Below are 69,559 nucleotides of genomic sequence, written 5' to 3' on the forward strand. Positions count from 1 at the left end.
AGGTAGATCATGTTTTGATACAACCGATGGTTTCCAGCAATTCTCTTGAGATAGCCAACTAATTCAAGAAGCAAATTGAAGCCATAAATTCCAGGTAGGAGCTTCATTTTATTTCGATGGTACTGCACCTACATATATTTTGTATAAGAGTACCTTTGGGTATGCGCACATTGATATTTAGGAAAGTCATTTAATTTTTCCATTTTTTTCATCACGTTTCAGATAAAACAGCAGGCTGCATACTTTTTTCTGGATTTTTCTATGGGGATGCATGCTTACCAGAGTGGGAGTACATTTGTTAACCTGCTGACGACAGTTCTTTTGCTTCTTATTCATATAAGTACAGTTTGCAAGCAATGAGGTTTCAATATGTTCGTAATTGAGGGATGCCATATACCTAAAATAAGTATCTGTCAGTTTTTTCAATAAAGCATGTGGATACGTTTGAAAAGTGGTGCAGGGCTAGCAAGTTATTGTCTCATTTTATCCAATAAGCTCTTTATTTAGTAGCTTTTAGTAGCTCTGCATTTTTTTTCTATCTTCCTTTCTTTTTTTTTCTTTCTTTACCTGAGTTTCATAAGAGGTATAATGTGAGAATTTTGGGTATAAACCTATGGCAATGCGATGTTGTTTATTCTAGATTATTATATCTTGAAGAGGGATTTATATATCATTACTCATGATAAAGTCTGAGGCCCCACATTTAGTCTGAGTTTCATGGGTTTGATTAAGGATTAATTGGGGCTTGGCAAGGGGGGATCGGTGATAAACTTTCACATTTAGTCTTACATTTTGATTCTCCTTTATGCAGGATTCCTGCAGATTGTTTTTAATGAATAGCTGCAGAAAAATTGGTTAACCACGATAAAATCCGTTGCCCTTCCACAACGACGAATTTCAGTCAAGTATGCTGCTCTTCTACAACCTCAACCAAATCCGTTGATAAACTCAATCAAAATGTGTACTAAGGATACCAGACAATAATAAAATGGAAAGGTGGCCCTTAGATGTGGGAACATTGACAATGAAATTGTGTTCTTGTGATTTCAATCTCAACATGATTCTTTTTTAAAAAATATGTATCGTATGACTATTTGCATCATTGGAAATATTGCAGTCAGATGAAGAGGGAATCATTAATACTTGTATTGAATGCTAAATTAATTGTCAGTTATCTTTTAGAATGAAAATTTTGTCTAATTTTATGGGTCATAACGTCCCGAACTGGTGGCCATCTGATTATGTACACATTTTTATATATTTCGGTACATCCAATTATGTATGCATTAATATAAAGTGTTTTTACGCATTCTTATATATTTTTGTGCCACCTACTATGTAAATGACCAAAAATATATATTTTTTTTCTTACATATATTATTTCTACTCATTTTTTCTCTTCTACAAGATTGACATATTGTTTTCCATAGGAAATATAACAGATCGTGCAGTTTTGGCTGTGTTTAGTTCACGCCAAAATTGAAAGTTTTGTTGAAATTGGAACGATGTAACGGAAAAGTTGAAAGTTTATGTCAGTAGAAAAGTTTAATGTGATGGAAAAAGTTGAAAGTTTGAAGAAAAATTTGGAATCTAAACATGTTGTTTGTGAGCTTGATGGAAAAAATATTTGATGTACTGTTTAGTTTTTTTTTTCCGTTGCAACGTACGGGCACCTAACTAGTAATTTTTATTCCAATTAGTTTTTCTTGAACGCAAAATCACGATTGTTACAGTTGTCAGCAACTAAAATGGAAAAGGAGGAAAAAGTGAAAGGAAGCTTCATGGGCCTTACGGGCCCAAAGTAAAAGTATACGTCGCGGGTGCATATGCTCGAAGATGTAGGCGGCCGGGGTGAAACGGTGGACACGGCTAGCTGCCCATGGATTCGTTTGCTGAATCGATTCCTCCTACTAATCGTCCGGATAACCACTTGACATTTATCTGACCGAATCTTACTGCTCAGAATTGATTAGCTGTAGTAGCAAAATACCAAGAATTTACCAATTTACTAAAGGCAAATTGCCAACGCTATATTATTACCACTTACTAAATGTTAAATATACTACCACAATTGGGTTTGATGTCAACGAGTTAATATTTGCAGTGTGTACTACTGGAGAGTAGAGTACTATTGCCGTCCTGGGTGTGTAAAAATAGCACATATGTTTACTGTGGTATATAGCAGGATCGATCTTTTTTAATCTGTTTCGCAGAGTTCACTAATGGGGGATTGTTTTTAGCAAGTCAATGCAGCTTACAGTAAGCACCATTATCAGCCTCAACCACCTCTTAATCCAGTTCTATAAATACAAGCGCATTCGCAGAGCACGATCAGAAGCAGTCAAGCACGAAATTAGCACAGTGTAGTGCATCAGCTTCGTTCTTACAGAAGAAGCACAGGATCGTCGTGCTCTTTCTTCTTAAGCTCCCATTAATTCCGCAAGAAGAGTCGTCACTCAATAGATCAGTCATCGCCGGTCTGCTTCCTCTAGCTACCTGCTGTTTCATTGATCGCATTTGCCGATGGCTTCATCAAGGGACTTTGATCACGCTGACTGCTTCGACAACTCCGGCCCAGTGCATATGATGGCGAAGAACGGCGCCGGTTCTCCTCGAACGGTGGTTGACTGGTATATATGCATATGGCCATGTCCTTGTATTTTTACGGTGGTTTTTACTGGTTATGGAAGCAATCTAGACTTCTTAGTTTTTCTTATCTGATGAACTATTTATATTACATAGATGTTTTGATTTTTTTCTGTCAAAGTTAAACCTATAAAAAGTTGACTTAGGAAAAAGTCAAAACTAAATATATAATATTAAACCAAGGGACTACCACATAGATCACTTTTATTTGTAACAATGCTGATAGCAAAACAATAATAGTGGATATCATCGTGAAACATAAAACATATATAGGTGTGTAAATTTTACTTTGCATGCACCAGATAAAGCGCACCTAGTTTCACTTTACATCAAATTTAGCATATACTTTCAGTTTACACCAGATTACCTTCAAATAAGTTTTACTTTGCACCAGGATATAAATCATCAAATACGATGAAACTTTGTGAAAAGTGGTATAAATTCAAAAAAAATATTGTAAGTTTCACTCGTGATTTTACAAGATTTTCCAGTTATATAACACAAACTAGTAAAACTAAAATTTATTTTACTATACTCTCTGATGCAAAGTAAAAGTATGCACTAAACCCATCAAAAGTGAAACAAGATACATTTTATCCGGTGCAAAGTACAATTGATTCTATATAAATTGATGTGTATATCGACCATGCATATGTACTCGCAGGGGCAAGGAGGAGCACCGCCGTTGTGTCGCTGCCTGCCTTGTCAAAGGTGTCTACATCATAGAGAATGACAGTACTAGGCGCAGGGTGCACACCAATGCGCTTGCGCCACCGTGGTGGGAGAACTTCGGGTTTAACCTCCTCGATGTCATTCGAGATGACTCCGATCATGATGACCAATTCATTATTGGCGCAATATACGAGCATGTGCCACCTCTTGGCGAGCCCGCTCATCCTCTGTCTCCTCACTATGTGGTCGCCTTTCGTGGCACCATGATATCACACCCCAAGGCGCTCATTGATCTGTACCTCGACGCCAAGATCATGGTGAACACCCTCAAAGAGTCCAAGCGATCCCGCCTAGCAAACACCGCGGTTAAAAAACTTGTTGCTACCATAGACAAGGGCATGGGAGGCGCCTGTGGCCATGGCACTGCAGGTAGCTGCATTGTTTGGCTCGCGGGACACTCGCTTGGTGCTTCCCTTGCGCTGGATGTGGGGCGTGCCATGATGGTGGAGCAAGGCTACAACCTCCCGACCTTCCTCTTCAATCCGCCACAAGTGTCACCGACTCCAGCGATCGATGTGCTGCTACCGATAAAGAAGGCACAAAAGGCAAAGAGGGACATATATGCCGTGAGCTATTTCGTGAAGGCAGGGTTGGGCAAGGTCTTGAATCCCCACAAGGAGCGCATGGAGAACCTCTTCAAGCGGCTATCACCATGGGCACCGGAACTATACATGCACGAGAGGGATGTCATTTGCAAGGGTTACATCGACTACTTCGAGCAACGGCAGCAGGTGCAGGAGCGCTTCCGTGCAGTCGCTACGTCAGCAATGACGTTGTCGTACCGCGACATGTTCTTTTCCATGTTCGGAATGGAGAAGGAGCAACCGCACCTTCTACCATCGGCGAGGCTGTGGAAGAGCACTAGCAAGGACGAGGACGCACACGCTCTACAGCAATGGTGGAAGCCGATGGGTGAGCAGAGTCTGAGTGTTAGGCGGTATAGCTATCCTTTGTGAAATTAGGTATTATGCGTAAAATTTAGCAAAATAAAACATACTAAGGGAGGCATCATTGACTTATTTATAATTTTTTTCAGAGATATAATAATTTAAATTTTTAAATTTATAAATATGGAGTTGTATCATATCATACTCAATTTAACATTCTGTTAATCTGACTTTGAAATTTGAAATTAATAATTAGTGAGTTACGTACATTAAGGAAATGGTTGAAACTCCTCTAATGTCATTTTTTCCGCATACAAGAAAAATTTAGGAAAAAGTTTGAATTACCTCCTGAACTATCGCGGTCGACCGAATTACCCCCTAAAGCACAAAACCGGACATTTAGTTTAAACCCTGAACTATTTAGATCTGATGGATAACCCCCCTAGCACAATCCGGAGCGGATTTAGTCCATGTGGCCGCACACGTGGCACCGGCCCCACATGTCAGCCTCCACCTCATCATCCCTCCCATATGAAGCTAGTGGGCCCCACATGTAAGCTGCTCTCTCCTCATCCTTTGTCTACAAGCTGCAGCTAGATATACTTGCACCGCCACCAGGCACCCGTTGCTTCTCCCGTGGTCCTGCCGCTGGCCACCATATTAGCTGCTGCCCTATAAATCCTCAGCCGTTGCCCAAAATGCCTCCGCCACCAGCCACCGCCACAACAGCACCATCGTCGAAGGGCGCTCGACCACTCCCTTCCTCCCCTCCCCCTCCTTATCGCCGAGCAAGCTGGATCCATCCCTCTTCCACTGCCGTCGCCGCCGCCTCTTTCCACTGTGATGTGGCCGATTTGTTGGGAAGAGCGCGGCAAGCTTGGCGTCCATAGCGACGGTGGCATAAGCGCAGCTAGAGAACGTCAGCAGGAGAAGATGGACATCACAGAGCCCATCCACTTCCGCGCTGCTTCATCCGCTATCAAGAGCCCATCCTCCACCAGGCACCTGCATTGTCGCCCGTGGTCCTGCCGCCGACCGTCGCACTAGCTGCCACCCCGGAAATCCTCCGCCACTGCCCAGAACGCCTCCGCCACCAACCAACTTCCCCATTCCTAGCCTTGTCCCTGGCTGGCCGCTGCCCTCATCTAGAACCCTGCCTCCTCCAGCCGGTCATCGCCGCCGTTGCCCCCAACAAACCGCTGGAGAGGGAGGGAGAGAGAGGGGAGAGGAAAGAGGGAGAGAGGAGAAAAGAGATGACAAGTGGACCCTACAAATTCATTATTGTTGTTTTTCCTGACTGGATTGCCAAGTTGACGTCACATATGTAAGTTTTTTTTATCAAAACTGCTCAAAGCAATGATGCGGGGTGGCGGGGGGGGGGGGGGGGGGGAGTTATGTAACATCCCAGCAAATAATTGAGAAAAGAAAAGGAGGGGAAAAAAGGGCAAAAGCAGCAGCAGGCCTTGGCCCTTGGCCCATGCGTGCAGCTCAGCAAGCTAGCTAGAAGCAGCGCTAGCAGCCGTGAACAGTATAGCGCGCTAAATATCCAATATCATTTTTAGGCCCTAGGTGTCACATGTTATAAAAGGTGTGGTCCAACTAATAAGATGGACCTAATACCGTTTTCGGGCCGGGGTGTCATAGGTTAGAGTGTAAAATGTCCGGTTTAAATAGTATAGGGTCATTTTTGGGCTTTGGGTGTCACAAGTTATTCGTCCGGTATAAATAGTATAGGTACCAAAATATCCAGTTTTATGGTTCGAAGGTAATTGTACTTTTTCCAAAAAATCATATTGTATGTACAAAATCTTTTGAAACCCCTCTAATACCACTCTTGTGCATATGTGCTTGATAGTTCTGACACCATTGGTTGCGAACGTATATTTTACACGGGTTGTAGTACACACAAGAAAGCGGTTAAAACTCGCTTGTCGAATATAACTTTTGCACGTATAGGAATATTTTAACACTATTGGTTGCAAAGTATGTTAACTTATATGAGCACTTTCTTTTAATATGATCCAATCCAATGCAAGATACCCGTGCGTTGCAATAGGCAAAGATAAAACAAGCTAGCTCATGTGGGACCCACCTTGTCGGCACCAGGGATGGAACTAAAGCATACAAAAATAATTAACAGAAAACCTTTTCTTGGATTTATTAATTTATTTACAAAAGAACTAAAGCGTACTGTCCAGAGAATGTTTTCCTACTGTGAAGGTGTATTCCTATATTGCGCACCTATTTTAAACAGTGGGGTTCACAAGTCCGTGTCTCAGTATTTTATAGTATGAACCCTAGAGTTTTCATATTTACGTCAGAGTCCTCATCTTCCTCCTCCCAAACGGCAGAGAGAAGGAGAGCGTGCGGCGGCACGGGACAGGCTCACCGGCAGGGCTCGGCCGGGGCGGCTAGAGGGGGAGGGGGTCCTCACGGACCTTCTAGTGGTGGCGGCACAACCGAGGGTGGCTGGAGGCGGGATGCACCATGGTTGACGGCGACAATGGGTTTAGGATAGCGGCAAAAAAGGACCTCGCATGGCGGCTCGATTACTCTCTCGGCATGTTTGGCAAGAGAAGGAAAGAGCAATTGGAGTTTGAAAGAGGGAGTTGATGGTGGGATTGGTCATGGGAGTTACTTTTTTACTCCCCATCCCTTGTTTGGTTTCACATCGAATTCCCTTCAAGCCTCACGAATTAACAGGTCTCCCCCAGGTAAGAGATTGGTGAGAATTGGACCCCTTAATTCCCCATCCCAAACCCCCTTGAATTCCTAAGTCCTGCAACCAAACTACAGACTTAAACTCCTAGATATCATAAACTCCCATTCCCCATCACCAACTCCCTCCAACCAAATAGACCGTCTAGGGAAGCATCTAGGAACTACCCGGAGGCATAACCCCCGAGGCTTCGTTCGGCTGACAGCGAAAAGGCTGGGATCCTAGTCCCGAAGGGGAAGCCTACCACAAGGGGGAGAAATCCCTGAATTGCTCAAAAGGAGTGAAAATTGTCTTGTTTGCAGTTGTAATCAAGATTTTTCAAGGCTTACAGTTCCAGTTCGAAATTTCGTCCCCTCCACTAAGCAAATATCTCACCTGAACTTTTTAGGTTTTCTATTTGTTGGATTTGATCAAACCTAGTCTATGAAGATGCTTATAGAGATAAAGTTTGAGTGAGTGCGTCATAGGGGTGAGTGTGTGCGTTGTGAGTGACTGCGTTGCACTGTGCATTCAGTTAAAATTAGTTAAAATTTTAAATTATTTCGTGAGAAAAATGTTCCGAAATTTTAAAATTTTGGTGACCACTGAAATTACTAAATGTCGTTGGGAAGGATGAACACGGGTAAAGATTAAGGATATATGATGGAAATCTCCTTCTTTAGTTAACAGCTAATCAGTCTTTTGTATTTTTTTGCTTTTGGAGTCAATAGCTAATCATTTTCAGAGCAGCAAGATCATGTCACTTTGATGAGGCGATTTGGCCGATGAATCTGTCGTGGCACGGCTTGCTGCGATTAGTACTCCGCTGTTCCGTCCTGCGTGACTACATCGATTCGGCCTGCTCTTTCCGTAAAAAAATAAAAAAAAAATCTAATCTCCATATGAATATGGACACGCAAAACCTAATTCTATATATATACGTGTCTAGATTTATATTTAGAATTGGATTTATTTTTAGATGGAGGGAGTATGTCCCTTATGGACCGACGAGTCTAGTTCGCAGGCATTCGCCCGTCCAGTGTTGTAGATAACGGTTGGTACGGCCATATATTCGGACGTCAAAACTGTGGCGCTTACCTCTCCGTCACGTTTTAGCAAAACGGTGCACATTAGTCGTTTCAGAACGTGTAATCACCGTCGTTAGCGACTAATCGGCTGTATCTGACTAATCGACCGAATAAACGGGCCTAATCACGTGGCCTAGCCCAGCCAGCCCACGATAACTATACTGGCCCATTAATTGTGTAACCTAGCACTATATAGCTAACAGAACATCATTTGCAATCCCAAAATACTCGCAGCTCATGATGTTACACTTGATGATGATTCTTCGGAGTAACTCATATCTTATTTGGGACCTTGTTTTAGTGTCACTTATATAGTGTTACCTGTTTTTGGTATTTCCTTTATGCATTACGAACCAAACCTATCACTATTTGATGCACAACTATGAGTGTTCAGACCTATATTTTACTATATGTCGAGTTAATGTCATGTTATCCTTATTTTTATTTAAGAATAATAGGTATATATATATATGTAGTTATATGCATTTATATGTCAAAAATAATAAGCTATTGTGAGTTATGTACATATATTTGTCAAAAACGTTAAATTTCCGTCAAATTCCGATTATTCGTCCATACTCCGATTAATCGTTTAGAGGTACCCTCCCCGTCCGACATCTGTATTCCGTCATCCACAACACTGCGCCCGTCACGAATGCCTCCAACGGATCTCAGCCGGTGACAACCCAACTGAATTAGCATGCATCCCGCCACCTCTCTCTCTTTCTCTCTCTCTCTCTCTCTCCCCGCGCCTAGCGTGCCCACCACGGCGATCTGCATCACCTTCTGCGGCAGGAGCTCGCCGGAGGCCACAAAGACGATGCCGGGCACGACGTCAACGAGGAAGTTGGACCTATGTGCCATGTCGAACTCCCAGATACGGTCGTCGGGGTAGCAGACATGGTCGGTGGCAGGGTTGCCGAAGTTGATGTGGATGGCAAGGGAGAGGAAGAAGTTGCCCTCGAACATGGTGTGTAGAGGGTCAGAGGGAGGCGTTGAGAGGGCGGAGATCGAGAGTCGAGATGAAGGGGTGGCCAGTGGTGGCGCGCGTTGGTGAGGCAACCGGACTGCCGGAGAGGGACGCCCGTGTCTGACCCAGCGCCACCATCTCCCGCGTCACCACCTTGTACTCGTACGTTGTAGATGATGATGCTGCACCACCACGACGCGCCCACGTGAACTCTAGGAGGAGCAGCTGGAGGAGTAGCTGCTCCCGCTCCCACACCGCCGCAGAAGGTGATGCAGACCACCATGGTGGGCACGCTCACCTACAAGCTCGACCTCAGCTACTTCTCGGGCACCGGGTGGGTCTGCTCGTTCGTACCTGTGTCAACAGCCCAGCTACTGCCAGCAGCCCAACTACTGCCGTGCCTGAAGAGCTACAGAACCCACAAGTCCAACGGGCCGCACGAGTGCGTAAACCAAACATTCGTGTAACTGGGCCAGAGTGGGCCATGTAACAGTTGTCAATTAGCTGTCACTGAGTAGTTGATTCCTCTGTCCAAGCGAGAGAGAGAGTTATAAGACAAACACTTTCTATAATAGAACTCATCTCGAAAAAGATCAAATATACTGGCGGTGAAGGCGGCGGAGGCGATGCGATCTCGTTGATCCATCGAAGATATCTTGTTCTTGTGATCTTGAGTGGAGAGTGCTCACAACTTGGTATCAGAGCTTCGTTGATCCTCGGATTCCCTTGATTCGACCGTGAAATTCTCGAGCAAGGATTGGATTACCTTCGGGTTGATCCGCGAAAAGGCAACTTGCCTTGCTTGAGTTGGTTGAATTCGGGGTGAGGTGAGACAGGATCTGTAACCCTAGAGAAACCATGATTCGTGACGAAACAGACCGTGAAGATCATGGAGAACGAGGCGAAACTTGACTTGCTCCTGAAGAAGATGGAGGAAACAGAGCGGAAAAGAGAGGAGGGGAGAAGAGGCAGTCCCTGGAGATGCGCTCGTTTAAGGAGGCGGTAGAATCCTGGATACCGGCAGTAGAGAAGAAGGTGGACGTACTCCAGTCCGCCATGGATCTGCTGCAAACGCAAGTGGAGAAGCTGGCGAGCGCTCCGGCAAATCTGGAGCCATCCATTCCAGTCGAGTACCTGGACTCACCAGGTGTTCGACCAAATGGCTCAACCGGTCCAAATGGCCACCGCATTCAAAATCTTACACGGGAGGAGGTTACGGGGTTTACCCCAAGGCCAACCCCGGCCAATGGTACGTACGCGTCCCACAATGTCTCCCCGATTCCTTTCAATTTTGATGCCTCTGCCATGAATTCTTTCCAAACTGCGGTGTCTGTTGGTCTGAGCGGTGGAGTAGTGCCCATGACATGCCCTAAGTTTGATGGAGATAACCCCATTATGTGGAAGGCTAACTGTGAGGCTTATTTTGATTTATATGGCACACATCCTTGTAATTGGGTTAAGGTAGCAACCTTAAATTTCACGGGAAATGCTGCTTTCTGACTGCAAGCTGTTAGGTCTCAGTTGGAAGGGATAACTTGGGGTGAACTTTGTGATAAGGTTTGCAGTAGGTTTAACAGAGATAGGCAACAAGCTCTTATTAGGCAATGGATTAAAATCAGTCAATCAGGATTAGTAGCAGATTATGTAGAGCAGTTTGATTGCATTATGCATCAAATGATGGCCTATGACCCTTCTCTTAAACCAGTTTACTTTGTCACTAAGTTCGTAGAAGGATTGAAACATGAAATTAAATCAGCTATGTTACTCCAAAGGCCTGGCGACTTGGATGCTGCTTGTACTCTTGCCTTTTTACAGGAAGAAGCTTTGGAAGGTGATAAACCAAAAGAATCCAAGAGGGTTGATACCACTAGCTATCAGAAGGGCTCTCATAAAGGGACTATGCCACTTCCTTTACCTCCAACTACAAGGGGTGGACCTCCAGTTTTATCACAAGACAGGAGAAGCGCTGATCAAGTCGCTCAGTCAAAGGAAGTTGAAAGGCTGGCAGCTCTCAAGTCTTATAGAAGATCGAAGGTACTTTGTTTTGTCTGCGGAGAAAAATGGAGCAAGGATCATAAATGTGCATCTTCAATTCAGCTGCATGTTGTACAGGAATTGATGGATGTCTTGCAAGTCACTTCATTGTCTGATCATGAAGCATCTGAATTCCAGGAAAACGATACACTTATGGCTATTTCACCTCAGGCTGTTAATGGCACTGAATCAAGTCACTCTATCAGATTGAGAGGGTGGGTTCAGGGTATTGAAGTGTTGATGCTGATCGACTATGGAAGCACTCATTCATTTGTTAATCATCAGCTTGGATTAAGGTTGTCTAGAGTTAAGGCAATGACAGAACCAGTCAGAGTTAAGATTGCATATGGGGGGCATCTCTCTTGTTCATTGCATATACTTGGCTGTGATTGGTTGACCCAAGGCATCAATTTCAAAAGTGATTTCAGACTGTTAGCATTGGGAGCCTATGATGTAATATTGGGAATGGACTGGCTAGAGCAGTTCAGCCCAATGAAAGTGGATTGGTTGCAAAAGTGGCTAGAATTTAAGTTGGGAAATTCTGTAATCAGATTACAAGGCATTCATTCTAACACAGAGAGTTGTTTGCCTATTGCTCCTGATCAATTGAATGGATTGGCTAAATCTGGTGGAATCATGTATCTAGTTCAACTGGATAAGAACACTGAGCAATCTTTTCAAGAAATTCCTACTGTGGTACAGTCTCTATTGGAGGAATTTAGGGAAGTCTTCCAGGAACCAAAAGGGTTACCACCGAAACGTTACTGTGATCATCACATTCCCTTGCTTCCAAATTCTGGACCAATGTTTGTTAGACCCTACAGACATACTCCTGGGCAGAAGGATGAAATTGAAAGGCAAGTTCAAGAAATGTTACACAACGGGGTGATTCAACATAGTACCAGTGCATTTTCTTCTCCTGCATTGTTGGTGAAAAAGAAGGATGGATCTTGGAGGGTTTACATTGATTATAGGCAGTTGAACTCTGTTACTCAAAAGGGCACTTATCCTATGCCAGTCATAGATGAGCTCTTGGATGAATTAGCTGGTGCTAAATTCTTTTCTAAACTGGATCTTAGAGCTGGTTATCATCAGATTAGAATGGCTGCAGGAGATGAACATAAAACAGCCTTCCAAACTCATAGTGGGCATTATGAGTATAAGCTGATGTCCTTTGGACTTATAGGAGCTCCTACAACCTTTCAAAGTGCAATGAATGATACCCTTCGGTCAGTCTTGAGAAAATGTGCTTTGGTATTCTTTGATGATATCCTTATTTACAGCCCTGTCATGCCATCACATCTTTGCCATCTCAAACAAGTGTTGCAGCTACTTGTTCACCACCAATGGAAAGTCAAACTTAGTAAATGTCCATTTGCTCAGGAACAAATTTCTTACTTGGGTCATATAATCAGTGGCTCCGGAGTAGCAACAGATCCATCAAAGATCCAGAGCATTGTTGATTGGGCAAGACCAACTACCATCAAGAAACTAAGAGGATTTTTGGGTCTGGCAGGATACTATTGGAAATTTGTTAAAAAATTTTGGTACCATTAGCAAGCCACTTACCCAACTCTTAAAGAAGGATGTTCCCTTTCAGTGGACTGCTGAGGTAGATAAGGCTTTTGTGGCTCTCAAACAAGCCTTAGTTTCTGCTCCAGTGTTGGCACTTCCTGATTTTAACCAAACTTCCACAGTAGAAACCGATGCTAGTGACTTTGGTATAGGGGTTGTACTTTCTCAGAATCAACATCCAGTTGCTTTTATTAGTAAGGCATTGGAGACAAGAACTCAGGGACTTTCCACTTATGAAAAAGAGTGTCTAGCAATTATGATGGCAGTAGACCACTGGCGCCCTTATTTATAGTTTCAGGAATTTCATATCTTGACAGACCACCATAGCTTGATGCATCTTACTGAACAGAGGCTTAATACTCCATGGCAGCACAAGGCTTTTACTAAGCTCATGGGATTGCAATTCAAGATTGTGTACAGGAAGGGGAAGTATAATGCTGCTGCTGATGCTCTATCCAGGAATGTGCCAATAGAATTGTCTGAATTTCTAGCCATTTCTGTATGTTCTCCTAGTTGGCTGCAGGAGGTGGTGAAGGGATATGAACAGGACCCTGTCTCAACTAAACGTTTGACAGAATTGGCTATTAATCCTGATGCTCATACTCATTATAAGATGTCTCAAGGACTTTTGAAACACAAAGGAAGAGTTTGGGTGGGTGATAATCCATCTCTTCAATACCAAATTATCTCTGCTTTACATGATAGCCCAATGGGTGGTCATTCAGGATTCCCTGTAACTTACAAAAGAATCAAGGCTCTGTTCTCTTGGCAACACATGAAAGCTGCCATTCAGCATCAGCTCTCTTCTTGCTCTGTTTGTCTGCTATCCAAGCCAGACAGGGCTAAGTATCCTGGCCTTTTGCAACCGTTACCAGTACCAGAAGGAGCTTGGCAAATCATATCTATGGACTTCATTGAAGGTTTGCCCAGATCTCATCAGCAAGATTGCATACTAGTGGTGGTTGATCGTTTCTCAAAATATGCTCATTTTATGACCCTTTCCCATCCATTTTCTGCCCTTGATGTTGCTAAGGTTTTTATGCTGAATGTTTACAAATTGCATGGACTTCCAAAGGCCATTGTTTCTGATAGAGATAGAATTTTCACCAGTACATTATGGGAACAACTCTTTATCAGGTCAGGCACTAAACTACACCTCAGTTCTGCTTACCACCCTCAAACTGATGGGCAAACTGAGAGAGTGAATCAATGTTTAGAAATTTTTTTAAGGTGCTTTGTCCATGCTACTCCTTCTAAATGGTCTGAATGGCTCCATTTGGCTGAATTCTGGTACAATTGTTCCTATCACTCTTCCATTGATAAGTCACCTTTTGAGGTTATCTATGGTTACCCCCCTGCACATTTTGGCATTAGAGAGGATGCTTGCAATATTCCAGATTTGGATATGTGGTTATCTAAAAGGAAACTGATGACCCAACTTCTCAAGCAACAGTTGAACCGAGCCCAGCAGGTTATGAAACACCAAGCAGATAAAAAGAGGAGTTTCAGGCAATTCCAAGAAGGTGAATGGGTTTTTCTCAAGCTACAGCCCTATATACAGTCTTTTGTTGCCAAAAGAGCAAACCATAAACTCTCCTTCAAGTATTTTGGTCCTTACAAGATCATTTCTCAAGTGGGTCAGGTGGCTTACTAGTTACAGCTTCCATCTGGCAGTGCCATACACCCTGTTTTTCATGTGTCCCAACTGAAGAGTTCTAAAGGGTTCAAGCAGTCAGTTCAGCAACAACTGCCTTCCCCAACTGCCACTATCCAGTTCCCAGCTGAAGTCCTGGATACCAGAGTTACCCGAAAAGGTAATCGTATTGTTTCTCAATTGCTTGTTCGTTGGTCTGATTCTGCTGCAGCTGATGCAACATGGGAACATGAAGCTGAACTCAAGCAAAGATCTCCAAATTCTCTGACTTGGGGACAAGTCAAATTCCAAGGGGAGGGGCTTGTCAACAGCCCAGCTACTGCCGTGCCTGAAGAGCTACAGAACCCACAAGTCCAACGGGCCGCACGAGTGCGTAAACCAAACATTCGTGTAACTGGGCCAGAGTGGGCCATGTAACAGTTGTCAATTAGCTGTCACTGAGTAGTTGATTCCTCTGTCCAAGCGAGAGAGCGAGAGAAAGAGTTATAAGACAAACACTTTCTGTAATACAACTCATCTCGAAAAAGATCAAATATACTGGCGGCGAAGGCGATGCGATCTCGTTGATCCATCGAAGATATCTTGTTCTTGTGATCTTGAGTGGAGAGTGCTCACAACCTGCCGCAGATCGAGGAGGTGGGCGAGAAGGGACTCGATCACTCGAAGGTCGCGAGAGTCTCGCCGGCGGCGGCGTGCACGCAGGCGGCCTCGATCTCCTCTCGCGCCTCCGCGAACTTGAGGTTTACCTCGTCGACATCCTTGCCGTAGCCCGCCGTCGAGAAGGCGCGCCTGTGGGGGCACCCCGGGGAGGGGCGGCCGCCGCTGAAGAGGAGGGAGCACCGGCGTCTCAGTCGCCGGAGACTCCCAACAACAACCACGGGCACCATACGCTTGAAAGGAGATGTTCGTCGCTGGGTGGGCGGATGCTGTTCGTCGCGCGAGGCTGCTCTAGATCGTACGAGGCGAACAAGTATCCAGGCTGCCGCCGCCGACGCCGAGGAGCGGCGGTGCCACTGCTGGCCCTGCAGAGACAGCGGCAAGTGGCTGGCAGCTGCCGAGGACGTGGACAAGTTCTTGCCGGAGCAAGGCCTGTTGAAATACTCACCGTTGGCTTGGTTGCTCTAGTAAGAGATTTCTGCTCATCCATTTGGATGAGATGTGCTTACCTCACATCGAGGTGTCCCCCATTAATTTTTATTTTTGAAGGATAAACAGATCTCACACATATTTTTTAAATTCTAATGCCACACAAACGCTATGTCAATGCCACGTGAAATAAAGACTACGTCAACATCGCCACGTAGATGCCACATCAGCGAAACCGCTCTCCAAAACCACCGAGGGAGTCAAATTGCACCGGTTTTAACAATGGAGGGGTTGAAATATTAATTAGTTATTATGGTTCAGTGATACGGATCTGATTCGACAACTAATTAAGGGAGTCAAAGTGAACACGCGATGGGCCGATTTCATCTCTTGATTTGCTTACTTTGATGAATTCCAGCTAGGGTTCACTTTATCGGTTTAGGACATTCGATCGGAGGTCATCGAAATCTCGAAATTTCGGTCCGAAATTTCTAAAATTTTGAACAAAATTTAGTTAAATTTGAACAAATATTACCAAAATTCATGAAAAAATTGAAAAATTTCGGCCGAAGTAATATCGTATCGTAGGGGACCGAAATTTCGGATTCCGGCTCAGAACTATTGCTGATTACCATAGATATATAGGGGATAAAAACCTAGGAGTCCTAATAGGAAAACAATTCATAAATCGTACTAAGGAAATATAATCGCGGTATATATTGCATATGTTTAACATCGGGTAATCATAAATTTGGAAATTTTTTTGCCGCAATGTTTCACGGAGGCGAGAGAGGAAATAGTTTACTTCGCGTTTAAGTTGGTTACTAAACTCGTCTGTCTGCTAGTTATTTGTTTCTAGCATTGGCGGCCGGCGTTCCTCGCCTGAACGATCTCTCCAAAGTCTCCTCACAGCAGACGAGTTCTTCGTATCTACTCTTCTTCAACTCTTCGTCTCTCTCCCTCTCTGCGGCCACAAGGACGAGATGAACAATCTTCTGACGGTAATGTTCTTACTTCATAGGATTATTACGATTATTGTTCTGCGAAAAGATGCTATCATTATGCTTCCTTCTTTCTTGTGATTTTGATGTTCTCTTGATGGAGAAACAGTTGATTAGAGAACAAATTTTCATAGGTCGTGCCAATCTGCTTTATGAATTATGATCCCTTCTCTGCCAGTTTCATCCTGGGCCAGTAATTTGGCTGGATGCAAAATCCTGAACCTTCTTTTCGAAGTTTAGGATAAACTGATCAAATTATAGGGCTTTGATGGCTGATGATTGTCCTTCTGTCATAGAAGTTGTAAACGATTCAAACTTATAATTATGTTAGGGTTGATACATATGCTAATTCCATAATATTTCCTTGCTTACATCACTATTGACCTTTCAACTTGATTGTAGAATTCTTTTGAATCGGAGAGGGACATCGAGATGGGGTATCAAAATTCAAAGAATAAATCGGATTATGGGCTTGAGGATTTCTTCCAGGAGGTATCATAACAATTTTATCCACACCAAGATTTTGATGCACTATTGTCTATGATTTTGTAGCCATGAGTGCTAATTTCACAAAATGATGATGAAATCTTCTGATTTTGTGTTCTGTTGAATTAGGTTCAGGAGATTGAGACGTTGTTGGACAAGATGTCCAATATAAACCACAAACTTCAGGTATACTTAATTCCTTTCCAACATTTTGTCAAAAGAGTTAATTGTCCATGACAATATTTTTCTTACGTTTCCCCCATTACCATACTATGGAGTTGGAGAATTGATACATTCTTATCAACTATAGGAAGCCAATGAGGAATCAAAATCCGTCACTAAGGCTTCCGAAATGAAAGGTTGCAAACGTCAATTAATCTGTTGATTGATCTGCATATATAGCTAAGTTTCAGAGTAGAATGATCATACTAATGCATTCATCTGAAATAAAAACACATTCCAGCAATCAACAAGCGCATGGAGAAAGATATCAATGAAGTTGGGAAAATTACACGCACCATAAAAGTGAAGTTGGAGGAGATGGATAGGAATGTAAGGATTTTAGCATGTCTACTAATCGGCACTACTATGTGAATTAGCCCAATTCTCACGATCTCACTTGTTTTCTGATTGCAGAATCTTGAAAACAGAAAAAAGCAAGGGTGTGAAAAGGGCACAGGCGTAGACCGATCAAGGATGTCAATGACCATGTAAGGTGTTCATACATTTCTTCAGTAAATTTAATAATTTGGAAGATATAATCAGATATGTTTGATATCAAGACAAGATAAATATAAATTCAGCATGATTGACATTGATCATTGACCCACCACCAAAAAAAGAATTGTGACATATTTTGAGTAAAATTGGTTTGTTAGGTCTATTATCAGATCACTATAGTCCCAAAGTATTTGTAAAGTTTAAGAAACAATTCCATATTTTGCTTGTTCAACATAACAAAAGAGGTGAATTTTGATTGGTTCTTGGTGATTGCAGTGCGCTGAAAAATAAACTCAAAGAAAGAATGAAAAATTTCCAGGTAAACTTTCTAGCTTATTATCCATCTTCTATGAGAAAACAAATTGAAGAGCTTGCAGTACAGTAATCCACATTTCATACAGAATCTAAGACAAATTATTCAAGATGAGTACCGACAAGGCGTTGCGAGGATGGTTTTCACAGGTAAGGAGTTCTTTTTTCAAGTCGTTTTATGTTCTTTCTGATAAATACTTCCTTCGTTCTAGAATGTAAGGTGTTTTGGTTTGTCTTGGAGTAGTTTGACTTAGAACAAATCCAAAACAACTTCTATTCTGAAACGGAGAGAGTATAATTTACTTCAAGCTATTCTATCACATGCTTCTTGATAAACCTGAATCTTGAACAGTCACTGGAGAGCAGCCTTCTGATCAGGTGAGGACAGTAGTGCTACTACGCTTGGTGTTGAGAGATGCTTTCTCCTCTGATCTCATTGTGGTTAAAAAAAAAAAAAACATGACTAGGTGATTGACCACCTGATTGAGACCGGCAGCAGTGAGCAGATATTTGAGAAAGCGATTCAGGGAATTGGGAGAGGGCAGGTTGAATATCGTGTTCAGCTTCACCAGTACATTATATGTTCCTTCCATGTCATTAAGGCTGGCAATTCTTACAATAGTGCTCAAATGTTTCATAATTGCACATACTTACAGATAATAGCCACGGTTAAAGAAATCCATGAAAGGCATGATGTAGTCATGGAAATTGAAAAAAAACTTCTTGAATTGCAACAGGTAGCTTTGGCAAGATTGCACGTTTGTTCTTCAGAATTGAGCTCATATAATCAATGGACTAACTATATCCCATATCACTAATTATCTCTTTATTATGACTTCTTCCACCTGCTGTCAGATTTTTGCGGATATGGCAACACTCGTCGACGCACAAGGAGAGACATTGAACGACATAGAGAACCAGGTTTGCAATCTCCCTCCATTTTGTTGCCGAACTTACTGAAAACTCAAAAGACAATTAACGAATGTGGCTGGAAATATTTCGCCTTGTTAGCTTGATAATGAGTTTAAAACTCTCAGGTTCAAAATGCTGTGGACCATATACAACGTGGTACAGGAGAGCTGCGCACAGCTAAGAGACTGCAGAAGAAGTCAAGGAAGTGCATGTTCATCGCAATCATCATACTCCTGGTCATTGCAGCTATTGTCGTTCTTTCAATCTTAAAGCCCTGGGCTAAGTAGAAAACTAGAAAAACAATTGATATTACGAGCATTTTCGTATGAACACAGTGCACAACCTCCTTTGAACATTTCAGACACCCTCCTTTGAACAAGTGCTCTGCTTTGTAACCATCCCGTTGCACAAGAAATTACCGCTGTTTTTGAAGCTGATGCTTCAGGATTTAGATAAATTTGGGCAAGATACATTATCAAGAAAGAGAAAAAAAGTTTTTACTAAATAATTCATTTTCAAACACTTCTTTTATGAACTTGAGAATTCTCTGTAAATGCATAACAGTACTGTATGTGCCCAATTTTTGCATCTAGGTGCAAAAAATACTTTCTGTGATAAACTCACAGATCAATTACATTTTACCCCAAACTGATTGTTCCATTTTGAGTCATAACTCAATCATTCATATATACTGTAACTATATGTAATTAGTTGATCCGTGCGTGCTGTAGTTCAGTCTGTAAAGTATCAAGGCTCCTTGGCTGAAGTCCAGAGTGGCTTTTATTACATAAATTTCAACTGTTTAAAATTTTCCTCTGAATAATTTATTGTTTCTGAATAATCCTCATCACATCCTGGATTTGGCAAGAACATGGCTGCTGCTCTCACTTCCAGGCCCTGTCCATGAGCCCTTGAACTGCTCTTCAGTAACTCCTGCAAGCACAGAAACCAAACACAGGTTTGAGCAAATCATCTTGAAAAAATTTCCAAAAAAATAGCCAATTAAATCAGTATTGAACACTAGCATCATCAGCAAGCTTTCTTGAAAAATCATCAGCAAGCTTTCTTGCCTTTGCCCATGGCGGCGGTAGAGGAGATGCCACCCTGCACGGTCTTGAGCACCCTGTCGTAGAAGTTGGCGCCCGACCACTTCTGGTGCTGCAGCGTCTCCACGCCGTTGCTCCTCTCCTCCCTCTGGATCCTCTCCACGTACGCCAGCATGCCGCGCCGCGCGAAGTCGCGGGCGAACGTGTCCGTGACGAGCGCGTCGGCGTGGAACCCGGCGAGCGTGATGAACTGCCACACGTACCCCAGCCTCGCCACGCGCGGGATGAACTCCGACATGTCGGCGTCCGTCATGCCGGAGGCGTCCCAGTTGAAGGACGGCGAGAGGTTGTACGCCAGCATCGCGCCCGGGCTCGCCGCCCTCACGCCCTCGGCGAACGCCGTGCACTCGGCGATGTTGGGGCTCGACGTCTCCATCCAGAGCACGTCGGCGTGCGGCGCGAACGCGCGGCCGCGGACGACGGCCGCCGCGACGGAGCCGCGGAAGCGGTAGAACCCCTCCCGTGTTCTCGGCAGGTCCCAGTCCCAGAACAGGGAGGTGACGCCGAGGCCCGCGGCGATGTCGCGCGCCTGCTCGAGGGGCACGCACTTGTCGTGGCTGGTGGCGGCGCTCCACTCCTGGAGCTTGCGCTGCTTGTCGGCGTCGGTGGCGTTGAGGCTCGCGATGGCGTCCCTGACGCAGTCGGAGAAGGTCTTGAGCTGCGCCGTGGCGAGCCACTCGTCCTCGATGGCCTGGAGCTCCCTGCCGTTCTTGCCCGCCGACATGGCGTCGGAGAGGACGGCGGCGAGGCTCCGGTTCCTGAGGCGCGGGTTGGTCGCGCCGAGGATGAACTGGTGGTCGCGCGCGTCGACGTTGGTCTGGATCAGCGTGGCGGCGACGGCGTCGGTGCGCGCGACGAGGACGGTCTCGACGCCCATGATGTCGAACTGGAGCCGCGCGGCGACGAGGCGGTTGACATGCTCGGAGACGGCGACGAGCACCTTCCCCGCCATGTGCCCGCACTTCTTGGTCACCGACGACTGGTCCTCGAGGTGAACCCCGGCCGCCCCGCGCTCGACGAACAGCTTGCACAGCTTGACGGTGGCCGTGGCGCCGCCGAACCCGGTGTCGCCGTCGGCGATGATGGGCTTAAGATAATCCACGTACGGCTCGTGCGCGCGCTCCGCCCTGGACATCGACATGCGCGCCTCCCGCTGCTTGCGGTCGTGGTAGAGCTGGGCGAAGAAGAGGTGCTCGACCTTGTTGGGGACGGTGTCGTAGGGGTAGTCGGCGAGGTCGGGGCCCGGCTCGTTCGTCGAGGTGTGCGTCGACGAGCACTGCCATCCGGAGACGTAGACGGTGTCGAGGTGCTTCGCCATCATGGCAACCTGGACGGGGTCGAGCGCGCCGAAGGTGCGCGACGCCGTGCCGTTGGCCTGGTGCGCCCTGAGCGTGCGCCACAGCTTCTTGGCCATGTCGCCGGAGGCGTAGCTCTGCCGGAGCGTGCCGCGGAGGAGCGCGACGTCGCGCGCCGTGTAGGGGCGCTTGGTGAGCCGGAACCTGTCCGTTCCCCACCACGCCTCCACCTCCGCCACCTCCGCCTCGAACCGCCCTTCCTCCTCCATGATCTGCACGATCAAAATCACGCGATATATATTATCGATCACGCTTAACATCTGTAACAAATTACTAATCGATTCGTGAAATGTATACCAGAGATGGCACGGAGAACGGCGACGACATGATAACCAAGAGTACACGGCCACGCACTGTCAACGATGAGGAAGGCTAGTGCGAATGTGCATGCATGCCTTGGCTGCTTCGCCTGCAGAAAACGCCGTATTTATACCGAGCGATGGCGTCCAGAAACCTGCAACTTATTACTCGATCAGATCACTCACTCGATCACTCGTACGTTGGTGGCTACGGTGCATGGCGTTACGTACGTTGATCGATCTCTCGCGCGCTGCGGTTGATCCAGCGGTGGATCGATGGATGCTTATCTTGGGGGTTAATTGGCATGTTGCAGGGGTACACAGTGAGATGGTTGCAACGGCGAGTTGTGGTCGCCACGTACGCGAGAGCCGGCGGTGGCGTCCGGGATTTTGATCGGTTTCGCGCGAGGACAAGAGTTGGATCGGGCGCGTTTTGGAAGGTAGCTGTGGTTAGCTCTGGTTGCACATAAGTTCGCATCGGTTGCGTACATGTTTATTCTCCTCCGATTAGTTCTGAGCAAAGCAAACTGCGAACACTGACCGGCCGGCGAGTGATGTGGAAAAAAACGTATGGATAATGGATAGGATTTTTTTTTTCTGCAATCACACGCACAACCACGATCCCACACCGGCACTGAGAGCCATGAGAAAACCGCTCGAGTTCAGACTCCAGAGTTCAGGGGCGTCCTTAGCGTCGGATCGGTTTTGATGGCTACAACGTTAGCAAGATTTGAGTGAATGATTGATTTACAGCTCTGTTTCTCTCTGGTGTTATTGTTTTCGGTTTGACGTTACCCGCCTATAGTCAGGGTTAACTTTATCGGTTTAGCCCATTTGATCGGAGGTCACTGAAATCCTGAAATTTCTAAAATTTTTAAAAAATTAGTTGAATTTAAACAAATATTACCAAAATTCATGAAAAAATGAAAAATTTCGGGCCAAAGTAATATTGTATCGGATTTCGGAAATTTCGGTCCGACACTATAATCAATTGCTGATTTCGGATATTCTGTTTTCGGTTTGAGAAAGACAAGAACTATACAAAACTTGTAAGCCGTTACAGAAAAAAAATGGTTATGCATATTCTCTCCAACCATAGATGAAAATAGTCTATATTTTAAAGGTGGTATTCTAAGTACATTTCTTGTTTTCTAATAAGTTACGATTTTGTAATATACAGTCGTTCATCACACAATCTCTATAATAATTGGCTGTATCTTTTTTATTTCAAAAGCAAAATCAGAATGAATTCTATTATTAAAAAAAATAGAAACATGCAAGCAGTTGTAAAATATTGCAATTTGTAAGTTGCAACCAAAGGGCTGCAATTAGGCCCATGACGGCGTGAGTCAAACCAGGTAGGATTGGGCCGGCGGCCGGAACACCTATCAACCACTCTAACGACCGGATAAGGATTGGCCGAATGGGCTGCGACGGATGGAACGGGGACGTACGTTCCTCTGGTGTTTATCGTCCACATCAGTAGGCTCGCTCGCTCGCTCGCTGGCTGTGGCTGCTCTCATCCTAACCATTTCTCCCGCACACGGCACCGTTCCGTTCCGATCGTTTCCAAGGAAACGTACGGTGGCGTCACGCAGGAGATTGAGAGGCTGCGCGCGCGCTAGGCGGTCGCCGTCAGCGCAGGCGCCCCAACAGCGGTGAACGGGAGAAAAGCCGGAATCGCCATCGCCAGGGACAACAAGGGAGGCGGTGCTGCCTTGTAAGACTTGCGGCCTTAGTGGCTTACATCGAGAATGAACATTCATGCGCTTGCTTGTTGAGTTGTTGATGATCCTTTCAGAATTCCAACAGCTTTGATGCCCGTCTCGCTGTGAGGTTCAGATGGGAGCTCAGATCAGCTCCTCGTGCCAACCTGCTATAGGCACTGATGGGTGCTCATGTGAGGCAGGGTTTGATGGAGGCAGAGGATGATGTTCAGTTCGTAGTAGTTCTCGTTTCAAAACAAATTATCTTCTCCAAAAGTTAGCGAAGATGACAGTGATAGTAGTGGCTTTCATTTTTATGGATGTGAGAACCTGCAGCGTATAGGCCGGGCGAGAAAGTTAGTAGTTTTGTAACCTTCATGTAGGATCTTCCATATATAAACTATTAATATTTTAATTGATAAACTTAGCTGGTGATTTAGTTTATTTACTTATGCATATTGATTTTATATAGCATTATTGAAATTTAAAGCGTGAAGTGGGCACATCCAATTTTTTCCCCTTAAACTGCCACCGGCAACAACGAGGATACCCCCATAAATATTTTTTGCCATATGTAGATGAGAGGGGATTGTATTTTTGTTCTAATTTGTTTAAACCCTCAATTATTTTTTTCTAGATTGTCACTGGCAAGGAGCCATAAGTAAGATTGATATGGTAAACTCTTCAAAACACGGAAGAATTAATGGAGATGGTGCGATAGGGATATATGTAAAATTACGGAAGCGCAAGACACACAATTGGCAATTGCCTCCGTGAAACCTCTCAGCGCAGGCACTACTCAACATGGCCCTCGTGCACGGCAAGTATAAGCAACATGGGTGCAATCATGCATGGGGATTGGGGAAAGCTCGAAGGCCAAAGGGGAACAGATTTGCTAATTGGTGGACGTCCGCGCGCCCCTCCCTCCACGCAGATGGACAGGTGGTGCGCGGGGAGAGGAGGGCGGCGCACGCTGCGGATGCGTGGTTTTTTTTTCCTTTTTTTATTCGTTTTTTTTGTTTTTTCTTTCCGGTTCTCTTACGGTTTTTTTGTTTTCGTTTTTTAATACGTATGGGACGCAAAGTTTGTACACGTGCGAATATGAAATTTTTATACGTGATGTTTTTTCTATTTTTTAATACGGACATATACAAAGTATATATATAAAGTTATATATACAAAGTATATATATATATATATATATATATATATATATATATATATATATGTACATATATAAAGTTTGTATACATCATATAATCCTTTAAGCATTTAAAATATATTCATATGGTGGTCTCTATGTGTCAGTGGAACCCATATGTCAGTTACATACAGAAAAATTTAAGAACATATTTTTTCTCCCATCTTTATTTATTTATTTTTTCAAAATTAAAAACATATTTTTTTCTCCCCTCTCTCTCATCTCTTTTTAAAATTTATTTTTTTCTATATGACTAACATGTATATCCTACTAACACGTAAGCGCTGACATGGCACCTTACTAACATGTAAACGCTAACGTGGCATGCCACATCAGCTCATGAAGCGAGTTGGAGTCCGCATTTGGACCTATATGACACCCATAAAAATTTGAGAACCCAAAAATATATTTTTAAAGTTTAGGGATCTAGATGATATATCGGCACAAGTTTAGAAACCGCTTGTACACTTCACCCTGCCATGTAATTTCTGAACAGTCCATATATAGCTCATGCAAACTGCAAAGGCTCCAACATGAGCTAAGATTTTATAAGAAATAGAAGAACTCTCACATCCTACTTAAATGGGTCTAGTGGCATCCGTTGATTATTGTTTCACTCGCTTACCTGTTCCCATCCGGACAACGGATTGGACCCTGGTCTGGTTTTGGAAACATAAAAATTAGAACCGGACCAGCACAAAGGAAACCTTTAATACCAAAACAGGGTCAGGGATCTGGCTTCTCATTAGGCCACGTGGCTTCCTATAAATTTGGTTATACCCCTAAAAAAAAGTGCCACATGTCAAAGACTCAAAGTGATGGTATTCACTTCTCCAGAGATCGGAAAAACGTTTACCTGCATGTGCTTGTAGGGTGGGCTTGGCATCTCGCAAGGGCGGGCCTGGTGCCGCACGGCCATTCTCCGCTATGTACCTAAGCTGCTGAGCATGGCCTCCTCATGCTGAAGCTAGCATGTACAGAGCCAGTTTACAAGAAAATAGTATGAATAAAAAGAAAAGGATAAAAAATAATAGGATTTTAGCCTGTCCATAATAATATTTTACTAACAAATGTAATTTACTACAGGTTACTCGGAATGAGGGAAAGTCACTTCATGTTAATATCATGTGTTTCAAGGGAATAAAATAAATATATAGTTAAATCAAATGAAAAAAAAAAGTGGCAGCAAGGATTGCGTTAGGAAATTAAAAATCTTCAGATAAGGTTCACTTCAAATGAGGAAAATACCTGAATTTCTATATAATGGAAAGAATAGAAGTGAAATTTTCTTGTGAACCGATAAGTTTATAACTACTTTCCAATTAATTCGGAGCATTTCAGTTTTTTTTCTCCTCAAATTTTACTTTTTTTATGCTAGGAATTCATTTATTTTGGAACATCGGTAAGTAACAACAATCATTTGCTATATTATTTTTATTGTGAAACATAGTATAGACATATACTTTCATATACCGTGTATACTCACACTTGTAAACACACACATACAAATCCAATCATTACGAACACCTCCAAAGGCTGAGCTGTCAGGCATATCCTAGGATTGATGAAGACTCATGGATTTCCTACCATTGAAAAAACAAATAGCCGTAAATACAAGCATCTATGATAAGTTTAGAACTTGAACTCGTATAGGTAGAGAACCTAACCAGCTGAGCTATGCATAGTAATATATCTGGATATATGAAATCAAGATAAGTGTCTTTGCCATATCGTCATCCATTATTTCTAAATGAAACTAGTGTGAAGAAATTGGTAGTCGAAGACACATTTATTTTAGATATGTATTTCCTACTAATACAAACTCAATGACTTACATGTATATGAGAATTGTGTTGAATATTAATAAAACATGATTTTTTTTTTTTACTAATATATATCATCCTTTGTCATTTCTCAATGTTATGGTTTGTTCAGCATGATAATACCACTAATCAGGATGATTTTACCACTCTACTTTAATTGTTTACAAACATAAAAATAGAAAAAAGGACTTCCAATAATCCTTTCGAATATATGATTTCTAAAGGGAAATACACGCGGGCTATAAACTAACTTAGCTAGCCTGCCAACATGCTCATTTTCTAGTCTTTATTTCTAATGCTGGCTGCTTCTGCCAGCAGTGATCGGTCCACGTGTCCTCTCTCACACAGCAGATATATCCGACCGAAGAGAACCAAAGGAAAAAAAAAATACAAAGAGTTGAGCAGTTGTGTGTTCTAGGAGTACGAGGGAAGAACATGGTTGTGGCAGGCTAGTCCTTCCATGCAGATAAAAGGCTATGTTGGAAGGATCGATCAGACAAGCAGCAAACACCTATATGTCAATGGAGCCCACATGCTCTACATGTATAAGTTCTGAGGTAGTACATTAGTATTGTATAGTATATTTGCAAAAAAATGTTGAATGCATAATTGCATATACAACTACTCACTTTCGTACATATCTTAGCATCTTTGAAAAATTGAGTTAGCATATCTAAAAATGAAAAAAAAACTATTTTACTTCTTCGAACTAATTCAATGCACACTATTAGAAAATCTCTTTCTTTTGGCTCATGTTACCTCCTAAACTGTTAAAAATGGTTCACTCTACTCCTTAACAATATTTCTTAGTTTTCTTACTTTAAGCTGAAATTTGTTAGTCATACATTAGAATATTATCAAAGTTCAAAAATATTTTTCAAAATGTGGTTGTTTGCTTGAACATTAAATTTTGATGTTTAAATCAGTCCTATGTACTTTCAGCCTACATAAACGGTGAGAAAAAGTAAATTGCTAGCTTTCAATTGGCCCACGTGGCGCCTCTTACTTTGAAGAAAAATAATAAATTTATAGTAGAGAGAAAAAACATCTAATAATCATATGTGAGGAAAAATCTAAAGAAAAAATATCATATATGGATTCTAGAGGCTTCCAAAACTATCTTCTCTTTCCAATCACACGAACTTCTACTCCTTTTCCTTCTATAAATATACCACGCCTATTCGTTATTACTCCTATAACTCTAGAATATATAATAAACCCAAAATTATTAAACAAAAACAAATCTAAAACAACGAATTTACATTTATTTTCTTTCTTTGAATATACTAAGCAATCCCAGCCCCAGGTTCTTGACCCCTCTAAAACCCTATACCTATTTTGATCATTTGCTAAGACGATTGATGATTCGTGGTGATTGCTTATCCATCGTCGCCTGATGTGTGTGTAGTTCGTGGTAACCCAAGAGATGTGTGCTTTGATTTTACCTGATGATGTTTTTGTTCATGGTGATCCATGAGATTTTACCTGATTGTGCGTTTGTTCGTGGTGATCCGTGAGTTCTTTCATGATGATGCTTTTGTTCGCGGTGATCCATGAGATCTTCCCTAATGATACGTTTGTTGGCGATAATCCATTAGAATCTCACGAATTAGATGTAATTGTTTTCGTGTATATTCATATATAATTATATATGCTCAGTTTTGGCTGTTCTTGATAATCTCTCGGGCATAAGTTGATTTAGACCTGTTTGTGGTAATCTCTCGGGCATAAGTTGATTTAGACCTGTTTGTGGTATCCGTCCGGTATGATTTGATTTGGATGGAGGTGTCTCATTGGTCTTGTTATGTTTATACAGTAGGGCCAAACAAAAAATGTTCAATCAAGGTATTAATCTAGATTTAGTATTCCTATTATTAGCAAAAGTAAAATTTGTTCAATCAATTATATTAATATAGATTTAGTACTCTCCATATTCCCATTTTAGCAACAAGTAGTCAATCAATGATATTAATATAGATTTAGTACTCTTCATATTCCCATTATTAGCAACAAGTAATTGTATATTGTATAGCATTTGTACTCACCAACCATTTCCATATATATGTATTGCTTTGTATGTTTAGTCTTCATCCATCTATCTAACACAGGTTGAACCACTATATATGTGTTCCATATAGTTTCAATAGACTTTATCCATCTATCTGTCATGTGTTGAACAACCATACAATATAATAATTGTAATAAAAGCCAATGTCAGCCAAAGATACTCAGTTGCATTTTGTGCATGCACCGTATCTGTCTTTAGGATAAGTATGAAATGTATCACGGTATTTCTCTTAACAGTCTGTGCTGCTCTACTACCTGTCTAGCAATTCTGATGTGCAATGTGAGATGACCAACTTGTACATGTGAGCTCTTTTCTGTTTCTCAGCACTCCACTACTGCAAATAAGATTTGTCAGCATTTTCATCTCAGTTTGTAGGTTCTAATTTATTCTAACTCCCAATCACAAAAAAAAAACAAACATCATCTTCCCAATCACAAAAAAAACAAACATCATCTTTCCGTAGATTGTGATGGAACATAGAGTTGGCAGGCCAGTCCTTTTCTCTTTTTAACTTAGTTGATTAGTTTGCTTAGATTATATAAAAGAGCAGCAGAACACAACTAAACACCAGCATTTTTCAATTTGGCGTGCTTCTTTAGCCACATATCCTATTTTATTCTATAATGCACTGAACAAACACTTTGTGACGATGGAAATCATGTTATTGGCTGTCCCTTTTCTTTTCAACCTCACCGATTAGGTTGTTCAGATTATTAAAAAAACAGTACTAGAACTTGCACCAGCATTTTCAGTTTGACTTATTTGGCGTCTATGTTGTTTACTTGCATTTGTAGAAGCCCCTCCAAATTGGGTATATAATTGTCCATTTCAATTCAGGCTTTTATCTGCGCTATACACGATTTTGTTGGTGTTACAAATCTTTTTGATCTATATTTTAAACTGCATTATACTTGTTGTGTTTTGGCTCACATGATTGTTTTTAATATCTCCAACAAAGTTTGAAGAAGAGATATCATTTGACATTCCCAAGGAATACGAAAGTGACGGTCTTCAAGTGACTAAGAAGAATAAGAGGCTTGTGAAGTTTTATGATGAGATTGCCCTGCACAGATACAACTGATTCAAGTTGATGGTAGATGACGCTGGAAAGAAAAAGCTTTCTAAGTCATGGCAGAAGCTTTTGAACTTTCTAAAGATAAATAAGGTCTACTGGGGGAGATCCACGCCGCAGGCGGGAGACCGGTCCCGATCCCTGAGCACTTCGACAAGGAAGTGCAGTATTGATACATTTGCTCTAGATAAAGTTACCTGATATTTGGCACAATGTTCTGTCCCCCAGCTTTAATGCTCTTGAAACCCTTTACATACTTGGATGATATTGGCTTTAAAAACTTAATTACTTCCCTAGTTACAACAAAAGCTGAGCGTCCGGCTCATCACCGCCACTGCCGTCCCCACCAGCCCGAGCACGGGTAGTAGTGTGGTAGCAGCCGGGAGTAACGGCGGCATGATGTGGAAACGTCAGACTGGGGTCGCAGTTCCGCGGAATGGTCAAGCGGAATCAAATAAAACTATTGTTGCTAATGCATATGTACTATGCTATATATGTATCACTGTGCTATGCTGACCATTCATGTAGTGCATGCCTGTTCTGCGCCACTGCCAGGCTCTGGCAGACGTGCATCGAAGGAACGGGCCGACACGGCGCCGGGCCTCGCGGGACCGTCCCGGTCACGTGTGTTGCCGCTGCGGGACCGCCCCCCTCCAGTCGGTCCCGCGTATTCGAGCTGCGCCGACGGCACGGTGTCGCATCACCAACCCACGAGAGATGTATATTTCTGTAAAATTTTCAAAAGCATGTATGTATATATACAAAATCAAGGAAAATAGTGCATATTTTAAAATTTCATTCTCTGCCCTCCTGTATTCCTCCATGCGCCATTTCGCCTCTACTGCCGGTGTTCCTCGGCGGCAGCCGCTTTCCCTATAGCCTATCTCGTCTACTGTGTTTGCGAGGATAGAGGAGAGAGGGAGAGGTGGGGTAAGGGGAAAAAGTGTAACTGATAAGTGAGGCCCACCGCACAACCTCTTACCGAACCACTGAGGAATCGATTTTGCACCGGTTTTTTGAGTTGGGGGAGACGTTACACAGAATTCCTGTACCGTGAGTACGCGCCGGGAACAGAAGTAGCACACACGCGATGTCACCCAATCCACAATCGGACTTTTCTTTTTCGGGAGACGCGCGCATCTACTGTAACTTACTCTGTCTAGTCTTGAATAATAACGATATTTAAGGTAAGTTTTTTTCTTTTGTCTTGGAGTTTTTTTTACTAACAGACTGAAAGAAATCTACACATGAAAGAAACTTTCTATTAAAAATTAAAAACAAACCCAAAATTTAAGGTAGTTTTAAAATAAAATTTAAAACTTTATATTAAAATTTTAAAACATACCTAAAATTTAAAAATTCAACTTAAAATTTGAAACTGTAAAGTCAAATTTTAAATAATAACAACTCGAAATTTGAACTTTCAAGTCGAATTTGAAACTTTCAACTTAGATTTGGAAACTTTCAATTCAAAATTTGAAAACTTTCGATTTAGATTAGAAAACTTTCAAGTCAAGAAAACTTTCAACTTAAATGTTAAAATTTTCAACTCAAATTTGAAACTTTTAACTTAAATTTGAAAACTTTTAACTCGAAATTTGAAAACTTTCAACTTAGATCGGAAAACTTTCAAGTTAAGATTTGAAAACTTTCAACTTAAATTTAAAAAATTTCAACTCAATTTTGAAACTTTCAACTTTTCATCTGAAATTTGAAAAACTTTCAACTCAGATTTGAAAACTTTCAACTCGAAATTTGAAAACTTTCAGCTTAGATTGGAAAACTTTCAAGTCAAGATTTCAAAACTTTCAACTTAAAGATTTGAAAACATGTGTGCCTACAGATTAAAAAAATTGGAAAGAACATGAAAGAAATTAAAACGCGCCAATGAGAGGAGGCGCGAAAATAGGAGAAAATCGCAAAAAAAAGAAAAGAAAAAAAGATAGGCATATAGGGGAGGGGCGCAGGCCGCCAGCCGGCACACGTGCCAGCTCAGTTGCTGGTGCGCGCGCGAGATAGCAAGCCCTGACGTTATACCTGGTTTTGTGGTTGAGGGAAGCGATCCGATTAAGGACAAGAGTGAGTATAGACTTTCTCTATAGAAATAGGACAGCTACCATCTGGACCGCTATCATGGGCCAAAATTAACCGCTACACAAACTGTTGCACTTTTTGTTAGGCCCAACTTCTCGTAGGCGCTATTTACACCAAGTGAACCATATTCTCAACCCTGCTTTCTATATAAGTATATGACAAATAGCTCCTTGCAAGGACTGAAATACCGGTTGTGCAGCTATCTTGAAGAACCCAAGAATTTCGTCTGTAGTAAAATTTAGGCTTATATCCGAATTTCCTCGTAAGCTGGGTAGGTCTGGTTGGTTTACCCCCCACCTAAAGGAATGGAGGAGGATTTAAAAGGGATATACTTCACGTCTATTGATATGAAATTAATTTCCATTAATCAAACAAGTCCTTCTGTAAAAAAGGATGTAGTATCCGAATTTCCTCGGATGGAGCCACTGAAGTGCAAGCAGAATCAATGGATTAACCACTTCAAAGTTCATGCCTTTGGATGTGCAGCCCGGAATGATTGCCAGTTTCAGGGTCATAACTCACAACAAGGTTCGGCTTCTTCTAGAGTTTGTACTTTACATTCCAATTTCTTCTGTTGATCGTGATGCCGTTCGGGATGAGCTTCTCCCTCACACTGATGCAAACATTTCTCTGCTTTTTTCATGATACAGATTCGAGCTTAATATAAGAAAAAATTTTGGTGCTTGAGAAAAATGCCTCGATATACCTAAATTTTATACTAAAAAGTTTGATAACTCGAAGTACCCAATAAGAATGTTTGTTATCATGGGTTGGGAACTAATTCTTCACGCATGCAAAACGGAATGGTGTGCATGATAATCAAGTATTAGAAAAAAAACTTAAAATGGATTAATATAATATTTTAAAGCAATTTTCCTATAGAAGATTTTTTTAAAAACACATAGTTACTAGTTCAGGAAATGTGTGCATAAAAACGAAAGAGCAGAAGTTGGAAAAGGGTAAATTTGAACTCACTGTAACTTATCACCCAGTATTTTTCTCAAGGATTATAAAATTACCCTTAAAACAAAGTTTCCATTCAGGTAACCTTGCAACCCCTGAATATAGTTCTCTTTATAAAAGAAAAAAAAAGTTCTTTTCCCTGTGCTTTTCACTCAAAACTGAACTTCGTCTCTGTTTTTTTTACTTCCCAGGTTTGATATTTCCAAAAAAGAAAAGTAAAATAATTTAAACCCACTCAGACCACTTCGCTGTAAAATATCTGAAACCAAAATCATACCTCTGTGCCTATGTATGTGGTTCATAAGAAATATATCATCACTATATGTTGCCATTTGTCAGCAAACAATGCAGGGGTCATCTTCAAAGAAATGATATAAGGGTCACATGATCACAACCAGGAAAAGAGAACAGGCCATATAACGTGATCTTTCTTCAGAAAAGAGCCTGTCTGATCCAGTGTCACTTTCAGGAATTGGATGGACAAAAATGTGTGGCACAAATCTGAATGGAGATGGCATTGCACTGTCTTACTATATTATAATTGGGCCTCAATCACTTCTGCAGCGGAAGGTCATGACAATTATTGTTTTACCCAGATAGTAGTAGTAGTAATTGCAATCATCATATAAATTAAGAAAATGTAACTGAAAGCAGTGTAGCATTTGGAATTTCTTCATTCGTCGTATGGTCCCTATCAGCAAGTTGTATGCTTTGCTGACGAGATATGATGGGAACTTCAACGGCCTCAATTCATTCTGCATAGTTTTGAAGATTGCAGACATGCAAATATCTGTCTTGAAAAAGATGTAGAAAAATCACTCGAAGAAAGGCGATATGACACTTGTCTGATATGTGGACAAAGCTGGAGCAGTTGCAGATATTTACCAGAGATTTTTCAGTGCAAGAGAAGCTACCATCTACTAGCCTCAAGTTATGAAATTCACTGTCCCTGTAGTAAAATCATTCTAATTATAATCAATATCATGCATATTGATCTGTGAGACATTTCAAATTAGGTAGATCATTTAAGCTTGTCTGCAATGATAAAAAAACAAATAAAAATGACTTTGTCTCTTTTCGTTTATATCAGATTAGTTCAAGAGGAAAAAAAAATATACCAGATCAGAAAACATCCATTATTTATCCCTGAAAGTGTATCATTATCTTTTATTAGGAACGTGAATATTAGAGAATAACCTAATATCAAATAATTAGAAGGGGTGAGGTTTCGAACCCAAGTCGTCTAGCCCACCAACTTGTGGAGCTAGCCGGAAGATCCCTGGGTGTTTCTCATCTTTTATTAGGAACAAGGATGTAGGAAAAAAAACAGAGAAATACAACTAAGTTCTAAAAGAATTATTTAGAAAAAAAGAGAAATTAAAACAATTGATTGATAGGATATATTAACAAAGCAACTTTTTTAGGGAAAACAATTACTATCATAAACAGAGATAGCCGCTATCATATGAAATTAGACCTAGATCTACGTCCAAAGACCTAAATATGACAACTTCAACAAATAAACGATGATTGTTGCTCAACAAAAACATGTAGTGCGATACCCGCTCGCGATCGTCAAACCCAAAAAAACTAGAAGGTTTTCATCCCCCGGAACCTTTACCACTAGTATACCCCATGCCTCCATGTAATTTGTGAAGATGAGCTTTGTTCCCAACGACTGTCGTGCAACAAAACAGTCAAGGCGATCCATCAAGAAGTTGGCAAGATAGTTTTCTTAGGGACAGACACTTAGGTTTACCAACGCGTGACAAGAAGTTAAAACCGCACTTCTCGATATTAGACGATACCAACAACATATTATGGTGGATTTCTTTCAGACTAAAAAATTCTCGATATGTTATTACAGTTAGCGACAAAGCCAGCTCCTGTACAGGTCGAGTGACCACCCGGGCTCCACCACTAGTACCCCTCACTACAGGTAGCCATAAAAAAAATCGATCACCAAAAACCATTATTAGGTTGTGTTCCGATATGGGAAGTTGGGAACTAAACTTCCTGTACGGAAAACGGAACGATTCATTAGCGCGTGATTAATTAAATATTTGCTAATTTTTTTAAAAAATGGATCAATATGATTTTTAAGCAACTTTCGTATAGAAACTTTTTGTAAAAAATACACCGTTTACTAGTTTAAAAATATGCGCGTGGAAAACGAGGGAGAGGAGTTGGGAACATGGGATTGCAAACACAGCCTTAGTCGTCACGGTATCACGGACACTGTCACTGAACACAGCACCACTGTTCCCGTGAGTCCGTGACTTAGCAGCACTTGTCCCGTTCTCCTGAAGACAGTCCAAAAACCCTCACTAAACCTTCCCAAAATATCTCCTCCAATCAATCCGAAACCCAGAGGCCCATACTGCTGACACGTGGACGGCACTCCCAGATATTTGCGCTCTCCTCTTCTTCTTATACCCCCGCCAACCCACGCTCTATCCACTCACACACACACTCCTCATCCCAGAGCAAGAAGCTCATCTCCTCCTCCTCTCGCATGGCAGCCATGGCCACCACCGCGTCCAGCCTCCTCAAGACCTCCTTCGCCGGCGCGCGCCTCCCCGCCGCCGCCCGCAACCCCACCGTCTCCGTCGCGCCGCGCACCGGCGGCGCCATCTGCAACTCCATCTCGTCGTCGTCGTCCACTCCCCCCTACGACCTCAACGCCATCAGGTTCAGCCCCATCAAGGAGTCCATCGTGTCCCGCGAGATGACCCGGCGGTACATGACCGACATGATCACCTACGCCGACACCGACGTCGTCGTCGTCGGCGCCGGCTCCGCGGGGCTCTCCTGCGCGTACGAGCTCTCCAAGGACCCCTCCGTCAGCGTCGCCGTCATCGAGCAGTCGGTGTCCCCCGGCGGCGGCGCGTGGCTCGGCGGGCAGCTGTTCTCCGCCATGGTGGTGCGCAAGCCGGCGCACCTGTTCCTCGACGAGCTCGGCGTCGCGTACGACGAGCAGGAGGACTACGTCGTCATCAAGCACGCCGCGCTCTTCACCTCCACCGTCATGAGCCGCCTCCTGGCGCGCCCCAACGTGAAGCTGTTCAACGCCGTCGCCGTCGAGGACCTCATCGTCAAGGAGGGCCGCGTCGGCGGCGTGGTCACCAACTGGGCGCTGGTGTCGATGAACCACGACACGCAGTCGTGCATGGACCCCAACGTGATGGAGTCCAGGGTGGTGGTGAGCTCCTGCGGCCACGACGGGCCGTTCGGCGCCACGGGCGTCAAGCGGCTGCAGGACATCGGCATGATCGACGCCGTGCCCGGCATGCGCGCCCTCGACATGAACACCGCCGAGGACGAGATCGTCCGCCTCACCCGCGAGGTCGTCCCCGGCATGATCGTCACCGGCATGGAGGTCGCCGAGATCGACGGCGCCCCGAGAATGGTACGCACCAAAAAAACATCAAACTCTTCACCATAATCTCTCCCCCGTTCTTGGAATTGAACAAATTCGTTGTTGCAGGGCCCGACGTTCGGAGCCATGATGATCTCCGGCCAGAAGGCGGCGCACCTGGCGCTGAAGGCGCTCGGCCGGCCGAACGCCATCGACGGCACGATCAAGAAGGCGGCGGCGGCGGCGGCGCACCCGGAGCTGATCCTGGCGTCGAAGGACGACGGCGAGATCGTGGACGCCTGAGCGAATAGAACAGGGTAAAAAAAAAATCCGCAAGACGTGGTGGTGACACGGAGGCGTTGGGGACGAGAAGAAGATGTGGACTTTCCCCTGTGTTTTTTTTTTTTCGGGATTTGCTTTGATCCCCTTGTTTGTTTTAGCTCTGGATGTTGATTAGCGTCTTGTTCATAGCACTTCCACTGCCACCGTGTGTGTGTGCTCTGCTTGCCTGATGAGGGCAAGAAAACTTCCATGGATCCGTCTCTCTGGGAGGAATGAATAAAAATGATGAGGAAATAAAAATGATTCAGTGCCATTATATTTGTTGGTCAGGTTGATGCTAATATGATGGCTGCATGTTTTTATATGTGGACACTGGACAGAGTGAGAAACTCTGTTTTGTTTTAGAACAGCAGCATGACCACATGACCAAGAAAATGCAACAGCTCATAGAAAATCTAGCCAGAACCCATAATATCTGGAGGCATTCAGCATTTCTATTCACTGGAAATATGTCGAAAAACAAAAGGTCCAGTTAATCAGTCACTAATGAGGACGGTCGATATAGAAAGCTATCAAGAGCAAAGCCACTGGCCAGCTGCCCTGCTTTCGAGTCCTTCTCAAATCTCAACAGTGGTTTTCTCACCATTTTCTTCTCTCTCTCAATAATTGATGCTAAATCCCTTCTTAGTATCACACATTTATCAGTTTCAGAAAAAGGAATTAATCAGTCACTAATCAGGTTTAGAATAAGGTTATAGCAATTTTCATTTTCACAACAATGTTAGCCAGAGCAACCTCAGCATGTCTGGAGCTAGTGGGATATTCCAGACTATTCGAAATTTGATATTGGTGACAAAAGCATATCTCCATCATTGATTCCTTTCCAATTCGTTTTCGTTTTTGGCACATACACCAACAGTTTCCTGGCCCTACCATACCATTTTGTCACCTCTGTACAAGAACAGACAAGCAGCAAGCCAGCAACCATGGCTGCGTGGTCCTTTAGTTCGAGAAATATCTCTCATGGAAAATTCTTTCTGGAGTAAAAAATTTTCATTCTTAGCAAGGTAGTATATTGTTACGGCGTTACCGCAAAACTATCACACGTCACATTGAATTGGTGTTTTGTGGCCAAAGTAGACTAGATGGGCTGAGTTAAGACCAAACTACCGATGGGTGATGACCCATGAGTTGATGTGATCCAACTACAGCCCATACCGTGTGAAGGGCCCTTGGATGACAACTTCTCAACTGGCCCAACGTCCATCCACCTGAGCCTTGAACAGAGAACCAAAGCCCGTTTGGTTTTGGTTGCATCTAGCTAGCCATCTATCATAGGCCCAATTTATCAAAGTTGCCAAATAAAGGCTTTGAACCATGATTAGCGTGTAGTACACCTGAAATCGGAGGGACAAAAGTATGGCGATATCATGGTTGCCCAAACGGCCGAAGTACTCGCAGTTCATTCAAGTTTCTGAACCTCCCCCCCCCCCCCCCCCCCCCCTCCCGCGCTTTACTCGTACTGTACCAAATATGTTTTCTGAGAAAAAAATTAAGTGCAAACCTGAAAATACCGCAAAATCTAAAAATGTACGTATGATATTTATCCATGTTATCATAGTAAAAAGTTTACTCATAGTAACGTAAACACATCTCATATGCCCTTTTTTTTAATTGTACAGTAGTTTCCAGATTTATACTACTTATGTATAGGTTGCATTATATATATTTTTCCATTATCTAAAGAAGAGTGTACTGTGCTACAGCTGCACAGTAGAAGGTATAAGAAACAGTACACTTGCAATGTACTAGTACTAGGTAGGCTGGATTTTTCACCTTTTGACCAATTAAAAAAAACTGATTTAATAAATAGACCCAAAAAACTTATTTTAAAAATGGACCATTTTCATGGCGCCAACGTTATTGGCACGTGGTCTAACATCTCCCCTTGCCCTCTAGTGAAAGTTAAGTCACTAATATGAAATAGGTCATCGACGCCAATGTATAGCCAATAATATACATTGGCGTCGATGACCTATTTTTAATTTTTTTAATTTAAAATAGATTTTATTGAATTCTTTTACAAATAGGTGTCAATTTCATTAGCGTTGTCATGTTGTACCACGGCGTATGTCGGTGTCGAGAAAATGTCCATTTCTACGATAAACTTTTTGGGATCTATTTGTAGATATTGGTGAAAATTTCAGACCAGATAGATGTCTACATGAGTTCTCCTTTTTCTTTCTCCTGCTGAAACATTTTTTTTCCTTTACTGCCCCTCGAGTCTTGAGATATCTCCCTTGTGCAACACTGCAACTGTGCACCACACGCAGAAGACAACAAATGCTCCTTTATTCGTTGCGCCCTCGTCAGGAGTGTCGGCCGAGGTCCTACAGCCAGACACGACCCACGCAATTTGCAAGAAAGCATCTCTTTTGCCTTTCAAGAAAGGGATAAAAAGGACAGACGTCCAAAAGAAAGGGGGTAAATAAAAACGGGACGTGAAAAATCTAACAGCATTGCCAGTGTACTGTAAAAGATGACTTACAAGTACAGCACGAGTAAACGTGTAGTACACGAGCACGGATCAATGGTCCGGATGCATGAGAGCACGTGGCCGTCCGATGAACAAACATGCGTGTGGTTTCAACTTTCAAACACGGCCCCTTCCAGTCATCAATGCATGAAATAAATAAGGGTTGTTTGGATCAGTGCCCTACTAATTTTTTTAGTGCTAAAACATACTCCCTCCGTTCCAAAATATAGTTATTTCTAGCACAGTGTCTTGTCCTAAAATAAAGCTTTTCTTCACCTATCTACTCCTCTCAACCAATCACAACCATTCTTCTTCACCTACTTTCTCTTTTCAACCAATCACTCACTTCCTCCAATCATTGTCACCTACTTTCTTAATACCCGTGCCAACCTAAAAAATGGCTTCATTTTGGGACGGAGGAAGTATGTAAGTTTTGGCACTACCAATTACTTGGTAGAATAAATTTGTATTCATCTTATTTGGTTTGCTATTAAAATATAGCTAAATTGTGATATCGTAGTGAAGAAAGTTCTAGAGTTATACCAAATTTGGGATAGGCATTACTAAAATGTTGGCATCAATCTAAACAAACAAATGGTGGGTACTATTTAGGCTATTTTAGGGCAAATTTTGGCAATCCAAAACTGACGTAAATCTGGTCGTCTTTTTTTTTACTGCGAATCTGCACTAGGGGTTTCCTGTTCGTGCTCACTTCCTCCGTCACCCGGTCTCTCGCGGCAGAGGGCAGAGGCACAGAGGGCAGGTTGGTTGGGCGGTGCACCGCCTTTAATCCTCCCTTGATCCCCTTCCTCTCATCTCGGCTCTCGCAATCAACAGCAGACTGACTGACTGCTCATTCTCACTCGCATCAAGTCATCAACAGTCACATGCCCTGCTAGCTAGTACCACCATCTCACCATTAATCCACCACCATCCATGATCCATCCACAGATCCACTAGTACACTCGTTGGACAGGAGTATGTAACGTGCCTCGTCAACACGACGCGACGAACTTCATGTGACGGCCACCACGGAGCGGATAAAACGGATGAGAATATATATGAGATACCCTGACCGGTCCAAGCCCCAGATCTGATCGAACACCATGCGTGATGACTGATGAGTGACAACAACTAGTTGCCCTCCCTCCCCATAATATAATCCACTATCGCTCCAACTCAAAAAAGGTCGCGATAAACAAAGGGAGAAAGGCATAAACAAAGGGAGAAGGCAGCTGGGTTTCTCGATAGAAAAAGAGGGGCTTGGTGCGGCCGCGCGCGGCAGCAGCAGCAACGGTGCGATTTTCACCGCACCACGCCGCGCCGCGCCGAGACGGAAACAGCCGGCAAAAACTACACGCTTCGTGAACCCCGGGGCGCGCCCAAGCCCCAACTTGTGTCTTTCTTTAGGCTTTTTTAGTACAGTAGCCACTTCACATCTCTCTCACGCCGCGCTCGCGCCTATAATACTACGCCGTGGTGCGCCTCTTGTCTCTCTGTGCTGCTCTCACTATCGATCGACCTCTGCTGCTGCCTCGCTGTCCTCTGCTACGTGAGCTCGGCCGGCTCGGGTGTCGAGGACGATCGAGGATGGGGTCGCTGGGGCGGCGGCCGTGGGTTGGTGGGTTGACGGCCGCGATGATTTTTGCTGTTGCTGTGTGCGGTTTCTGCTTCAGTGGGGCGTCGGCGGCGGCGGCAGCGCCGACGTTCGGCGACAACTTCGAGATCACCGGAGCCGAGGATCACGTCAAGACCTCCGCCGACGGCCAGACGTGGTACCTCTACCTCGACAACAAGACTGGTGAGTGAGAGTGATCAGCTAGCTCCTGTTCGAGCTCCACTCCGGCAATGGCTAATGCTGACGCTGCCCTGTTTCTTGGGTTTGTGTTTCAGGCGTCGGGTTCCAGACGAAGGAGAGGTATCTCTTCGGGTGGTTCAGCATGAACCTCAAGCTCGCCGGCAACGACTCCGCCGGCGTCGTCACCGCCTACTACGTACGTACGATGAACTAGCTAGCTCGTCTTCTTTGTGTCAACTCCGAACTGAAACTGAAACCGAGCTCCTCGACGACGGCGTAATCTGCAGATGTGCTCCGACGTGGACGCGGCGCCGCAGCGCGACGAGCTGGACTTCGAGTTCCTGGGGAACCGGACGGGTGAGCCCTACATCATCCAGACCAACGTGTACCGCAGCGGCGTCGGCGGCCGGGAGATGCGCCACTCGCTGTGGTTCGACCCCACCGCCGACTTCCACTCCTACTCCATCCTCTGGAACCCCAAGCAGATCGTGTAAGTGATCAACCGAACAATAGTAATCAAGCTTCTAGTTGTTTCAATCGTACTCCGTGGCCATCCGGGCTCGCCGGAGATAGCATCCGCCGCCGCCGCCGTCAACGACGACGACGACTACGAGTTGAATGCGCCCACCTACCTACCTACCCCTTGAAATGGGTCGCTCCGATGGCGATTAATTGAACCTGCAGATATTGCCAAACCCTGCCGCTTGTACGAGCACTCCAGGTTGCTGCTACTTGGCCACATTCTGTTTAGGACCAAGCAATGGCTGCCAATGCCATGCCACCACCTTCGTCTTCCCCGTGCCGTGCCCACCCAAATCCATTTTCTGTCAATTAATCTCGATTTCTGATGTTCTTTGCAATGGTGGTGGTGATTGATCATCAGGTTCTTCGTGGACAAGGTGCCGATCCGCGAGTACCGGAACTCGGACAAGCCCAACGCCTTCTTCCCGATCATGAAGCCGATGTACGTGTTCTCCAGCATCTGGAACGCTGACGACTGGGCGACGCGCGGCGGGCTGGAGAAGACGGACTGGACCAAGGCGCCGTTCATCTCCTCCTACCGCGACTTCACCGCCGACGCGTGCTCCTGGGGCACGGCGGCGGCGGCGGCGAGCCCGCCCAGCTGCGCGGCATCCACCGGCAACAGCTGGTGGGACCAGCCGCCGGCGTGGGCGCTCGACGCCGGCCAGCGCGAGGACTCCGCCTGGGTGGCGAGGAACCTCGTCATCTACGACTACTGCGACGACCGCAAGCGGTTCCCCTCCCCGCCGGAGGAATGCTTGCTCCGGACGACCAGCTCGTGAGGCCATCGCCGGCGCCGCCGCCGACGTACATGGCCGTACGATGTGCGGCCAGGATCGGATCGTCCTTCGATCGTGCGGCTCAGATTCACTGTAACTACTACAGTACTACTATTTTTGGATTGGGCCACGTAGAGTGGCTGTCACGTTGGAAACCATATTCTTTTTGGATGATGAAATGGATAAAATTATTATTTTTTCCTTTGCTGCTTTCAGTGTACACGCATCGTAGTACTAGCCTGACAAATGACGTTGTAAAGCATGTGTTAGTGTGGGGGTAATTTTAGTGGTGATCCAATGGCGAGATGACAGCCAAGATGAAGATCAGAAGATGTACTACAGTACAGAGGCATATGGGCGAAACATGCGTCCAGATCTCACATCTCGTTAGGCATGGATGTCAGAGAAAAAAATAATGTTTCTCTCCTGCCACAGATCTGGGTGATGAAGGTGAGGATAGGCTGGAAAATGCATCATGATGTGACGAGATTGTTCTTGAAAAAAGGAAAATGTGACGAGATGTTCCTTTCGTTTGGCGAGCACGAATCGGAAGAAAAAGGGAGATAGCAAAAGGAAAAGGTTACTACTGCTGATGAAGTGATGAGCGATCTGTGGGCATCTGCATGTGTGTGAGAAAAAGAAAAGATGGAGAGGGGGAAAGAAAGAAGCATCCAAAAAGATTGTGCGCCGTTTCAACGGCAGGAATGACCGTGGAGGGCCATAATCTCCACTCTCCAGTGATCTCGTGTTGTTCTAACAGAGACATAAGCTACATATTTTTGGTTTTGTTTTCGTGTGACAAGGATTTTATCCTGGCATGAAAATTTGTCTGGGGTTTACTGAAGAAAAGAATATGTTGGGGTTTGATTCGCAGTTTATTTTGAAGAGAATAGTAGTAGTAGATCAATTACAAGCACAATGAGGCACTGACTACTCTGATGGTCACCAGGTCATGCAGAGAGATGTCCCAGCGTATTTGATAATTGGCTGACAACGTTAACGGCTACTACAGTACGTGGTTAGGAACACTGATTATCTTAACCAAATCGATCTCACCGTATTTCAGGGGCAGGAACACATGCAGCCCATGTTCAAGTCACTGCACGCACCTGCAGGGATTCCACGGCAACATCTTGCACTATAATCTTATCTATCTGAACACATCATGAGCAATAGGTTGTACACATTGACAGAGAAGAAGCACCACGAAAGTCTGAAGTTGAACTATACTGTTTGACCACCTGTAGCAGCAGGATGAGCGAATTCGGGACTGAAAAATGCTGTGATGTACTACGTGCACGTCTGACTGAACAGGGGACAAGATTGCATTTGATTTCTCAACCTTGATGGTCTGGTCGTAACATCATTTTGTTTGTTGAAACTTGGGGGAAGAAATCACTCAGAAAAGATGGTACACATACATGCTGACTGATGAAGGCCACGTAGAAGCACTGAAGGCTTCGAGAATCAGACCCAACTTTCTGAATCCTGAACCTTTGTGATCTACTAGTACTACCCATGTTCATTTCTAACTTACCCAGCTTTGTGAATCCTGTAACTACTAGTACTACCCATATTCATTTCGTACAATACACTATTACTAGCACGAGTACTGTACATAACCATAAGAATAAACTCATTGCAGTACTCTGGAAATATCACAGTTGAAGTGCCAGAAGTATCATGAGATGTCCTGCAGACATGCCGGAGAATGACTCATGCACAGAATGAAGCTAGTGTACCGTACCCAGCAGTAATGAAAACAAACAGTTCACGGTCTGGAGTTTGGATCAACAGCTAGTACTCCTAGAAGGCATGCAGCTTCAGCTGACAATACTACTAGTATCAATTGCCATACATATACAGTAGCCAGTGCATGCCGACTTCACTACTTCAGCAGTTCAGCTATCGTCCATGAAAAAGAATGAGAAAATGAGCAATCTAAAACCACAACTCCTGGAGCTAGCTGAAGCATAACTGTATGCCGGACGTTGGCCCATTCTATTCCACTCAAATCAATCACCATAAACCGACAGGTTGATCAAGATCCACCTTACTCTTCAGGAACATATGAACATAAAAAAATGCAGAAAAGAGGGCATCCGTCCCAAAAATATAAGGGAATTTTGCTCTAAACTGCCAAAATACCTTATTTCCTTATATTGTGGGAGTGTGGGACGGATGTAAGTGTTAACACAATCAGGCAAGCAGGATAGCGCTCTCAAAGTAGCATATATTATTCAATCTTGATGAAAGAGGGACACAAGCCATCATCTATAGTGATGGTGCCTCTTACAAACTTCAACACACGGGTAACAAGCATACACTCAAGAGTCAAGAGGTGGCTAGGTTTTGTGTGTACAATGGAACACGCAGGCATGTACACAACCAAGTATACTCCACCCCAAACTATAGTCTTTGCAATGGTTTTGGCAGTTGCTCAGAAACCATGAATCTTGATGTGTTCCTTCTTCACAATGCCGGCCTGTGGGACATAGTATGTTACAACAAGTCAAGATGTATTCTTTTCATACATCAGCATGTGTACATCTAATTGTAGTAAGCATGCACAAGAAGAATGATCCCTACCTGAACAAGAAAATTTGATACGTTCTTCCTCTGATCACCCTGAAGTTGAATGACCTACAGTACGAAGCATTGATCAGAAAAACTAGCTAAGAAAGATAGAAAAACGTAAAGATCAGGCACTGCAAATTTCGGTTATTACACACACCTGGCCAAGCTCTGGGTCCTGGACAACAGTACCATTGCAGCAAAACTCTTTCTTGAGATCTTTGAGGATCTTGTTGTAGCTGAATTCCTTCTTCAATCCCTGGACAGTGGTCAGGCTCTTACGGCCATTACGCTGCTGGATGCGTACATGAACGTAGTCCTTTGATCCTGCAGCCGCACCAGAGTCTCCAGCATTGGCCTCAGCAAAGGGATCTGTACATGTTCAGGAAAACATGATGAGCACAAATATTCCAGGCACTCAAACCATCACAAAGAGGGAAGAGAAAACAACATGCATACCGAAGGCAGTTGGGATCTGAATGTCGAGATCAGACATGAAACTTTGCTGGTGAAAGTGGCAAGCTACACCAAGAACTGCACAAAGGAAATGAATCATAAGAGCATGCAGTATAACTATCCCGATAACAGCTTCATAAATTTCTTTCTGTAATCAAGCAGTCAAGGAATAACCAAAAAGAAACTTCTACAGGTAGATACAAGAGGGTAATCGATAGATAATCGATGTGAATTTGAAAACAAAATTGAGGACAGTTCATGCCAGACTTTCAGCTCAGAATAATGAAGGGGTGAGAGCTAATAAAAAAAATAATCCAAATGAATACTGCTTATGCTACAGTTCATTTCATATAATTAAAAATGGAGATCAGAAATCGGATAAGTTCTACTCCTAACTAAACTATTGGGGTATTACCTATAAACTGAACTACAGCTAGGATAACACTATAAAAGCATTATTTGTAGCAATCAATTCATTGAACTGAACCAGAAAGTAACTTTTTAAGATATTTGGTAAAAAAAATTCTGGGACTAAAGCAAATCGGAAGAACAGTAAATCCCTATTCCTGAGGATTATAACTGTTTCCACGAATTTCCAGATGGGGACTACTACTATCTAAACAAGCCAGCTGCGAAATTTTGGACAGCCTTAAGAATCAATCATTCAATCTCATGAACGGGACCGTCTTCAAAGTTGGATTACTTTTGTTCAATAGGGAATAAACAAAGGATAGCTTCGTCAAATCGAGAAGCATCCCTACCAGAGAATCGAGGACCAAACAACCGTACTTTATTACACCAAGCAAAATCACCAGTGCTCTGATTTTACCTCAAATCAAAAGGTACTCAGAAAATCGCAAGATTCCGATCCCTAAACCATTTCATTTCCCTAGAGCTCTCCAGACGATTAAAAACAATACTACTAATCAAACCGAACTGATAACATGCAACATCAAGAACCCCTCTATCTCAAATCCAAGAACAGGGATCATCAAAATACAGATCCCCTTTCCTAATATCAAGGCCAGTACTACACAACCTAGAACAATAAATTCAAGAACAACCGAAGGTAGGTACGTACCCTGTGAGGAGGAGGTGGAAGAGGGAAGAGATCGACCAAGAACTCGACCGGAAGATATGGATCGAGGAGGCGGTCGCTCGGCTTCGGCTAGTCGCGTGTCCTTGGTGCTCTCCCTCTTTTTGGCTTGGATGCCTCCTATATAGAGAGGGGAAAAGGGGGGAGGAATTTATAGATGGGAGGAGGAGGATGCTTCTTGGTTTTCTTTGCCTCTCCTCTCCTCTCCTCTCTCCTGGCCGCAAAGCCTGCTGTTACAAGGTTGTTGCGGACTTGCTGTCCTCCGTTAGATCATCGTTTTTTGTGGGTTGTTCTGTGGGCAGCCACTCTGTTGTTGCCTGTGTGCCCAATATGGGAGATTGGCGCTCGCGCACGAGCAAAATTCTTTTTTTTTTGGTATGTGAAAAACCTAAATAGTTCGTTTCATACTTTTCATGCTATTCTGTAAAATTATTTGTTGTATTTTAGATATTATTAAAAGTAGTCTGGTGATGGTGTAGTGCTTGAATTCAGATATTGCTACCTAAATGTATTAAATAGGCGAGTGATATTAGAGATGTGTGCACTCACACGTGCACATGAGCATAGAGGGTGTGCGTAAGTACCTTGCATCTAATCGAAAAAAGATAAATAATAAAAATAAGTCAATTGTCTTTAATTACTAAATAAAAATTGGGATGGAGTATAAGACATGTCCTTAATGACATGCGATATGACGAATGCACAAACCATAAAATTATATGTTTAAATCTTTGCCGATACGTTCAGAATATCTTCATTCTATTTTTTTAAAATAAATTCTCTCTCTTTACCCATTGAGTTCAGCTAGAAAGATTTTTTTATTCAAGAAGAGTTTGATGACAATTATGGCTACCTCGAATAATTTAACTTCATGACAGAGATGTGAGCGTATATTCTAAGCAATAATGATTTCATTTTCCCACTTAATTACTAAGGAAAACGAAACTAGTGTAGCGACTCTTTTTTATTTAGCCCGATTGCCACTAAAGTAGGTGGATGAGTTTTTCTTACATTTCTAGTTATCAGCGCTACATATATAAGGTCTCATTTTATATTTAGCACACGTTCCCTATATTGTAGTTAGGGTGAAAACGGTACGGAAACTTTTCGGATGCCGGACCTATTTTCGAAAATAAAATCTGTCGGTTGGAATTTTCTCGAAATTTCTAGAAATTTTATGACTGAAATACCCTGGGTTCTTTTTTTTAGCACTGAACAGTGAATACCATGGTGTTTGGATGTTATTTTTTAAAAAATATTTGTTATGCAAATTTGAAGTTACATAAGAATTTTTTTCCCGCATTGGGATTTATCAACAGCATTACTCTCTTAAACATAGATAATTTATTTCATACATTGTGTTTTGTGATGTACCGTTGAGACTTAACAATTGAACTTATATAATTTGTGTTTTATGATGAATTGTTGACCGTTGAGACTTGAGAATTGGATTTATTAGTTTGAGGGGGTTTTTGTATTCCGATAAATTTCCATACCGTATTCGCGCCGGTTCGTTTTTGCTCCGTTTTCGGTTTCGATAATATTCGATTCCATTTTCATATCCGGAGTTTCCGATTCCGATTCAGAAAAAAAAATGAAAACGAAAATGATAAAGGTTGTTTTCGTCCGTTTTCGTACCGTTTTCACCCCTATTGTTAGTGATGGCCAGAGAGAAGATAGCTTGTGTGAGGCACAAAGTAAAAAAGTAATATTGAACTGATGAGCACAAATTAAAATTATGGTTACTATAATCCATGCCATTGCAAATTTGTTGAATTGAAAAAATATCACTACTATCCGTTGATATTGGTCGTGTGCCATTGGTATATTTTGTAAAAATTTTAATTTCTCAAACTGTAAGAGAAAATATACCACTATATACGGCCCGGACGTAGTTGGACTTGATTTTTTCATACCGTATTTTCGTGTAAACCAAAATGCCCCCAAAACCTTATAGGCTAACTAGTGGGACCCACATGTCAACCTTATCTTCTTTCCTAACACTTCCACTAGTACAGCAAGACTGACGGGAGTAGGGTGGCAGTGGCGACAGTGGTCGATGACAGTGACATGAGAAACGACCACCGCCACTGGGGTTGCTTCTACTACTGCTTCTCACCGCCCCAATCTAGCCCGCCTGCATTGACGTTGCCGCCACGCTGTCGAGAGGCTAGCAATGGGTTTTCACGCGAGGAATGCTGCCAACTCCCTCGAACTCATGGTAGTGATGTGGTGAATGGGTCGGTGCTGGGACTCACCGACGATAATGAGACGAGGACCGACCGCCGCCACTAGGGCTACTATTGCTCGCTGCCACAATCTAGATGTTGCTGCTCGCCTCTGGGGCTGCAATCTACGGTCAAGCTCAAGCACACCGTTGCAGGATCTACCACACCATCGGGAAGCCAGGTGCGGGGACGTCGTCGCTGGTAAGCTCTAGTGCCGGCCCTCCACCACTGTTGTTGTTGCAGTCGGAATCGTCAAGCTAGAGGAATAATCGGGGAAGAAGATAAGTTTAACGTGTGGGTTCCCCTTGTCAGCCTCTAAGGGATAGGGAGCATTCTGGTAAGTATGAAAATACAGTATAAAAAACTTGGTACAACTGTGTTTGGGATGTATATAATGGTCTAGTTCAAATTTTACAAAATATCAATGCCACCTAGCAGATATTGCGAATAGTAGTGGTATTTTTTCAATTTAGCAAAGTTACAATGGCATATGGATCCAATTAACCTTAAAATTAAATTCATATTAGACCACACCTATAATAGAATTCTTAAATACTCTAACAAAATAAAATAGGACATTGTGTATGAACCTATTTAAAAATTTGTTTGTATTTTGAAGTAGAGCCCATTAGATCTCTCTAGGTACGAACATGCCTCTATTTCGTAATAAAAAAATAGCTATAATTATTGCATAGAAAATACTTCATATTTTTTTCTCTTTTGTCATCGAAGAAGTAGTAATTCCTTCCTTCATTCTCTTTGTATTAATTAATGAAATGTTGCTTAACTAACTAAAACTAACTACTACATTCTTTTAGGACGGAGACGGATGGAGGAAAAAATTACGAGGAAATGGTGACACGATTCTTCCTAAAGGAATGAAGGCATACTACGTGCCCGCTACTTGCAGAGAATCCGGACCAGACGACCGACCTACGCTAATGGTCATTCCAACCCGCAGCATCAGACGCGGTCTATGCCGGGATTACGACGAAACGTACGTGATTAAACCAAAATTAATTATATTAATCAATCAATCAATCCCAAACGGCAACGGCGCATAGCGGAGCATCGTCGATCTCCCGTATCCGGGAATCGATACGAGCAGCCACTAGGCGGGGCCCACCTTGGCCGAGGAGGTGAGAGAGCGAAGCCGTCGCGACTCGCGAGACGCGACTGGGAGGGATGGATGGACGGACCCGATTCCCCCCCGGACTCGCGGTTCGCGGATTCGAGATTCGCGACGGTGACACCCACCCACCCACCACCACCGCCACGCGGGGCCCCCGCGCGCGCGCGGACCCCGCCGCCCGCGGATTGATAGGGGCGCCGCGCGTTCACGTGGCGGCGGGCGGGCGGGCGGGCATCGCGTTCTTTCACTCCTTGCGTTGCGTGGGGCGGACGCGGGTAGCGACTAGCGAGCGAGACGTCGAGACGGCGTGCGACGTGTGCGCGCGCGCGTCGCGTGGCGCGCCCGGCTCGCGGAGGGAGGCAAAAGCGAGCACGCACCGGCACCGGTGCGCGGTGCGGTACGTGGGCTCTTGGTGCGAGGGGTCGGCGGGGGGCGGAAGCCGTGGTGCCGTCTCGTGTCGCGTGGTGGCCCGTTGGTGGGATGGGGGCGTACGTACGTACCACGCGATTCATGCGGTGCGCGCGCGCGCCGTGTCGCTTGGTGGGTGGTGGTGGCGGCGTTTACCCTTTGGCGGATGCGGCCGAGGGAAGCGTCGCGCACCCCCGTGCTCGTGGTCGTTCATACGGCGGGTTGGTGATTGAATCACCGTGATTTGGACAAACGCTTCGCATCACCCGATCGATCACCGACGACGATTCTCGTCTAGGATCACAACAGGACGACGGAAGCGAGATCGTCGAGTCAATTGCCCCTATTCTTTTACGCAGTACTACTAATTTGCTGCTTTCATGGAGCGGCTCAAGGCAAGGACAGCCGCAAGAACAAGCACGGGGGATTTCTGGAAAAAGCTGGTTTAGGTAGCGTCCTTTGCACGTTAAAATTTCAGATCGCTATCGCTGGATGACGACGGACTGTAGGAGTACTACTCTGTAAAAGAGGATGGAGGCATAAACATCACGATCGGAAGCAGACAAGGCACACGATTCGTACCAACAAGAAAGAAAATATCCTGTGCTCGTACAAATTAGTAATAGAAATATCTAATCTCTCCCAGGAAATAGTACTACTTCCTGCTAATGGTTGAGTAGTGGGCACTGACAGGCGATCAGCTATCGGCCTTCTTGTTGTCGACATCGGAGCAGGGTTAGCCTTTCATTGATCATATATTGTCCGCATACCGCTTAGCTAACCATGGCGCGGCCAGACTGAACCATACACGTCCTTCTTTGTGTACCTCTTGTCCCAAGACCATGGGACATCTGAAAGTAAAAAAACATTTCTAAGTGTTTTACTATTGTTACTCCACTGAAGTTGTATCAATCGTTAAATTAATCCAGCTCACCTTCTGTGCCGTAAGGCTTTGGAGGAAGTTGATATGGCACTGGCAATCTGATAATTTCCGTGGATTGTTCTTTTTCTTCGTCGCTTTTCCAGCAGAGTGTGACCAGTTTGGTTTTGATCTCTTTCCCAGGGGCCAGGTTATTCTGGGTAAGGAACTTAAAATGATGAAAAAAATAGCAAAGTGATCACATTATTATAATACAAAAGGAAGGAGAAATTAGATAGTACCAGGTTTGAATTGTTCTTCCCCGTACATGAAAATTGTGGTACAGATTGGTGAGTTTTGGGCAAGAACAGTACACCTAACTGAAAAGAGATCAAATGGCAAGGTATAAGCTACGATTCCATGATGACCAACACTATGTTGCAGAGCAGTTTTCCTGTAAAAGTCTGGATGTTCAGAAATTTTCCTCAAATTCAACAATGGAACAAAATCATCCACCTCATATGAGCGTATCATCAGTTGTGTATTATTCTTCTGCAACGCACCCCAAGCAGCTTTGCTTAAATTTGCCGAGGTTAGTAGAAACCATCTGATGAGGATATACAAAGATTCCAGACAATGATTCAATGGAAATACTGTTATTAATTCTAGAGTTCAAAACAGTTTATATGGATGCTTACGCAATGTCTTGACCATTGTATCGAGTAAAAGTTTTTATGTGAGGCATCGCACGACTGGTAAGAAAACCCAAATCAGAATGTCAGTCCAAGTCAGTGATAAAGTAATAAACACTCTAAAAAGGATCAAAATATTACAGATCTAGGTATGGCAGGGATGCCAACCTTTGCAAGCTATAACAAATATCCATCGATCAACTAAATATGCTCAAGGAATACTATAAAATATAGACAATCATAATCATAAAGTAATAAACACTCTAAAAAGGATCAAAATATTACAGATCTAGGTATGGCAGGGATGCCAACCTTTGCAAGCTATAACAAATATCCATCGATCAACTAAATATGCTCAAGGAATACTATAAAATATAGACAATCATAATCATTACTCCCTCTTGTTTTTATTAGTATATATGACTACTTCAATGAACTGCTGCTTTTTAGATTACAATGATATTCTTCGCTATCTTTGCAATTAAATATAAATTTGCCTTGCCTAACCTTGGGGGTAGAGAAAATATAAAACTCATTTTGCACAGCACTACAGATCATATAGAAGAAACATTAGGCCCCTGGTATGTGGTATTGATTTTGGTAATTAATGACAAGCGCTAATTGTGGACTACCTATTCAATTTGAGTGAGAGTTTGAGTTAGGACCACATGATGTGCATATGAAGGATGATTACCACGGATTAAAAACTGATGGCCAAGCAATGAGATGAATGTGATAAATATAGCTTTTCGTTTTTATCGATTGAGGTGTTGGATGATCAAATTTGCTAGGTTTCTTAATAGCTTTGCTGTATAGGGGTGGTAACCTTGGTGAGGAAATTATCAAAATGCCATATTAGGTCACATGCATGTGGGTGCTTCTCTTGGTCCAAATCTGCTTTTATTCTCTGACCTCAGGTGGTTTGACCAAAGGTTTCATGCCAGTCTGACCGTGGTATGTGCTCCGGTCTGACCGAGGCCTTGTGGGCGGTTAGACCATAGAGTTCTATTCTCGCGGTTGCCTCAGGCTCCAAGTCCTGAAAGCCGATCTGACCGGCGCCCTTGTGGTTGTCTAACCGCTGCGGTCTGACCGGGCCCAGCCCGGTCTGATCGGGAGCACTTGGAGCTGAATAGGAGGCCTGGACTTGGCGCTCTAGAGCTACTAGAGCTTAAGACGGTCTGATCGGTGGTAGCTCAATCTAACCGGAGCCACCCGCGGTCTAACCGGCCAGCCTATGGCGGTTAGACTGAAGGTGCATTAAATGTACTGCAACGGCTAGTTTTCTATCCGTTGCACTAGAGGCCAGTCTAACCGAACATCCCTTGGCGGTTCGACCGACAGACTCCTGTGAGTCGTGTTTCAGCCCCCAATAGCTAGTTTTTGGCCCTCTTTGTTTAGGCTTATAAGCCAACTTATAAGTCGAAAAGTCTAAGTCTAAACAAACAAGCAGCTTTTCCGTTTGGCTTTTTTGAAGCCATAAGCCACTCTAACACTATTAAGCCAAAAGCTAGGTTGGAGAAGCTTTTTTGGCTTATGTGAGGTAGATGTATGACTCAACTACTAAACTTAGGACATTAAATCCACTGGCTTATAAATCATATAAGCCAATAAGCTGACTTAAAAGTCTAGGCCAATAAGCCTAAGCCTAAACAAAGAGGGCCTTTATGTGTGGGGGTATATATACTCCCCCACCAGCAGCAAGGAGGTTCTCTTGGCACATTGTTCAATTGTGTAAACCTCTTGCATTCACTCTCACACCACTTGAGCACTTCTTCATCCTTTGTGGGTGTTTGACAATAGTTTGAGCGAAGTCAAGTGCATTGCATCATCGATTGAGCTAGTGTGCCACTTGATCATCTACGAGTTTGGTTGCTACTTGTTACTCTTGGAGGTTGTCACCTTCTAGACGGCTTGGAGGAGTTGTCCGGTGGCCTCTCCGAGAAGGTTCTGGAGGAGACCCGGTGTTGGTTGTGAGTGGTTCGAAATTCACCTCCTTCAGAGCGAAGGAACTACCCTAGTGATCGAGGCTTTGTGGTTTGAGCGGTGAAGTAGGGCTCACCTCAACAGGGATTAGGAAACCAGCGAGTTTCCGGACCTCGGTGAAAAACACCTTGTCTCTTGTTCTATTTACTTATTGCATTTACATTTGTGTAATTTACTTTTATACAGATTTTTTGAGCCCTTATCACCCTAGGATTGCAAAACTTAATCTAGTTGCTTGGTTAGATTTGTTCCTAACCAAACCTAGCAACTTAGGTTAGTTTTGATTAGGTATCATTTATTTTAAAAATCGCCTATTCACCCCCCCCCCCCTCTCTCTAGTCCTTGATCCTACACATGGACACATAATTAAGGTTGAACAGCACCAACCTATCAATTTAATGTTTGGTCACAAATGACCGTTCCTCCAAACATGGCTGTCGTGATTAAAGAAACATCACCAAACAATTTCTTGTGATATGCAGCACCATACGGGCAAGGTAACCATTAGGAAGTTCCATTTGAACAAGACAATAGCTTGTTAGATAATTTAAGGAATCAGGGAACATACCAACGACCCACATGGTCCGCTTTCCACCTGGCCCAATACTTCCTCAAGAAATCTTTTTCAACATTCTTTTGAGGGCTTGGAATGCAACTACCAGCTGCATAACCCTACATAAGAAACATTTGACATAAAAGAAAATCAGATAAGCGGTGATACTAGTACTCGGGTAAAAGGATTAGAAAAAATTCAGGTCATGGAACATGCTGATTTTGAGAGGGAACACAATCGGTTTATACTTCTTTTTTGTTATTTTGGGGCCAGCACTGATCTATCATAGGACATCATATCTGAAGAAGGTTCTCAACAGATCAAGAAAGCACAAGGAGCTTTCATGCTCGTGTGTTTTACGATGCAATATACAGGAAGTATGATTAGAGAATTTTTACAGATGTTAGGTTTATACCTCTATTGATGTCCTAACATCCTCCACTGTAGGCCAGACAATCAGTGGTTTACCAATACCCAAAGGTGAACCATTATCTGATTTACCAGCTGATAGTGAGCATGCAAACTCACTCATCCATTTCTCATCAAGTGACCCCAAGGAAGAGAACTGCATACAAGAGAATTAAAATGCTAAATGTCCTTTAAGGAGAACAAGCCTGGGAAGTAATAGGCGAGTAAAAAATTACAATATAAACTTTCAGTGAAACAGAAAGGGGAGATGAATGCCAGATTTTAAGTCCAATTAATCCGTGATGATGCAGGTGACAATATAACATATCCCGCACTCCTTATAGTCTCGCTCATTCTTGCAATACAAAACAAGAAACAGTTATTAACTAAGTACATATTCCTTTGACCATTAGTGCAAATTTTTTTTACAGCTTCTATTAATGGCATTAGTGTGCTACAAAGTGCAGGGTTAAGGTACTAGAAGGTCTTTCCTAAGGTAAACTAGGCACCATGTGATTTTTGTTTCTCAATCTTAAGCATTTCTGCTTCAACCTTAACAGGGTTATTAAGGCATTCACTACATCACTTCGAAAAGTTGCCTGTGCTAAATGCTAAGATAAATGGATAAATAACTCACACATTCAAAGATACCTGATAAATCATGGGAGCCTTGCAAAACTGTTGTTCAAATGTGCACCCTTCAAGAACACTCCTAAGCTTCATATGACCCCACTTTTTAATATTGGGGCCAACATGATAACCAGGAACGGATCCAATCAACCTGACCTATAAGATGTAAAATCAGCTGAGACTAAATTATGAATACACGAGAGAGGAGAACTGGTGTGTGTGCTAGTATGTTTGCTTCTATGTAAAACTAATAGACCTTTTGCGAGTGCTGCTGAGCTTCCATGTACAGTTTATTTAGTTTTTGTGCATCCAACAGGGAGAGAAAGATCAAGGGCGAAAATGATGAGGCAATTCCTCATTTTTCGCTTTAAATATCACTTCATTCCTTATTTGCCATTGATGTCTTACTGACAATAGGAGGATTGGGCAAGTTTTCAGTGGCATATGTGGACTTTATCACTAAACACGCAATACAGAAGGTGCAGAAAAAAAATGCATAGATTAATTTCAAATGCAACCAAACTGGTAAGGTCCAACATAAGATTTTAAAATGGATAACAAAAGGAGCAATAGAATGGTTTCTTGTGAACTGAAAATCCTTCAGAACAGTAAATACTTTATAGGACAAGCAATAAAAACAGTGCTAAAAGATGATGAAATCTGTTCATTTATTGAAGAAAAGGGAACTTTCGCATAAAGCAGCCTATTTACGGTGGAGGCACAAGCATAAATCAGTGATCACGTGATTAAGTAATTGCCAGCATTTATCATGCAAAGCGGACTTCAATTTTTTTTCTTTTTCATGTCAGCCTATTGCATGGAGAAAAAAAAACGAGATGTTTACAGCTGAGCACTGCACACTAAGTGCAAACTAAGATTAATGAATTATACTAACCGATGAGCTCTTATAATCAAACTTCCTAAAGAATGCTGCATTGATGTTGACATCACCAACCACTGGTAAATTTACCCTGAACTCAGGCCACTGCATTGTCATGAAGAGAATAATACATTACAACATACATAGAGAAGATGTGTTTAGTACACTGCAACGGTAGGGGAATTAAACTAGAACAAAAGTAATAGTTAGAATGAACTGGGGCTTTTCGAAGCTAGACAGCCCGAGACATCCTATTTTCATTCACTCCAATTTAGAGGTACTTATTACAGAACTCTGTACAATGTTCCACAGAAAATAAGACCATGTTTTGTGATTTGCTGAAACTTTCATTATACTTATTTTAAGGTATTCTTTAACATGGCTCATTGCTTTTAGCAATGAGACAGCTACTGTCTTACTATAAGTTTGCAACATGTTGCCAGCAATTCCAAGATCTCTCTCTAACAAAATCATGATATGCATATTTTACCAATTCAGTGTTTTACTAACATGAGAACAGTGGATCCCCTTGTGAACCAATTCAGTAGTATTTAATATGATTTCTTTTTATTGAGTAGCAGAAGAGTAGAAACAGAAGTTGCCAGTGTTAACTGTGATTGTTCGAGAAGTGCACAGTTATTTGTTAATTTTTATTCTGGTAACCTCCGGCAAAACACATTATGATGATAATTTAAAATATATCAGTAAGAAAACAACATTTAACTTCTTTTCTAAAAAAGTGAAACACAATTGGAGTGATACGTTAATCAAGAAGCAAAGACAAGTGCCCTGCTAGCTGCTACCTTAATTGCACTCAGATAATCAACCAAATCGTTTTCAAAGGAAACACTTCTATTCACATCTTTTGCATCTTTCCAGGGAAAATCTTGCATCCATAGCCCCTGAGTTTTGTTATTCCAGTCGACATGTATCAAATTTGCTGTGTGCACAACAACACGAATCCCTTGAGGATATACAAGCAGCATGGCCTTTGAATGATGTGTTCCAAATGAAATTGGAAGTGGAGGCTTGTGAAGGATCCAATTGGCTGGCTTCACTTTCTGTCACCCAACCATGAATATGAGATGAGAAAAAGGAAATACAAAAATATCATGAATTACTCTAGTAATGTTGTCACCTTCAGAAGCTCCACTGATGCACCATCTTCTCCATGTATAACTAGGACATGTCGAACTTTCCTTAAGCTTGGACATGCTGCACAGTGCAATGTTATTTACATTAAAACTAAAGGATGTAGATAATGGCAATGACTGGAAAAGAAAGCACAGTGATATTTCACCACATAGCATAGGGAACACAGATGGGCACTGGTTGCCAAACTCCTTAGTAAATACATACATTTCATAACTAAGTGCATGTCAACAAAAAGATACATGAAGTAGTGGAAAATAGAAGACAAATGAGAATCATAATCAAAAATAGCAAAATAAAAGGCCAAAAGTACATGTTTTGCTTATCTTTGTAGTCCAGTTTTTTTATTCCACAAATATATTATGCTTTACAATTAACTAGTAAACATACAAATTGTAATCCTAGCCATAGAGGCTCAGAAAGATGAGCTTCCAAAATTATTGCACAGGAAACAATTTAGGTAAATCAATAACATAAATGACTATGATTCTAGAAACCAATAGAGAGTGACCAATATAGTTACATCAATTTATCAGTAATGAAGAATATGAGATGAGTTAGGTTGTTACCAGCAGCTACTTTCACTTCAAAAAGAATTATACCAATGAATAGTTACAGCAAACAAAACATCGAGGGGAAAGCTACCAGGATGGCAGAAACTAAATGCTTATTCAATGAAAAAAATGTGGCAGATTACTTTCAGCAACAAAGAAAGGACTGCTTTTCCTCTTACCAACAAGCACGTAGAATTTAGTATTAATTGTGCAGTACAAAAAAAATTAAAAGGAGCAGACAAATATAAATAGCACAGGATCGTAGTTGGTTTCATGATTGAGTGTTCTGACTTCTGAAACTGTAAAGTGGCAGAGGCGCCAAATTTATTTTGTTTGCAAAAAAGGTCACTACTTATGGTAAAAAGGAAGCAGCCCTCATACAAGGACAAACAATATTACTTGTATGATTTCCACCACAATAACCCACCTGTAAGCAGCCATTCCATGTCCACCATATAATTTGAGAGTACAGCAAGAAGCACTTCACCCTAATAATTCATTCATCATGTAAGAACTAGTATACTTCTTTGATGAATCTGGCAATGCATGAATAGAGTGTGAACATAAGAGAACATTTGTTTTAGAGAAATGGTTGGGAAATGATATGCAACACAGTATCCCTGAAAACTGAACAGATCAGCAGAATAAGAACTAGCCTTTGCTCCCCCACCATACACGATACCATTGACAATATAGACAGAAATCTTTACAAGGTCCAACTAGAGAACAATTCCATCTTTCAAACAGCAGACTACATGAGTTGAGGCTATATAGTGATAAATCACAAATGGTATATGAGCAAGAGTTTGTGTTGGTAATGATTTTCTTTTTGAACAAATATGTTGGTAATGATGAGCAGGCTAAGAAATTTGTTCTTATGCAACATTTGTGTCCTGAACAGATCATATCTAAAAGATGTTGTGGCACGCCATGTTAAACGAAATCAAGCACATAACTTCCGCAAGAGCTCCTGTTAAATGGATGATACCTGTATGACATCTTGAATGGTAACTGAGGAAGTATTAGTCCATGAAGGAAGACCTTGGACACGCATGAGCCGAAAAGTCAATGAAAGTACATCTTTCAGATAATCAACAGAGTGTATTCTCTCGTTATTTCTCTCAGAAGAACCAGCACTATCAAGTGAACTTAACATTTGATCACAACCCAAACCGGAAATAGTTGAACTTTCTTCTGCAAAGCTTTTCTGGAATGGGACAGGAAATAGTAATGAAACTAAGATGGTAATGTACTATACTACAATTCAATAGTATACTGGTAATTTTACACAAGGAAAGAAAACATACAGCTAAACTAATATTCAGCAAGCTAAGGGGCACCATTTTTTACAATGCAAAATATAAAATATGCCAACACTAAACAACAGAAGCATACAAGGATAGCATATCCAATGCTGAGTTTCAGAAAGCAAATCCAAACATCCAATACTTAGATACTATTTGATAAATATTCACCACAGATAAGTACATTTCTAAACGCTTGCACCTTTGGATGGTATTTAAGTGTACCAGGATCTTTCAGTGGTATATTTATGAATCAGGATCTTTCAGTGTCACAGCCTGGAGTCTATGAATTAAGACGTAAAGACTTTATTTTCCTACCAGAAATATATAAAGATAGCCACTGATCAATTTCATAAACAATTGTCTGACATAATTTAAATTAGTTTATCCACGATAAAGTTATCAGAATATACACTGGAAAATCCCTTCTTTTAAAGGCATTCTTTAAGGGTATGTTTGGTTGTTTGTCACCTTGAGCTATAGCCCAGCTAGGCAAACCAGGTTGTTGCTGCGTTGCTAGGCTTGCTTTACTGAGTTGTTTGGTTGTTTAGTTTTTGACGGGCAGTTAGTTAGTCTAAAGAGAAGTTTGTCGTCGAAGGAGAGCCGAATTGGCTCTCCACTGCGAGTGAGCTTTTCCTTGCCCGTAGGGCTAGCTTGCCTCCAGAAGCTGCGATATATTTATGGTTCCAAACGCTGGGCCTTTCCAGGCCAGGCTAGGCTAATGCTAGCCTTAGATCCAAACGTGCCCTAAGTATTCTATGTCCAGCACTAGGATCATTTATGTTATATTAAAACTACAGCATTGCCCAGATTAAGCCATGATCAGACTAAACGGAAATATGATCCACGGAAAACCATGGATTGCTCTCTTCTAAGTTAAACAAACTGCACAATACAGGCAGTGCAACTAGAAAGGTTAAGTACTTAAGTTACCTGTAAACTTCTTGCCAAAGCCTCATCTTCCATAATCTGACGATTTCTTTTGATAACTACAGTATCATCCTCACAGAGCCTCTTCCCCTTTTTAAAATCACTTGAACCCATTGATGTGGAACTTTTATGGTTATCGCCCACATTCAAATACTTCACAAAATATTCACCAGGGATGAGTTCCAGGACATCATCATGTGCAATCTTTACTCTCTCTTGAGCACAGACCTTCCTCCTCTGGCCCTCAGATCGAACAATGATAGGATTTGGTCCTTCCTGCACATCCAATGCCAATGAACAACAAGTTATTTTCTGAAAAAAAAGCCATCAGAACAATACTGCGCAGTTAATTGGAATATCCCCATGCCTTATCACACTCACCACTACAGCTTGAATGGAACCATCCGCCGAGGCATGTAGGCTCAGATGCTTGCGGCTGACTCTCTTGTCGACGACCACCAAATGATTCCTCCCTACAACATTGGCACCCAGATAGATAGGAATGCTTGACACCGATCCATTTGACGAGCTCGCATTTCCTTCATTGAGGGGGACTAGATTGCCAACCCTTACCTAAGCAATACACCAGTTTTCACACATCAGCTCAACAACAAAATCTTAAATCTCCTATGGAAAAACACTGATCAGAATACAGCGCAATGCACTGAAGCGATTCGCTGATTCTAATCACGCCTCCCATCCCCAAACCCACCCGGGGAGAAAAAACCGCACGCGCATATCATCGCCAAAACCACACCCCCAAAAAAAATCGCACGCGCGGAGAGATAGAGAGAGAGAGAGAGGAAGATAATACAGAACGCAACTTACTCGAGACGAGGACGCCATGGGCGCGGTCTGGGATCGACTCCAAACCCTAAACCCTAGTCCCCCACATTGGAATCCTACCCAGCGCAATGGGGAGGAGGATGGGGAAGGGAAAGAGAACCGAAGACGAAGACGAAGGCCATTCGAGAGCTCGAGTCGCGCGAACCGTGATTGCAGCCCAACCACCAAATCTATATGGGCTTTAGCCCATTTATCAACTTCTACAAGGCCGACGTCGAGAAACTCCATGGCCCAAAAAAGCCCATCATCAACTAAATCAGACCCAAAAGCTTCATCTAGAGGTCACTGGGCTGGAGCCGCCGCCACACACGTGAGTCTCCTACCCTCCTTCCTCCTCCGGTCGTAGCGGCGGCGCCCAGCGGCCGCGCCACCGCGTCGTCCCCCCGCCAGCTGCGGCGCCTCGCCTGGTCCACCGGCGGAGGGGCCGTGCGGCGCCCCGCCTCTTTCGCCGGCGGAGACCGGGGAAAGCGCAGTTCCGTTGCTATCAGCGGCCTTCGCCTCTGCCCTGAGTAGGCGGCGGAAAGCGCGGTGGCTAAGGACTCCAACTGCAGCGGCGCGTTCCAGAAGTATCGCGGAAACTGACGCCTTCTTCCGGGAGCAACTGAGCAAAGGGTAACTTTTTTTTTGTTTTTTTTGTTTTTAGTGAGCAAAGGGTAACTGAAATCATGACTCCTAATTCAGCTTGACTGCTTTCAATTCTCGAGTAGTTGTGACATCTAGCGTGATTATGGCTTTCCTACATCTTGTTTTGGTTTGTTTGTTTGGTAGTAGTAGAAGCCAAGAGCATCGTAAAGATAGAAGCGAGATTTGGGGAAACTTACTGTTCTGTAAAGCTGGAGAAACGTAGGTTTTATCTTCCTTTTTTTTTATTTCCTTTTTGGGCATTTCAATCCTTAGAATATCATACTAATTGAAGGTTTAGAGGTATGATGAAGACTTAATTAATGCTATGCTTTAGTGATCATGGTGTTCTTTTAAATAATAAGTGTTGATCCTAGCTTATATTGAAAGCTAATAGTAATAGCCTAATATAGGGTATTTCTACCAAAAAAATGTGATCGTGCTGCTTAGGAAACTTAGGAGCTGGAAGTTTTGAATATTACTAGAATATAGTGTATCCTTATTCCTGAATCCTGAAGGTTAGCTACCACTTTGTTTGAATAGCTACCACCTTGTTTATCTTCTGTCCAACCTTGGCGTTAATCCAACACAACTACGCAAGGGATTTATGATGGTTCGAATGAGTTGTGTAGTGCTTATTTTTGTGTGAGGTTGTATGACTCTGCTTGTTGAAGTCATAGCATTTGACATCATACAGTTTGGCTCGCACTGCATTCAATAGTCAATATAACCTTTTTCAAAAGAAAAAGTCAATAGTAATGGTGACATCCTAATTTCTCTTACTTGATGAAGTAGAACATGACGTTAATGTTAGATATACCCATAAAAAAAATTGTAAAGTTTCAAACGTCTAGAGTACGTAGTTTAGTGAATCATCATTTTTTTGTTTTGCTTTGTTTGACGTGCAACACATTTTTGTTCATAACTCAGCAGAAGTTCTGTTTGCACTTTTCCATCTCTCGTTTCTTTGATATTAATATTTTTGTCTTGTTGCATTTAGGTATGCATACATTTTCTTACTGAGCAACCTTTTGGAATCCCTCTCTAAGGAACTGTTTACTGCAACATCTTTAGGTTCTTATTAATACCATGGATCAGAAACCTAAGGATGATTTTGATTTCCTTGAACCATCAGTACTCTTAGATGAGACACACTATCAAACGGGTTTCAAGAATGGTTATAGTGAGGGCTTGGTGTCTGGAAAAGAAGAGGGAAGGCAGGTTGGTTTAAAGAATGGTTTTCAGGTAGGTGAAGAACTAGGTTTTTATCAGGGATGTCTGGATGTTTGGACGTCGTTGGTTTCAATTGATCAAGATGCATTCTCAGCTCGGGTCAGGAAAAACATTGAGCAACTAGCTGCACTGTTGAGAAGCTATCCGTTGTCGAACCCAGAAGACGAGCAAGTTCAAGATATAATGGAGAAGATAAGACTGAAATTCAGGGTTATCACAGCAAGTTTAGGTACAAAACTGGAGTATCAAGGTCGCCCTACATCATCCAAGCAGGATGTTGAGGATCTGTAACTAGTTTAGCTTTCATTGTCAAATTACCATGTTGAAATGATATATGAGACCCAAACATGTTTATGTAGGTTTCGGTTAACGAATACTTGTTCGAGTGAATGCTGCTATATTACTGTGTTTCTAAACATCTTATGAAGGCCACCGGGATCACAGTGGAGACCTGAAAGCCTGTGTCTGAGTATCTATGTACACTCAAGTTAATTTGAGGCAGTTCTGGACTCATCTTGTTTTTGATCCTTAGTCCTGCTTTACTTACCACATATGAGTACCTCCGTGACATTTATCATAATTGAGGTGTAATATAATGTCTTCACAAAGAACTTATCATTTGCTTCCTATTTGCACATACCGTGCATTCTATGGCTGTGTTGGGGAGGTGAGTTCGCACGCAAAACGGAGCGACACATTTTCTTATGATTAATTAAGTATTTACTATTTTTTTAAAAAATGGATTAACATAATTTTCTAAAGCAACTTTTGCATAGAATTTTTTTAAAAAATACCATTTAATAGTTTGAAAAACATGCGCGTGTAACACGAGGGACGTGAGTTGGGAACTCACCGGTGCCCTGTAAACCTGCATTCTCTATGCGGTAAGACTACTGATCGCTGGTCCTGCTTTTCTGCAAACGGCGACCTGGTTTCAGGTAACGTTTCTGTTGCTGTTACTCATCATGATCATCATCAGTATACCTGATTACTCTATCCAGCACATACCGACATACGGAACTTTTTTTTTTCACAGAAACCACGAACGCAGCATGCCATTTTTTCAGGAAGAACCAACCACTATTTTTATTATTTCAGGAGGAAATTCCAGAGCGAATTCCTCATCAGTCATCACCGCCACAGTTATCAGCCGAACTACACGCCACGGCCACGGCCGCGGCGGGCATGGCTGGCGACATACATGGTCGGGCGCGCCGCGCCGCCGCGGTCGCTGGCGACGTAGCTGGAGACGGTCTCGACGATGCCCATGGGGTTCAGGTCCTCGCCGTCGTCGCTCTCGAACACGGCATGCCGCGTCAGCCCGCTCACGAGGCCGTGCGTGTGGAGCACGACCGTCAGCGGGCGGTCGGCCTCGATGCCGCACTCGTGCACGGTGAAGAGCCTGTTGGGGCGGCCGGCGTAGACGGTGTCCGCCGCGACGCCCGGGGAGAACGCCCCCGGCGACGCCCAGACCGCGCGGTCGTCGCCCATGAACAGCGCGCGCGCGCCCAGCCTCGACAGCGCGATCGTCCTCGCCGCCATGTCCACCGCGTACGCGACGCACACCCTGGGCATCGTCAGCATGTCGGGCCCTTCCGGTGGCACCTCCTCGCCCGCGTGCACGTAGAACACCTCCTTCATCAGCATCAGCCTCTCCCTCTCGTCGTCCGCCACCAGCGTGAGGCGGAACGAGGGGGCGTCCACGGGCACGTACGCCACGGGCACCAGCTTCGGCTCCCCGCGCGCGCCGTCGCTCTCGAGCTGGTAGATGTAGACGTGCGAGACGGCGTAGAAGCAGCCGGCGAGCGACGCGGCCGACTCCAGGTGGAAGTGCGGGACGTAGACCCACTTCCAGTGGCTGTCGCCGGGCCTGGCCACGGCGACCTTGTTCACCAGGCCGCAGAACACGGCCACCGCCTTGTGGTCGTCGGAGAGGCCGATGGCCGTCGGCTGGTGGTACTCGGGCTCCACCATCTTTGGGTCGTGCGACGCCGCGTGGATCATGGTGACGAGCGAGGGGAGCTCGGTGAGGTGGCGCGTGAACGGGTGGAGGAGGCGGAGCACGTAGGCGCCGCCGCGCTCCCGCAGCGTGAGGAGCCCGCCCAGGGTGGGGCCCATGACGTCGTGGTCCTCGAGCTCCGGGACGTCGACGGCGAGGACGGCGCCGGTGCCGGTGTTGAGGAGGCGGTTGCGGAACGGCGCCGCCGCCGGGGCGGTCTCCTCCAGCATGATCCACGACCTGGGGAGGTACTTGGGGCGGAGGCCGTCGCCGACACGTGGGTCCTCGGTGTGCTGCCTCCAGGGGCTGCACACGGCGCGGAAGCGGATGTAGTCCGTGACGTCGTTGGCCAGTAGGCGCTCGGCGATCAGCATCACCAAGCACCCCGTCAGGGTTGACCAGTCGCTCCTACAACATTAATTGTGAGGAAAAAGTAGGTAGACCATAAATAAAAAAAAGATGCAGATACAACAAAAACGGGTAGACCATAAATAAAAAGATGTGGATACAACAAAAAGGGGTAAACCATATAAATAAAAAAGATGTAGATAAAAAAAAAAGGGTAAACCATAAGTATTAAACATATAAACACCTATCTACTAAGAAATTACCTAAGAAAAAGTGGTTAAACCATAAATAATCAAATATGTAAACACATATCTACGAAGGAATCATCTAAGAAAAAGTAGGTAAACCACTAAGAAAAAGTGGGTAAACCACTAAGTATGTAAACACCTATCTACGAAGAAATTACTTAAGCAAAAGTGGGTAAACCATAAATATTAAATATGTAAACACTTATCTACGAAAAAGATACCTAGGAAAAGTGGTTAAACCATAAACACCAAGTATGCAAACACATATCTACGAAGGCATTACCTAAAGAAAAGTGGGTAAACCATAAATACCAAATATGTAAACACCTAGCTACGAAAGAATTATATATGAAAAAAAGGTAAAACATAAAACCAAGTATGTAAACACCTATCTACGAAGGTGTTGTCTAAGAAATCCATCTAACAAAGAATCGCATCCATCTAAAAATGGAATTGTCTAAAAAATCCATCTAAAAAGAAGTCACCCGTGAATCTATCCAAAAATGAATCATCTAGAGTTCATCTAAAGAAGAAATCATTGGAAAATACATCTCGAAAAGGAATATAATAAAATAGATCTAAAAGAAGCACCTAAAAGTTGAAGAACTTACCCCATCCGAAGCGTTTCAAGAGGATCTTCGCGACTCTAAGACAGATTTGACGAGCTGAGCCTGTGGCAAAGGAAGGAGCTCGACAAAACCTAGAGCCTTGGCGGCCGCTGTGAAGAATGGTTGAGAGCGAAGGGGGAGGGGGATTATTTATGGTATAGAGAGGAGCGGGGTAGGTAGTAGAGATAGGGTATAGAGGATGGAGCGCGTGACGGTTCACTTTGGGCTGAGACCCCTGTAGGATAGGAGGCCGATTAGAGGGGTTGACTAGGCGGTTTTAAAACTTTTGGCTAAAACCGAGTTTTGTATGCGGAAGCGTAAATCAAAACGGTTTTGCACAATTCAAAATCTAAATCAACTAATCTCAAGCAAGTGCACTAAGAAGCTAGCCTATGTTGAGATTTGCAAGCCTAGGGTGATAATAGCGCAAATAAACTCTAGTATGTAAACTTGCTCAAAGTAAATTTGCACAAATAAAGAAGACAAGTGACAAAGAATTTTTTCACCTGATGTTCGGAGCTTGCCAACTTCCTATGTCACCGTTGAGGCGAGTCCAACTTCACCGCTCAAACCACAAAGTGGTCTCATAAGCCTCTATCACTATGGTCGTTCTTCCTCCACTCTGGAGATGGCGAACACCGAGCCACTCACAATCAACACCGGGCCTCCTACACAACCTTCTTGGAGAGGTCACCGGGAAACTCCTCCAAACCGTCTAGGAGGTGGCAACCTCCAAGAGTAACAAGTCTAGGATGCTTGCCGATGATGATCAAGTGCCACACTAGCTCTAACAAAGAAGCAAATGCATTTGGATTGGCTTAACTCACTCTCCAACACCTCACTAGATAAACTAAATGCACAAGGGTGTGAGAGCTCTTGCAAGGGTTCAAGATAATGCAATGGAGTGCCAAAACCCTACCCTTGCTGCTGGGGAATGGGTATATAAACCCCCAACCACCAAAACTAGTCGTTGGAGGCGAAACCCGAACTGCCAGGTGTTGGCCGGTCATACCGCCATGGGGTGGCCGGTCATGCCACTCTCTATTGTAATGGCTAGAAAACTAGTCATTACAGTGCATTTAATGCACGGGCGATGGCTAGCCAGTCTGACCGCCATAGGCATGCCGGTCAGACCGCCATCAGCTCCGGTCAGACCGTCTTTGGCTCTGTATCGCCAAGATGAGACCTCCTTCAAAATCAGGATCAGCAGTCAGACCAGACAACACACATTGGTCAGACCGCCATAAGGGCTGCGGTCAGACCGCAGTTCACTTTTCAGCACAACCAGCTGTTAGTAAAATGGTGATATCTCTTGACTCGGGTCTCGGAATTCGACGTTCTTGGACTCTATGAAAAGCTTATTCAAAGGGATATCCAACTCATGAAATTTCCATCCATGAAACACAACTTAAAGCAGGGAGAAAGGGCTCACACTCCGAAGGATACTCCACCGGAGAATACCACATTAGGCTACCCAAACTTATAGGATGTACCAACTTCTTTCTTTGTTTGGGACTTAAGAAAACTCATTACACTTAGCTAGACAATCCCACCAAATGCACCTACATGCATATGAAACATGCTCGCTTCATAGACCCGTCTTGATAGTACAACGCCTATCTAACAAATCTGATCTACACCAAACACCAAGACCGGGAACAAACTAAGAAAACATTCTTAGCTTGATTATACCTTTGCCTTGCGCCATCCAACTTGTGGTCAATGCTTGAGCCAAGATCAACACTTATGACCATTCGGTTGAATCATGTTTATGCCGAGGTCTTGATCATCCTTTGTCAAGACTTTCTTCTCATCACAAGCTTACTTCGTTCTTATCAACATGGCAATGTCTTTGGCTTGGTGACCATCAACCCATGATGTCATCCATTAGCCTCATCACGGTGGGACCTATTCCTTTGCACAGTTCATAGGAGAACATTAGTACCAACAAATCAGTTATCATCATCCACTTGATGACCAACCGGTTGCATATGAAAGATATGAATATGTTTGTTAGGTATTCATTAACACCACAAGTATCATATACTCGTACGCAAGCTCAAGTGCAAATATCCGATATAAATAATAGGCAAATAATATGGATCTAGAACATTCACAATAAATGTATAGGATTTGCTCCCCCTAAATATATGCATACAAAGAAATATACAAGAGATGTAAGTGTATGCATAAGTAAAGAAGAACCAATGGAGTTTATCCTATACATGAAGGCATGTAGCAATGATAAAGATAAACAAAAACACATACTTTCATGATCTTCATGTTCTTAATGTAAAGGAGACTAAATAAGATAAGACTCAAGTAAACATTAGTCTCACACTTATATACGAATAACATGGAAATCATATATATGAACCTATCAAAAAGTAGGAGATAAAAAGTGATACATATCGCTTTATTTCCATGTAGTTCATCCTTGTCATGATTAAGGTCCATCACAAAAGAATGCATGTCTACTACATCTCATTATTGGGAAATAACCTAATTGACAACTTATGTAAAGGAGAAGTTAATCCCATAAACATGGGTTTATCATCTATCACCAAAGCAACAATTACACAAATTGTTTAAGCCAAGATCTTTCAATCTTTTCTCTCTTTGGTGATGGATAATAACCCGATATAAACAATATAGGGAGATGAGATGAAAGATGATTTCAAATCAAGATAGAGATATTACAATAAACAAAATATAGAATAACCTCCCCCTCAATTTGTGCATACATATGGATATGAAAGAACGCATATGCACATAATTAATTAAGAAATGAGAGAGCTCACACTATATTTTAGATCCACAAAAGATACCAGATTAGAATATGTGAAGTTTAATACATACCTCCCATCATTTTTATTTTCATATCCAAATGAGGCTAGTCAAAGAAAAGCTCATAAAAACATTAGTCTCATATAGTTAGATTTGTTATTAATCACCAAAACCAAATTAAGGTACTTGAACTTACAACCCCCAAGGTATATGGACCTAGAACAAATGGAACAAGAAAAACACTACTGGGCTAATTGGAGCAACATTTCTATTGGGCTCTTCATGAAAAATGATGTGTGTATAATTTGTTCCTTTTGTTTTCTGTTTTTGACTTCTAAAACATGAAGCACCAAGGTCATTTCCTTGGCAAATTCAACATATACTCTATTATAAATGTAGTGGTGTTGTATTCGATCCAGGTTTATGATTGTATTCACATTACAAAATGTACTTTCAATTTAATAGTTTTGCCACGTTGCACATAATACTTGAATTACTGATTTCTTAGTGTCAGAATTACAAGGCAAGTAATGCTGAAAGGTTTTGATTAATTTGTGCATTGGAAGACTACAATACCAGAAGTTCTCTTAGTTTGTCATGAAATAAGCTCTTGTAGTCTCAAGGAACCAAATCATGTCTCTTGATAAACAGAGAAAATACTTTTGGGTTTTCAAATTGACAGGATAGAGACATCTATAAGGTGTGTCTCATTCACCTTCTTGTTCAAGTCAGGCACACACACCTCCCCAGTTTTGAGCATTTTCAAAATAATGTTGTTTGGAATGCAATGTGTCTATTTCTTTGCATCTAGAAAATGTGAACTTAAACTTCAAGTACAAAAATGTTTGATATGATTTACCAATTTTCAATCTAAGACAGTTGTGTTTCATAAGAAAAAAAATCTTCACTTGGTATTTGAACTTTTTGTCCACAATACTGAACCACTGACTTCGAAGAAATAAAGAAGCTAGTAGAAAAGTATAAAGTTTCAAATGAAACATCATGCTTTTGGCTTGGATATGAATGAGCTTGTGGATGTTGGTGGTGGTGACAGACTGACAATGCTCCGCATTCAGTTGGACTTGGGAAAGGCATGTTGGTTCACTTTATATGTTGGTACAACATTAGTACAATATTACAAAGACTAGTAACATGTCCATGACTTGTAACGCATCATGTCCATATAATTAGGGATGGCCTAGAGAGTGGTTGAGGATAAAGCATTGAATCTAGTGGTTATGTTCCACATACATGCATGTTGCACATG

General features: G+C 43.0%; 8 protein-coding genes and 1 long non-coding RNA gene across 11 annotated transcripts in view; 5 read left to right on the forward strand and 4 right to left on the reverse strand.

Annotated features, from left to right (window-relative positions):
• The window catches only part of LOC127778593 (uncharacterized), a 3,073-nt gene extending 1,847 nt beyond the window's left edge, over positions 1–1,226 (forward strand). For 2 of the 3 annotated variants that reach the window (XR_008018531.1, XR_008018532.1), the window contains exons 3-4: positions 3–94; positions 223–688. This is a non-coding gene — a long non-coding RNA (uncharacterized LOC127778593). Of the gene's footprint in view, positions 1–2; positions 95–222; positions 689–811 lie in introns of those variants that run through there. The other variant, XR_008018533.1, reaches the window with a different exon arrangement.
• Positions 1,227–2,523: 1,297 nt separating this feature from the next.
• On the forward strand, positions 2,524–4,334 carry LOC127780268 (GDSL esterase/lipase At4g10955-like). The gene is made up of 2 exons (XM_052307189.1): positions 2,524–2,630; positions 3,311–4,334. Exons 1-2 carry the CDS (start codon positions 2,524–2,526, stop codon positions 4,332–4,334), a joined length of 1,131 nt encoding a protein of 376 aa, XP_052163149.1.
• Positions 4,335–16,245: 11,911 nt separating this feature from the next.
• Positions 16,246–19,357, forward strand: LOC127778687 (syntaxin-132-like). The gene is made up of 12 exons (XM_052305309.1): positions 16,246–16,371; positions 16,774–16,863; positions 16,987–17,043; positions 17,168–17,216; positions 17,321–17,409; positions 17,494–17,567; positions 17,854–17,896; positions 17,979–18,039; positions 18,242–18,267; positions 18,357–18,626; positions 18,745–18,810; positions 18,927–19,357. Exons 1-12 carry the CDS (start codon positions 16,354–16,356, stop codon positions 19,086–19,088), a joined length of 1,005 nt encoding a protein of 334 aa, XP_052161269.1. The 5' UTR covers positions 16,246–16,353; the 3' UTR covers positions 19,089–19,357.
• Positions 19,274–21,675, reverse strand: LOC127778686 (isocitrate lyase). Its single transcript, XM_052305308.1, has 3 exons — positions 21,560–21,675; positions 19,872–21,474; positions 19,274–19,734 (listed from the first exon to the last, which is right to left on the reverse strand). Exons 1-3 carry the CDS (start codon positions 21,587–21,589, stop codon positions 19,649–19,651), a joined length of 1,719 nt encoding a protein of 572 aa, XP_052161268.1. The 5' UTR covers positions 21,590–21,675; the 3' UTR covers positions 19,274–19,648.
• Positions 21,676–34,929: 13,254 nt separating this feature from the next.
• On the forward strand, positions 34,930–36,444 carry LOC127779938 (thiamine thiazole synthase, chloroplastic). The gene is made up of 2 exons (XM_052306872.1): positions 34,930–35,897; positions 35,976–36,444. Exons 1-2 carry the CDS (start codon positions 35,004–35,006, stop codon positions 36,147–36,149), a joined length of 1,068 nt encoding a protein of 355 aa, XP_052162832.1. The 5' UTR covers positions 34,930–35,003; the 3' UTR covers positions 36,150–36,444.
• A 3,420-nt stretch (positions 36,445–39,864) lies between these two features.
• LOC127779406 (probable xyloglucan endotransglucosylase/hydrolase protein 8) lies at positions 39,865–41,918 on the forward strand. Its single transcript, XM_052306171.1, has 4 exons — positions 39,865–40,465; positions 40,558–40,658; positions 40,750–40,952; positions 41,346–41,918. The coding sequence occupies exons 1-4, from the start codon at positions 40,255–40,257 to the stop codon at positions 41,764–41,766; spliced, it is 936 nt and encodes a 311-aa protein (XP_052162131.1). The 5' UTR covers positions 39,865–40,254; the 3' UTR covers positions 41,767–41,918.
• A 2,058-nt stretch (positions 41,919–43,976) lies between these two features.
• LOC127779407 (protein translation factor SUI1 homolog) lies at positions 43,977–46,036 on the reverse strand. The gene is made up of 5 exons (XM_052306172.1): positions 45,875–46,036; positions 44,797–44,871; positions 44,498–44,709; positions 44,353–44,406; positions 43,977–44,248 (listed from the first exon to the last, which is right to left on the reverse strand). Exons 2-5 carry the CDS (start codon positions 44,831–44,833, stop codon positions 44,204–44,206), a joined length of 348 nt encoding a protein of 115 aa, XP_052162132.1. The 5' UTR covers positions 44,834–44,871; positions 45,875–46,036; the 3' UTR covers positions 43,977–44,203.
• A 3,847-nt stretch (positions 46,037–49,883) lies between these two features.
• Positions 49,884–60,691, reverse strand: LOC127779480 (tyrosyl-DNA phosphodiesterase 1). Its single transcript, XM_052306266.1, has 16 exons — positions 60,431–60,691; positions 59,984–60,175; positions 59,606–59,878; positions 58,357–58,575; positions 57,796–57,856; positions 56,801–56,877; positions 56,466–56,723; positions 55,678–55,767; positions 54,804–54,938; positions 54,160–54,309; positions 53,760–53,863; positions 51,215–51,268; positions 51,033–51,123; positions 50,819–50,896; positions 50,592–50,733; positions 49,884–50,508 (listed from the first exon to the last, which is right to left on the reverse strand). The coding sequence occupies exons 1-16, from the start codon at positions 60,674–60,676 to the stop codon at positions 50,435–50,437; spliced, it is 2,244 nt and encodes a 747-aa protein (XP_052162226.1). The 5' UTR covers positions 60,677–60,691; the 3' UTR covers positions 49,884–50,434.
• A 2,669-nt stretch (positions 60,692–63,360) lies between these two features.
• Positions 63,361–65,513, reverse strand: LOC127780269 (uncharacterized). Its single transcript, XM_052307190.1, has 2 exons — positions 65,509–65,513; positions 63,361–64,709 (listed from the first exon to the last, which is right to left on the reverse strand). Exons 1-2 carry the CDS (start codon positions 65,511–65,513, stop codon positions 63,458–63,460), a joined length of 1,257 nt encoding a protein of 418 aa, XP_052163150.1. The 3' UTR covers positions 63,361–63,457.
• Between the last annotated feature and the right edge of the window lie 4,046 nt (positions 65,514–69,559).

Source organism: Oryza glaberrima, chromosome 7, assembly GCF_000147395.1.
Source record: "Oryza glaberrima chromosome 7, OglaRS2, whole genome shotgun sequence".
Classification (NCBI taxonomy): Eukaryota; Viridiplantae; Streptophyta; class Magnoliopsida; order Poales; family Poaceae; genus Oryza; species Oryza glaberrima.

Excerpts from the sequence above, each read along its gene's own strand:
- LOC127780268 (XM_052307189.1), top strand. The coding sequence starts at position 2,524 with ATGGCTTCATCAAGGGACTTTGATCACGCTGACTGCTTCGACAACTCC. Across the intron at positions 2,631-3,310 it reads CCTCGAACGGTGGTTGACTG|GGGCAAGGAGGAGCACCGCC; the intron begins GTATATATGCAT and ends ATGTACTCGCAG.
- LOC127778687 (XM_052305309.1), top strand. Across the intron at positions 16,864-16,986 it reads TTGAGGATTTCTTCCAGGAG|GTTCAGGAGATTGAGACGTT; the intron begins GTATCATAACAA and ends CTGTTGAATTAG. Across the intron at positions 18,040-18,241 it reads TGCGAGGATGGTTTTCACAG|TCACTGGAGAGCAGCCTTCT; the intron begins GTAAGGAGTTCT and ends AATCTTGAACAG.
- LOC127778686 (XM_052305308.1), bottom strand. The coding sequence starts at position 21,589 with ATGTCGTCGCCGTTCTCCGTGCCATCTCTG. Across the intron at positions 21,475-21,559 it reads CGTTCTCCGTGCCATCTCTG|ATCATGGAGGAGGAAGGGCG; the intron begins GTATACATTTCA and ends TTGATCGTGCAG. Across the intron at positions 19,735-19,871 it reads TACCGCCGCCATGGGCAAAG|GAGTTACTGAAGAGCAGTTC; the intron begins GCAAGAAAGCTT and ends CTGTGCTTGCAG.
- LOC127779938 (XM_052306872.1), top strand. The coding sequence starts at position 35,004 with ATGGCAGCCATGGCCACCACCGCGTCCAGCCTCCTCAAGACCTCCTTC. Across the intron at positions 35,898-35,975 it reads TCGACGGCGCCCCGAGAATG|GGCCCGACGTTCGGAGCCAT; the intron begins GTACGCACCAAA and ends TCGTTGTTGCAG.
- LOC127779406 (XM_052306171.1), top strand. The coding sequence starts at position 40,255 with ATGGGGTCGCTGGGGCGGCGGCCGTGGGTTGGTGGGTTGACGGCCGCG. Across the intron at positions 40,659-40,749 it reads GCGTCGTCACCGCCTACTAC|ATGTGCTCCGACGTGGACGC; the intron begins GTACGTACGATG and ends CGTAATCTGCAG. Across the intron at positions 40,953-41,345 it reads TGGAACCCCAAGCAGATCGT|GTTCTTCGTGGACAAGGTGC; the intron begins GTAAGTGATCAA and ends ATTGATCATCAG.
- LOC127779407 (XM_052306172.1), bottom strand. The coding sequence starts at position 44,833 with ATGTCTGATCTCGACATTCAGATCCCAACTGCCTTCG. Across the intron at positions 44,407-44,497 it reads AGGACCCAGAGCTTGGCCAG|GTCATTCAACTTCAGGGTGA; the intron begins GTGTGTGTAATA and ends TTCGTACTGTAG. Across the intron at positions 44,249-44,352 it reads TATCAAATTTTCTTGTTCAG|GCCGGCATTGTGAAGAAGGA; the intron begins GTAGGGATCATT and ends TATGTCCCACAG.
- LOC127779480 (XM_052306266.1), bottom strand. The coding sequence starts at position 60,676 with ATGGAGTTTCTCGACGTCGGCCTTGTAGAAGTTGATAAATGGGCTAAA. Across the intron at positions 60,176-60,430 it reads CCATGGCGTCCTCGTCTCGA|GTAAGGGTTGGCAATCTAGT; the intron begins GTAAGTTGCGTT and ends TGTATTGCTTAG. Across the intron at positions 51,124-51,214 it reads TACAATGGTCAAGACATTGC|ATGGTTTCTACTAACCTCGG; the intron begins GTAAGCATCCAT and ends TATCCTCATCAG.